The 72,089-nt window shown below is 44.9% G+C and overlaps 1 protein-coding gene across 6 annotated transcripts; it reads right to left on the bottom strand.

Annotated features, from left to right (window-relative positions):
* Window positions 1–38,995: 38,995 nt before the first annotated feature.
* KLF4 (KLF transcription factor 4) lies at window positions 38,996–48,603 on the bottom strand. 6 transcript variants are annotated; one of them, XM_063914134.1, is made up of 5 exons: window positions 47,694–48,154; window positions 46,882–47,008; window positions 44,710–45,607; window positions 44,455–44,619; window positions 38,996–40,121 (listed from the first exon to the last, which is right to left on the bottom strand). In XM_063914134.1, exons 1-5 carry the CDS (start codon window positions 47,696–47,698, stop codon window positions 39,946–39,948), a joined length of 1,371 nt encoding a protein of 456 aa, XP_063770204.1. In that variant the 5' UTR covers window positions 47,699–48,154; the 3' UTR covers window positions 38,996–39,945. The 6 variants fall into 6 exon arrangements, with proteins under 6 accessions (XP_063770204.1, XP_063770203.1, XP_063770201.1 ...); XM_063914133.1 differs by lacking the exon at window positions 47,694–48,154 and adding an exon at window positions 48,212–48,603 and having other exon boundaries at window positions 44,455–45,607; XM_063914131.1 differs by having other exon boundaries at window positions 44,455–45,604; window positions 47,694–48,155.
* Between the last annotated feature and the right edge of the window lie 23,486 nt (window positions 48,604–72,089).

Here is a 72,089-nt window from a genome sequence, read left to right as displayed (position 1 = left end):
TCTGATAACACAAATACTGTATGAAAGATCCCACGCATGCAGAGAAAGATAAATTGAGCAATGCCATTAAAGTTTATTGTAATCTGAACAATTTGCAGGTCATTATGCAATCATAACTAAAAGCTAATTTTACTTTTACATATACATACAGCCACCTCTAGAAATTCCAACCTCTGCACTGTTGGGAAAAAACTTGCTTGAAAGGCCAGACTGCAGTGTAGGTCACAGTAAAGCCTCTCTGACAATTCAGTCTCCTAGCAAGCCTTTCACCATTCACCCTCTAGTCGCCAATAGTCAAAACCCCATCACCAACAGCTATCTGATTGGGACTGCCTAAATTCCTTCAATAGCTTGGCAGACAGGGTGGTAGAGAGCCAGTTCAGACCGAGGTACTTTTCAGGAGGTGTGGCCTAATCACAGGAGGCGTGGCCCTGCACACTTAGAAGAAAATCATGAAAAGTGACCCGTTTGGGCACCCATTAGGGACTTTTCATGATCGCTCCCATTGGTTTAGTCGGGTTTAGTTGCTTTACGCAATAACGGACATCAATTGAATATCACCCCGCGATCTCCTATCACTTTAGATGGGAGATCGAACACAATATAACAATTATATATTGCCCCAAGGCTTAGTACATCTGCCCCACAGTAAAGCTTAGTTTGTTGCTAGAATAGATGGCTGGCCTTTCTGTTGTAATCCATCTCCATGACTGCAAAACAGGTTTGCTAATAAACAGCAATAGTCACCTGTATCGTTATGTACACATACCATCTCTAAAACATTCAAAAAGGAAAAATGCAGCATTATACAGTATAAGACATTTAGGGGGACGTTTACTAAGCAGTGATAAGAGCGGAGAAGTGAGCCAGTGGAGAAGTTGCCCATGGCAACAAATCAGCACTGAAGTAACATCTATGATTTGCATACTATAAAATGATACAGAGCTGCTGATTGGTTGATGGGGCAATTTCTCCACTACCTCACTTCTCCGCTCTTATCACTGCTTAGTAAAAGTCCCCCTTAGTGTATTGCACAACTGAATTGTTTAACAATGCATTCAATGTCAGAAGAGGTACTGTACACTGACTATACTGTATGTAACGATTTATGTAGCACATACATCACTCATAAAGGCATACATCATTAGAAGAAAATAATATATGATAAGGTGTGTTTATGGCTTACATACCGAGCCTTAACCAGCACCTACCATGAAATTGTGTTTCTCTACACTGTACCTACAGCTTATTCACAGCAAGACATTGTTGCATGAACAACTTGTTGAACATTTGCTCTGCAGGAATCCAACGACATACTTATCATAGCAAAAAATTTTTTGCAACATATAACAGTTAAAATATGTTATAGTCTTTCTCTTGCATAATTCCTGCACTATTTAGGTCACTGTGTAATATCTATGTACATGACCTAGCTATACAGTAGGTGGATCAGTCATCAAAATATAAAACTGCATTGTGATTTTTACAACATCAAATACAAATTGTCTTTGTGAGAGGAACTGTTGTAATTAACTCTTCTAAACCTGTTTAAACTAGTGGATATCTTTCATTTTATATTAAATCCTTTGTTGCTCTATTAAAGCATTTTAAAGCATTAACACTGTGTTAAATGTCACATCTGTTGGTGACATACTGTGTAAAAAGTAAAAACATAGGAGTTGACGTCTCAAACAGTGAAAAGAGTGGAGAAGTGGACAAGTAGAGAAGATGCCAATAGCAACCAATCCGCTGCTATCTATCATTTTATAGAAAGCACTTGATAAATGTTACCTCAAAGCCGACTGGTTGTTATGGCCACCTTCCCTGGTCCATATTGCCGCTCTTTTTTACTGCTTGATACATTAACCCAACTATCCTCAAGAAAGTGGGAAATCATACTCCTAACCAACTGCATCTCCCAATCATGGCTGGGGCTGGCAGTGTCTAGGGTGTTCTACCATCCAGTAATTAGTACAGCTAGTATTCAAATGTGACCCAGGGCTGGTGTTGCCACTAGACTAACCCAGGTGGTTACCTAGAGCAGTGGCGTAACTAGACATTTTAGCGCTGTGTGCAAGAAACCGCATCGGCACCCCCCCCCCTCCATATATAAATATGGGGGAGTGGCTTTATGGGAAGGGGCATGGCCACATAGCCCACTTTTACACTTTACGGCAGGCAGAGCTCCCTTTTACACATTATGGCAGTTAGAGTCCCTTTTTACACAGTGCTGCAGGCAGAGTCTCCTTTTACACATTAGGCAGGCAGAGTCCACCTTTTTACACATTACGGCAGGCAGAGTCCCCGTTTTACACATTACGGCAGGCAGAGTCCCCGTTTTACACATTACGGCAGGCAGAGTCCCCCTTTTTACACATTAGGCAGGCAGAGTCCGAGAGAGAGAGAGAGAGAGAGAGAAATAATTATACTTACCTGTGACTACCCCTGTCAGCACCCCAGGCATGTGAGAGGCACACAAAGTCAGTGGAGACAGTTACTGCCCAGCCAGCTACAATATCCCGACCACCCCTCCATGAACCTGCCACCACAAGTATCCCCTTCTCCCAGCTCTGGCTGCCCAATTTTAAACACCCCTCCACCCACCCAGCAACCGCCGCCGCTACAACGCCCTCCGCTCAGGACTTGCTGCAGAGCACTCACCCATCGAAGGTCTGAGCTGGTCGTCTTCGGAGTGCAGGTGGCCATGGCAGCGGCAGGGGATGTCTCCAAGCGGGAAATGCGGTATGGAGCTGCTGCGGAATTCTGGTTAAAGCTCTGCCATCCTCCGAATGGCTCCACGCCAGCAGGAGCCAGAGGCGTGTCCTGGCACTGTGTGTTTACTGCGCTGCTGGAGTAAAGGGAGGGAGGGGAGGTGCTGCTGCCGCCTGTAAGTATATCAGCAGCTGTGCGTCCAGCAGAGAAGGAGCTGGGCGCAACGCTGCTATATTAGGTAGTGCTCAGCGTTGCTGCTTACGGCCCTACCAAATACAGTAGCACCACCCTGCACATCACTCCCCACCTCCAAACAGACAAAGTGCAGCCCTAGAGACAAAATACTAATCTCCAGCATGCTCCTAGTGTGCTCTATATGAAAGCATGCTAGAGATTGCACCCACACACACAAACTAGGACAGCATATTACACACACATAGACTGCTGACTGTTCTCCCCATACACACACACACTGCCCCCCCCCATTCCACTCCCCCACACTTTGACTTCAGACTGTGTCTCCCTACACAAATCTAATTGGACTGCAGACTGCCCCCTCCTCTGCACAGACATAATAATTATAGCCCACACACACAATCTCCGTTAATTAAATTGCAGGGTTACCACTGGCACTGCCACTGAAAAATGAGAGGAGACTGGAGGCTCCGCAATGGCGTGTGGAAAGCTGCTACAACTGGACTGCACAACAGCTTCCCCTGCCTAGGCAATCTTCGTTTATCCAGCGCATTCTGAACACTGGCTGAGGATAAGAGCTCTCGGAGGACTGGTAGCTGGCGGGCAGTGTGTGCGCTGGCTGCGGCAGGTTGGGTGACTGATGGAAATCGAGTGGCAGCGGCAGTAGTCATTTTCACACAGGCGCAGCAGACCATGATGGCGCCGTACTGCGTAGTGGTCTTCCGGCCCTGGTCCCTCTTCACAGTAAGCAGGAGGGAGGGGGCGGAGCACGAGGGGGATAGACTGCCTGGTCCTCAGAAGCGCTGCTGCCTGCTGTTATGTACACAGCATCCAGCGCAGCGCAGCAGCTACAAAGGCAGCCGGTAATCAGGATGGCGGCAGATGGTGCGCCTACAGGGCAAGTGCACTGTGGGCAAAGCACCATATGCCCACACCTAGTTACGGCGCTGACCTAGAGTGTCAGAATGCCTAAAACACTGAGCGACATAAGTGGGAGATATATTAAGCAGTGGAAATAGTGGAGAAGTGAGCTAGTGGAAAATGTGCCCATAGAACTATCATTTTATAGAATGTACTTTATAAATGACTCCTTAAAGTTGATTTATTTATTGCTTGATTGATATAGGTAATGCATCCACTGCTTGAAACATCTCCCCTAAATTCACTTATTGAAGGGGCAATGTCTCAAGCCTTGGAGAAAGATAAAGTAGAGTAGTTGAACAATCGGCAGCCAATCTACTTCATGTAGTACAGTCTATAAAATGACAAGATAATTGGCTGCTTTGGTGTTTTGGGAGGTCATTCCAAGTTGATCGCTAGCTGCCGATGTTCGCTGCGTAGCGATAATTTAAGAAAATAGGATTTTGGTTACCTACCGGTAGATCCTTTTCTCGTAGTCCGTAGAGGATGCTGGGGTCCACATTAGTACCATGGGGTACAGAGGGGTCCACCAGGAGCCATTGGCACTTTAAGAGTTTGAGAGTGTGGGCTGGCTCCTCCCTCTATGCCCCTCCTACCAGACTCGGTCTAGAAACTGTGCCAGAGGAGACGGACATCTTTGAGAGAAGGATATAAAAGGTTAGTGGTGAGATTCCGTACCAGTACACACAATCTAGACGAAAGCCAAGCTAACCAAACTTTAAACCAGGAACAGCAACCGCTGAACCAACAATACTTAACCAAGTAACAGTGCAGGGAGAAACGAAGCACTGGGCAGGCACCCAGTATCCTCTACAGACTATGAGAAAAGGATTTACCGGTAGGTAATTAAAATCCTATTTTCTCTTACGTCCTAGAGGATACTTGGGTCCACATTAGTACCATAGGGATGTACCAAAGCTCCCAAACCGGGTGGGAGAGTGCTGAGGTTCCTGCAGAACTGATTGACCAAACTGAAGGTCCTCAGAGGCCAAAGTATTGAACTTGTAGAACTTAGCAAACGTGTTTGAACCTGACCAAGTAGCTGCTTGGCAGAGCTGTAAAGCCGAGACACCTCGGGCAGCCACCCAGGAAGAACCCACCGACCTAGTAGTGGGCCTGTACAGATTTTGGACACGGAAAACCTGCCGTGGAATAAGCATGCTGGACAGTAAGTTTGATCCAGCGTGCAATTGTCTGCTTTGAAGCAGGACACCCAATTTTATTGGGATCATAGAGAACAAACAGCGAGTCAGATTTTCTGTGACGAGCTGTCCGCTTCACATATATCTTCTAAGCCCTCACCACATCCAAGGACTTGAAGTAGCAGGGTGTTGGTAAACACCGGAACCACAATAGGTTGGTTGATATGAAACGCAGACACCACCTTTGGAAGAAATTGCTGACGAGTTCTGAGTTCAGCCCTATCTTCATGAAAAATCAAATAGGGGCTTTTGTGAGACAACGCCCCCAGCTCCGACACACGCCTTGCAGAAGCCAAGGCCAACAGCGTGACGGCCTTCCACGTAAGAAACTTGACGTCTACGTCCTGTAAAGGCTCAAACCATTCCGATTGCAGGAACTGCAACACCACGTTGAAATCCCAAGGTGCCATAGGAAACACAAAGGGCGGTTGGATGTGCAGAACCCCCCTCAAAAATGTCTGAACCTCAGGGAGAGAAGACAATTGTCTCTGGAAGAAGATGGATAAGGCCGAAATCTGGATTTTTATGGAGCCCAAACATAGGCCCACATCCACACCTGACTGGTAATGCCACGGCTGCAGGGACCAGTATAAAAGTGTCCCCCAGCTGTGGCATTATCTCTCTGGTTAGTAGAGCCCAGTGCTGGTTTTAAAGTTATGGGGGACCCCTACATCTTTTGTCCCCTGTATTTTTGGAACCAGGGCCGGCCCAAGAGCCCGGTGCTGGTTCTCTAAATACGGGGGGACCCCAGGCAATTTCACCCCTGGTATTTTAACAACCAGGACCGGCTCTAAGAGCCCGAGGCTGGTTATGCTTAGGAGGGGGGACCCCACACAATTTTTTTGGGGATATATTTAAGCCATTCAGACCCTTTCTCACAGATAAGCATGCACGGATCTCACTGATTTGTGCATGACATTCTGAACACGCCACCAAAAAGCAGGTCTTTTTTAAAACGGCTTTTTTTTTAACGAATTCTATGCTTTCCCGGCAGTGTTTGGCTATTGTCGGCAGTGATTGAGAATACAAATTCTTAGTAAATTACTGTTTTGTAACAAATAACAGCCACGTTTGACCGATGGTCTGTTGATTCGTATTTGTGACCTCTGCCGGGAAAAACAATACGAATAGCCCCAACACTGCCGAGATTTGTGTTTAGTAAATACCCGAGATGACACTTAGAAAAAAAAAGCAAACTCTGGAAAAATCGGGAGCTTAGTAAATATACCCCAGAGACTCCATCTTGAACATGAACACCTATAAGTACGGGATCAACAACTTGAGATTTAAAATGGGCCTTACCGAACCGTCTGGTTTCAGAACTACAAACAGGTTGGAATAATAACCCTGACCCTGTAGCTGAAGTGGAACTGGAACAATGACCTGAGTCTGTACCAGTTTCAGAAATGCTTCCTGTAAAGTCATACTTGCTTCTTGAGAAGCTGGTAAGCCTGATTTGAAGAATCTGTGAGGTGGGAGTTCCTGAAACTCCAGTTTGTAGCCTTTGGGTGATAAGATCTTTGACTGAGGGATCCTGGCATGACGTTGCCCATATGTGACTGAAGAGTCTCAAATGGGCTCCCACCTGCCTATCTTCCAGGCAGTACGGTCCACCATCATGCTGAAGGCTTAGAGGAAGCAGAACTGGGGTTCTGTTCCTGTGAACCTGCAGTTGCTGGTTTTCTGGGTTTACCTCTATTGCCTTTGAAGGCCATAGAAGAAACTTTGGTTTTGTTTTTAAACTTTGCTGTCCGAAAGGACTGCAGAGTTGGAGCAGTGCACGATTTTCTAGCTGGGGAGCTATGGAAGGAAGGTATGTAGACTTACCTGCCGTAGCCTTGGATATCCACGTATCCAGTTCATCTCCAAAAAGGGCTTCACCTGTGAAAGGTAGGCTTTCCACGCCTTTTCTGGAATCCGCGTCTGCAGTCCACTGGCGTAGCCAGTAGCCCCTGCGTGCTGACACTGCCATGGCAGTGGTGCGTGCATTGAGTAAACCAATTTCCTTTATGGCTTCCACCATAAAGTTAGCAGAATCCTGTAATTGTTGTAGAAGTAAAATTATTTCTCCCCTGGATAAGGAACCTAATCCGCCAATTAGATTACCTGACCACTCTGCAATGGCCCTAGAGATCCATGCACAAGCTATAGTGGGTCTCTGGGCCAACCCCCCCCCCCCCCCCCCCCCGCAGCTGTGTACAGAGATTTGAGAGTGGTCTCAATCTTGCGGTCTGCAGCATCCTTCAAGGAAGCTGCCCCGGAACAGGTAAAACTATCTTACGAGACAGCCTAGAAACCGATGCGTCAACTATCGGTGGGTTTTCACATTTTTTCCTATCATCCTGTGGAAACGGGAAGGATGGGAGTAACCGTTTTGGGACCTGAAACTTCTTGTCAGGATTTACCCAAGTTGCTTCAAATAGGGAACTTAATTACTTAAATGCAGGGAAAGTAGCTGATGATTTTTTTTTCACATTAAAAGAAGATTCCTCCTTGTCCTCTGATACCTTATCAGGGATGTGCAGGACGTCTCTAATAGCTTCTATAAGGGCCTGTATTCCCTGTGACAAAGCCGCATCCCCCCCCCCCCCCCCCCGCTCCCGAGTCCACCTCACCCTCCTCTGGGTCTGATACATCATCATCATCGGTATTAGCCTGCATGATTTGGCCAGGGTACGCTTCTGTGGACAAATGGCAGGGGTCTGAGACGCTAGAATGACCACTGAATCTCTATTCATCAGGTCATCAACAGATTGCCTTTAGAATTGCGTCTCTTTCTCATTTTGGGATAATTTATTTGAAATATTCGGAATCATCACTTTTACTGAATATAACCATACTGGTTCAGATCCACTAGCCAGAGAATGTGTACTATCCTGAGAACACGGCAGTGAGACCCCAGATTGAGAGAAACACTCTGCTGTGCATGAAACACACTCCTTTGACATAGTAAATGTAAAAGAACACACACACATACAGTGATTAAAATTAGGTTAAAAGCACAGTTAACCCACACAGAGCCCCCTAGGGAGACACAGAGTATGATGGAGCCAGCCACACAGCGCCCTTATAGCTAATTATATTGTAGCTGGGTCGCAAGCTAAGCTTTTGTAATAAAGGCTCAGTATTCTGATACTGCTCCCCCCCTTTGCTATGATCCCCTAGTATGGCTGAGGCAAGCTGGAGTCCTTGTGGAGGGGCTGCGCTTCCCTGCCAGTCTGTCTGTGTAGAGCTGCAGAGGGAAAATAGCGCTGGTGAGCTGCTGGATTCGCTCATAGTGAAGCCCCGCCCCCGTGATGGCGCACAGTCTTCCCGGTTTTTTATACTGGCTGAGGTATGCATGGTGCTTAACAGTGGGTTATAACCCCTGTAAACTAGTTTGCCAGTGTGGGTAGATCATTAGTGGCTCAGCGCGCCCCTCACAGCGGGACACACGCACCGCATGTCATCCTGAGCCCTGGAGTGTAGCCTGCATGTCAGCGCTGCGCTCCATACCCGTATGCCGCCATTGAAGCCGGTGACCCGCTAACCGGGACACCGGCCGTCTACTCACCACTCTTCTGTCTTCTGGCTCTGTTAGCGGTGGCGGCATGCTGTGGGTCCGTACGCTCACTGTGGTGGGGCTTGCGAATAGGACCCTCAGGAGCTCAGTGTCCTGTAAGTGGGGAATGGGACCATTAACCCTGGAGGAGATTGGGCCGTTCACCGCCTAAGTCCCACGAAGCAGACAGGCTGTTGCCAAACAGTGCTGTCTGAAAACAACAAACAGCAAAATAAATGTAGAAAACTCTTCAGAGCTTCCCTAAGTGTGACCGGCTCCTCTGGGCACATTTTCTAAACTGAGTCTGGTAGGAGGGGTAGAGAGGGAGGATCCAGCCCACACTATCAAGTTCTTAAAGTGCCCATGGCTCCTAGTGGACCCGTCTATACCCCATGGTACTAATGTGGACCCCAGTATCCTGTAGGACGTAAGAGAAATCATGTTAATTGTCAACTTTGGTTCCATATCAGTTTTATTGACGCAGGGAACTACATCGATGACAAATTCATATTATAGTAACATCAGACCAATTCCCTACTGTCACTTTATCTGAGGAAATTGTAAAATTGGGCATACACTATACAATTATCTGGCAGATCATCTGCCAGATCTAGGTGGTTAGAATGAAAATCTGGTAATGGATGTGAGCAAATGACAATAGACCATTTGCTCCCAAACACTGAAAAACAAACAAAAACTGTCGTTCATACAAATTGGTTAAATCATGGACAGGTTTTGTCCATTTTCAAGTATTTGGTAGCAAATGGTCGATTGTCATTTGCTCTCATCTATTACCAGATTTTCATTCCAACCATCCAGATCTGGCAGATTATCTGCCAGATAATTGTATAGTGTGAGCCCAGGTTAAGTAATGTCAGGTTCCACAGGAGTACATTTGTTCTACCATATTATATGATGTCTGAGACAAAGAAACACCATATATTTTTTATTATTTTTCTGGAAAAGGAATGCAACCATTGTCACCTAGAGAGATTTGCAGAAATAATGGACACAATAATATAAAGATCAACATAGATTGGAGAATGACAGCTACAATTTTATGGCAGATACATATATACCTATATCAGCTCTGTTTTCTTGAAACCTACCCCACACTCAAGACATTATATCTTGCTTAAATACATAATAAAGTATACTACATACTTGTATACGTATATAATATACTTTTTAAATCACATTTTCTCTTCAGTTTTTATTCTGTTTATGAATATTTTCTTGCCCCACTGCAAGCTACAGATAGGTTTTACAGCATATCAAAGATAAGAATATCATATGATATACTGAATCAGTCAGTGTACCATATATTGTACAAGCAACCACTTTTGTCTGTGTGATTTATTATAGACTAAGCTGGAGTACCCGGCGTTGCCCGGGATTTTAAGAATGTAAATATTAAAACACACAGTATAAATAACATTGTCGATAGCTGATGAGGATGGTAAATTAGAATGTTAGCTGTTCATTAATTTACGTTGGAGATCTAGTATATAGGCATATCTTACTTCCCTGGTGCACTTTGTGTAGTGGCCGGACCCCTTTTTGTTCCCCCAAGGGACCCTGCTCTTCCCACTATACAACTCTCAGTCTGTGGCTTCCTGCTGCCTTCATTCCCCTTCTCACCTCATGTCAGTGCCCCTGTGAAATGATTTATTTATTTACAGTTTCTTATATAGCGTAGCACATTATGTATCTCCTGATATACTCTGTGCTGCTGGGGGACTGTGCTACTTCCACTATATAACTGTCAATGTGTGGGTTCGTGCTACCTCCCTCCTCACATCATGTCACTGGCCCTGTCGCATGCAGCCCTGTCATCACTGACATATCATGCATGTCCTCATATAGTCAGTGCTGCCGGCCCACCCCTAGGGGTGCTAGTGGTGTATTACCCCCACAGTGTTTGTTCCCAGAATGTAAGTCATATGTGTAGCAACTTAGTTTTGTGTAAATTGCTCCAGGCATTCCGGAGTCATGCTGTCTGCTGACATACTCTGTGCTGCTGTCCCACCCCTAGGATTGCTAGGGGTGTCTGACCCCCACAGTGCTTGTTCCCAGCTTGTAAGTCATATGTGTAGTAAGTTTGTTTTAAATTGGTCCAGGCATGCGGGAGTTATGCTGTCTTCTGAAATACTCTGTGCTGCTGTCCCGCCCATAGGGGTGCTAGGGGTGTCTAACCCCCACAGAGTTTGTTCCCAGATTGTAAGTCAGATGTGTACCAAGTTTGGTGTAAATGGCTCCAGGCCTTTCACAGTTATGCTGTCTGCTGACATACTCTGTGCTGCTGTCCCACCCCTAGGGTTGCTAGGGGTGTCTGACCCCTACAGTGTTTGTTTACAGAGTGAAAGTCATATGTGTACTAAGTTTGTTGTAAATTGCTGCAGGCATTCCAGAGTTATGCTGTCTGCTGAAAATCTCAGTGCTGCTGCCTCACCCCTAGGGGTGCTAGGGGTGTCTTCCCCCCACAGTGTTTGTTCCCAGATTGTAAGGCATATGTGTACCAATTTTTGAGTACACTGCTCCAGCAATTCCTGAGTTATGTTGTCTGCTGATATACTCTGTGCTGCTGTCTCCCCCCCAGGGGTGCTAGGGATTTCTAATTGTTTTAGTTGCCTCGCCGTGTTTTAATAAGCTCGTATGTAAAATTTCACTATCATAGCTTTTAAACTGTGGATTTGTATAGTAAGACAGAAGGACAAATTTTTGCTTTTATGTAGTAGATTGGGTTCTGCTGGTGACACTAGTTCATAGTTGGAATTGCATAAAAATATGCTTCTGATCGGTAAATTTGGAAACCTTCTCTGTTACTGGTAGCATTAGTGTTAGCCTTTTTCATGGAGAATCTATGGAGGAAATGCATTATTTCCTCTTTACATCTTCCCACATACAGTTTATGACATGAACAAGTAAAAACATAAACAAGATCCAACCAATCACATATTTAAGCATTGTGTAATTTTGTATTTGGCTCCAGGATTTATCATGCATAAAATTATTTCACAGTAATAGGAAATGGAAATTAACACAGTACAGTAGGTGCACCATTAGACCCCAGGGTCCTATCATTAGCTAAGTTTTAGTATCCAAAGTAGGTATATCATTCCCAGCCAAGACCTTTTTAAATTAAAACCGCATCATAGCCAAAACAGTGGTGGTTCTACAGGAAGACTCATGAGAATGAATTCACAATAATATGTAAATATTTAAAAATAGATTCTGTGATAATCCTAGGGGCCATTAGAAAGTAAATTCTCGTCAAACAGGTACTCTGTTTTTGGAGTCTTCAATTGTCCTGATCTAAATTTGTTAAGAAATTTTGTAACCATTTCAGTCAAAGCATCAAATAATGTACTCCTTCTATCTGAAGAAATTCATACAAATCTTAAAAGCTGTGAAAGGGGAGACATTTTTTAGAAGCATATAGAATGAAAACTGTCAAAAACATGAAGTGGTTTTAAATATACAGTATATCCTTTAAATTACTGTAGAAAGCCCCACAAACTGTGTAAAAGCAATATACAGAAAATTAATATGTAAACAGTGTAAAACTTAGTGATATTCAATTGAGTCCCTCAACAAAAACAGTCACTTCTAAGCAACATACTATACAGAATAAAAATAAAGTGTGAAAACAAAGGGTCAGACAAAATATACAGTACTCATAAAAGAACAGTATATGATGGGGACATAAGTGCCCTTTAACTGGAATTAAAAATGGCTTTGTAACCTTAAGCATGGTTTTAATAATGCTGTCCAAAGGATCTTTAACCTTAATAATCATTGCTTCAAGAGATATGGCGATAAACCCAACTGAGCTAAATACTGAGGATGGAAGGTCTTTAGTTTAATAGAAAGACAACTTCTTGGCAAGCCTAGTGTTACCAGTCAGAAGAGTACCTTCTCTCTTTACCTTTTTCAGAACCCTGGGCTTTGTTATCAGAGGGAATAAGTTAAGCTAATAATTCCCTAGGTACTCATGGGTCAATGCAGTTGCCATTAAGTCAACATTTGGCTGATCCCATGTTTTTTCAAGATGTAAAAAGACTTCCAAATGAAGGGCTCAATCACCTGAGTGCAGGATATACCTCCTGAGAAAATTTGCTTCCCAGTTTTATATCCCATGAATAATACATTTGAAATTGCTGGAACATTTTGTTCCACTGAGCACTTTATCCTAGTAGTTTCCCATTGCTGCTGAGCACTTTGCAAATCACTGATAGTCTGATTTTTTTATGTTTTTACATTGTAGAAGATCTTGTCCTTTGACAAGATCTTTAACATGGTATGCAGCCATTATGTCAAGACCATAATATTGACTGTCTTTATGTAGACATAGTTAGAAAATCGACACATGAAATGTCAACAATAGAAATGTTATGGTTAGGCTGGGATGTTCACAAAACATACCAAACTTGTTTAATGCTGCTCTTTGCTCTGGAATGTTTATGGGTTGTTTTGACTTCTCATAAAGCCAAGGGCCCTGAAGATGACACTGTAGACCAGAGGTATTCAACATGCGGCTCTTCAGCAGTTGTGGTAAAACACATCCCAGCATGTTCTACCACAGTTTTGCTACAAGGGCATGCTGGGGTGTTTAGTGCAGGAGGGCAGCATATTGAATACCCCTGCTGTAGACAAACACCTATCAATGCCTGAAAGGCTGGGATCCATTTTAGTGATGTGACCCATTGCCACTAATATGCCCTTTGAGACAGCCTAATGAATTGACTGGCTACGTGATGATCTGACTTGTACCAATTAAAAATTAGCTCAATCTGGAGTACCTTGGAGTGTAACTGTGCAAACTACACCACCTCAAGGATTGAGACCATTTTATCCTAAACGTTCATACAAAATAAATGTAATGAAATGTATTAGTCGATGTAGTGGGAGATCTGGTCTTTTGACAAGAATAATGCCTGCTGTCTGGTTTCAAAAAGCAGTGAGAACTCCTATGACCTTTGTGACTATCATCAGAGCTGTTGCCAGGCTAAAAGCTAGAGATCCCAAGTGATAATGAAACTACAGTAGAATCTAGAAAGACATCGATGAACTTCAAGACTGAGACATGCAAGTATACACCTCTTAAGGTGTGTACACATGGTGAGATCCTTGCTATGCCCGATTTTGATTATGCGATTTCCCTTGAACTCCGCCAGAGCCAAGAAGCACTGATTTTGACTATGTACGATTTTGACTATACTTTGTATAAGATAGTACACTAGATAGTCAAGATTGACTTGCCTGCACAGTCTGTCTAGTCTTGCGATACCAACCTCGCGGGACTACGCATCGGGATGCCTAACACAGTGCGATTTGCACTAACTTTCCTTGCGATTTTGACTATATAGTCAAAATCAAAAGGATATATCTCTCCGTGTGCACACACCTTAAGAGTATGAAAATTACCAATTTAAGAGATTCCACCTCGAACCGATTATACCAAACGAGGGATTTTAGCAATTTCAGGTTCAAAATAGGTTGAAAAGTTTTGATTGTTTTTGGACCAAGAAATGAGAAAGGAATGGAACTGAACCACTGATACTGGAAGAGAAGGTAACAATCTGCCAACACAAGAGCTCCCGGGTTGGCATAGCAGGTACCACGTCTACTTCAATACCCATATCTATCGCTCCTATCCTTTTCTCTTCTATAGTATGACATCCACATGGATAAAACCAAAGTCTATCACTCCTCTCCTGACGTCTCCTATAGTATGGTATTCACATGGATATACCAATTGCTACATAAAACTAAAATTTTTATCATTTTACCTCTTCCCAGAGTCACCACTTCCCCATACAGTCAATAACACAACTTGCTAAGTGCCTCTGTGTCATATTTGACTCCACTCTCTGCTTTGATCCTCACTTCTAGTCCTCCATGATCCATCTTAGAAATACTTTAAAGACAGAGATGCGTTTTTTTACACTGTTGCTCAAGTGGCACCAAATAGCCTCTCTTGGTGTGACAGGCCCCATGTGACTCAGCCACACAGAGCATCGTATTCATAATTAACCACTGGGGATTCCATCATTTGTACATATGACTGAGTCTGCATCAGTGTCAAAAGGGATGCTATATGAACAGCCATGGCTCTTCCTTGTCCTCGTGCTGGGTCTTTGTACATAAGTAATACCAGTTCATGTGCAATTAAGGTCACAGATTACCATCATCTGTGAATGGCTTATCAATGCATCTGCAATGTGACAAGGATGCAACATTTTAAAAGAAACATGGGGGGTAATTCCAAGTTGATCGCAGCAGGATTTTTGTTAGCAATTGGGCAAAACCATGTGCAGATATAACATGTGCAGAGAGAGTTAGATTTGGGTGGGGTGTGTTCAATCTGCAATCTAATTTGCAGTGTAAAAATAAAGCAGCCAGTATTTACCCTGCACAGAAACAAAATAACTCACCCAAATCTAACTCTTTCTGCACATGTTATATCTGCCTCCCCTGCAGTGCACATGGTTTTGCCCAATTGCTAAAAAAAAACCCTGCTGCGATCAACTTGGAATTACCCCCATGGTACATTGCTCATCTCAGTGTCACTGAGGACACATCTGTATGCCCTTTTCTTAACCAAGATGTTAAGTTCTTATCCACTCGCATCTTTATTTATTTATTTATTAACAGTTCCTTATATAGCGCAGCATATTCCATTGCATCTTCCAGCTACACTACAGCAATTTATCTGGCAATGCCCTAATCCTTCTATCACTGCTTAAACCAATTTTAAATGCCACAAAACTATTTTTGTATCTCATAATCTCATGTGCTGCACCATTTTGCTAATTCCTACAATGGATTCCCAGTGTCATCTAGAATCTAATTAAATTACTCACATTTCCCTACAAAGCCCAAGCACACCTCTAATTTCCCCTTCCCATTAGTATGCATATTCTCATAGGCAGAGTATTACACTAATCATGTCCCTAGTGTTTAGCACCCTTATCTGCTATGCCCCCTTTAGGGTATGATACCATTTGCTTATCCTTACATTGGTGAACAGAGTCAAGTGCTGAAATTACACCCCCAAGTGCAGAGCCGGCCCTAGGTATAGGCAAACTAGGCAATTGCCTAGGGCATCGGATATGCCTAGGGGCACAAGCAGCTTCTGCTGATTAAAATGATATGCAGCATGCCTATATTCTGTGTGTAGCATTTCGTATGCAGATACAGCCACAGTCACACACAGTATATATGCATGCCGCACATAATTTTAATCAGGAGAAGCTGCTTGTGCATCCTAGCCACATAGCAATGCAAATGAGATGCATTTTCATCAAAAACAGGCACCCAACGTTATCAGAGCTACCAGTTGACTCGCGCCAGGCATCTCCTGCTGCATGGTGTAAGATTTTTGTATCCAAGCAGAGGCAGAGGTCACATTGTTAGCAGCCGTGTGAGTGCTGTGTGTGTGAATGTGTTGGTTGTACAATAGTGTTCAGCATATGTGTAACGGTCATTATGCATTTCATGTGTATAATGCATTAATAATGTGCAGCAAATGTGTATAGAAAGGGCACTACTGTGTAGTCTAATGTGAATAAAGAGCAATATGGTATGATGTAACATGAATAAGGAGCAATATGGTGTGGTGTAATGTGAATAAAGAGCAATATGGTGTGGTGTAATGTGAATAAGGAGCAATTCAGTGTGATGTTATGTGAAGGGCACTACTGTGAGGAGTAACGTATATAAGGTAAAGTGGTACTACGGTGTGATGTAATGTGAATAAGGGACACTATCGCATGATTAATTGTGAACAAAGTTGCAGTACTGTGTGGCATAATTTGAATTGGGGGTACTATTATGTGGCCATGCCCCTTCCCAGCAAGAACACATACCTTTTTGGGCTGTGCGCCTTATTTAAATTACCAGGGGTAGGAAAACCAAAATAAGGACTGGTATAGGTGAGGGGCGATGGTGCTAGGAAAGGGGTGCAGGGTCAGAGGGGGAACTAGCGTTGGTGCTAGGGGGCACCAGCCAAAATCTTGCCTAGGGCATCATATTGGGTAGGGCCGGCTCTGCCCAAGTGTTCACCACTGCACTTCAAGCAACAGCAAGATGCCCTATCCGTGCTCCTGTTACATGTCCTATCCAGAATGTGGTGTTGTAGCAGTGTTTGATGTATGCTTGTTGATATGTAGTTACAGTGTTAGAAGCCACAAGCTGTCTCTTAACTGAGTGTTATTCTGCATGACTCATCAACCACAATGACCCATATCTGTGTTATTGTGCATGACTAATCAGACACAATAAAATCACACGCCTGAGTTACCGTACTTAAAGGTCAGGCTGATTAGACTGCTGGTGCATTTTGTTTACTTGGCTCTATAAATGGGTCTGTATGTGCCCAAGCTTGTCACTGTGTTATTAGAGCACCACAGGAGAGATTAATACCTTATCATATTAACTGCTGGATAACTTAAAATAGGATTTTAATTACCTGTTGGTAAATCCTTTTCTCGTAGTCCGTAGAGGATGCTGGGGTCCATATTAGTACCATGGGGTATAGACGGGTCCACCAGGAGCCATTGGCACTTTAAGAGTTTAAGAGTGTGGGCTGGCTCCTCCCTCTATGCCCCTCCTACCAGACTCAGTCTAGAAACTGTGCCCGAGGAGACGACATACTTCGAGAGAAGGAATTACACAGATAGTGGCGAGATTCATACCAGCTCACACAAACATGCGAATCCGGCCAACATGCCGGAACGACTCAGCAACAGCTGAAACATAAATAAAGCAGTACTTACCTAGGAACCAGGTAACACTGAACCATAAAACCAATGCTGGAAAACGAAGCGCTGGGCGGGTGCCCAGCATCCTCTACGGACTACGAGAAAAGGATTTACCAGCAGGTAATTAAAATCCTATTTTCTCTTATGTCCTAGAGGATGCTGGGGTCCATATTAGTACCATGGGGATGTACCAAAGCTCCCAGTACGGGAGGGAGAGCACGGAGGCTCCTGCAATACTGCCTGACCAAACTTGAGGTCATCAGAGGCCAGAGTATCGAACTTGTAAAACTTGGCAAACGTGTTCGAACCAGACTAAGTAGCAGCTCGGCACAGCTGTAAGGCCGAGACACCCCGGGCAGCCACCCAGGAAGAACCCACTTTACGAGTAGAGTGGGCCTTAACCGATTTCGGACACAGCAGTCCTGCAGTAGAATACGCATGCTGGATAGTGAACCTGATCCATCGCGAAATCGACTGCTTAGAAGCAGGACACCCAATTTTCTTGGGATCGTAGAGGACAAATAAAGAGTCAGATTTCCTATGACAAGCTGTCCTCTTCACACAGATCTTCAAAGCCCGTACAACATCCAAGGCCTTTGAAGCAATTGAGGATTCAGTAGCCACTGGCACCACAATAGGTTGGTTGATATGGAAAGCCGATATAACCTTAGGCAGGAACAGTGGACGAGTCCTAAGTTCCGCCCTGTCTTCATGGAAGATCAGATAAGGACTTTTGCAAGATAAAGCCCCCAATTCCGACACCCGTCGGGCAGAAACCAAGGCCAACAGAGTGACCGCCTTCCACGTGAGAAACTTGATGTCAGCCTCCAGTAGAGGCTCAAACCATGCTGATTGTAGGAACTGCAACACCACATCTAGATCTCAGGGTGCCGTTGGCACCACAAAGAGAGGCTGGATGTGCAGAACCCCTTTCAAAAAGGTCTGAACCTCAGGGAGGACAGCCAATTGTTTTTGAAAAAAGATGGACAAAGCAGAGATTTGGACCTTGATGGATCCCAATCTCAGGCCCATATCCACTCCTGCTTGCAGGAAAAGGAGAAAACGTTCAAGTTGAAACTTCACTGCAGGAAACTTCCTGGCTGCACACCAAGAAACATATTTCTTCCAAATACGGTGGTAATGTTTAGACGTCACCCCCTTCCTATCCTGAATCAGGGTAGGAATTACCTCACTCGGAATACCTTTCCGAGCTAAGATCTGACGTTCAACCGCCAAGCCGTCAAATGTAGCCGTGGTAAGTCTTGATAAGCGAACGGCCCCTGCAGCAGCAGATCCTCCCGAAGAGGTAAGGGCCTTGAATCTTCCAGCAGAAGATCCAGTATACCAAGCTCTCCTTGGCCAGTCCGGAGCAATGAGGATTGCCAGAACCTATGTTCTTCTTACCAGCTGAAGGACCTTTGGAATCAGAGGAAGTGGAGGGAACACATACACTGACGTGAACACCCACGGTATTACCAGTGCGTCCACCGCCACTGCCTGCGGGTCCCTCGATCTGGAATAGTACCTCCCCAGCTACTTGTTGAGGCAGGAGGCTATCATGTCTATTTGAGGAACCCCCCCACCAACACCTCCGGATGGAGGCCCCACTCCCCTGGATGGAGATCGTGTGTGCTGAAGAAGTCTGCTTCCCAGTTGTCTACTCACAGAATGAAGATTGCCAACATCGCTACAGCGTGCCTTTCTGCCCAAAGGAGGATTCTTGACACCTCTGACATGGCAGCCCTGCTCTTCGTTCCGCCTTGTCGGTTTATGTAGGCCACTGTGGTCACGTTGTCCGACTGCACCTGAACAGCCCGATCCTGTAGAAGGTGTGCTGCTTGCAGAAGGGAGTTGTACACGGCCCTTAGCTCCAGGATGTTTATTGGGAGAAGAGTTTTTTGATTCGACCACCTTCCTTGGAAGGTTTCCCCTAGAGCGACTGCTCCCCAACCTCTTAGACTTACATCTGTGGTTAAAGGATCCAGTCCTGAATTCCGAACCTTCGGCCTTCCAGAAGGTGAGGAAGTTGTAGCCACCAGAGGAGTGAAATCCTGGCTTTCGGAGACAGGCGTATCCTCTTGTGCATTTGTAGGTGAGAGCCCGACCACTGGTCCAATAGGTCCAGCTGAAAAGGTTGAGCATGAAACCTCATAGGTGGCAACCATCTTCCCCAGAAGGCGTATGCATTGATGAACAGATACCCGGGTAGGCTTTAGGACATCCCGGACCATTGCTTGAATCACCAAAGCTTTCTCCACCAGGAGAAATACCCTCTGCACTTCCATGTCGAGGATCATTCCCAGGAATGATAGCCGCCTTGTCGGTTCCAGATGAGACTTTGGAAGGTTTAGGATCCAACCGTGCCACCTGAGCAATTGTGTCGTGAGCGTGATGGACCGCAACAACCTCTCCCTGGACGACGCCTTGATCAGGAGATCATCCAGATATGGAATTATGTTCACCCCCTGTTTGCGGAGGAGAACCATCATCCCCGCCATCACCTTGGTAAAGATCCTCGGTGCTGTGGAGAGGCCAAACGGCAGCGCCTGGAACTGATAGTGATCGTCCATCAGTGCAAACCTGAGATATGCTTGATGCGGTGCCCAAATGGGAATGTGGAGGTAAGCATCTTTGATGTCCAGAGACACCAGGAACTCCCCCTCCGTTAGTCCTGAGATGACAGCTCTCAGAGATTCCATCTTGAATTTGAACTCCCTGAGATAAGGGTTCAAAGACTTTAAGTTTAGAATAGGCCGTACCGAACCATCCGGTTTTGGTACCACAAAAAGGTTCAAATAATAACCCTTGCTCCACTGCTGAAGTGGAAAGGAAACAATGACCTCTGACACCACCAATTTTCTGGTGGCCTCCAGAAGAATTGTCCTGTCTGCAAGCAGGGCTGGCAAGCCTGACTTGAAGAAACGGTGAGGCGGGGGATCTTGAAACTCCAGTCTGTACCCCCTGGACACTATATCCAGTACCCAGGGGTCCAGACCCAACGACACCCAGACGTGGCTGAACTGCCGGAGTCTTGCCCCCACCTGACCCTCCTCCAGGCTTAGCTGTCCACCGTCATGCGGAGGACTTAGGGATATCAGAAGCAGGCTTCTGGGTCTGGGAACCTGCGGGAGCAGGCTTCTTTCCTTTGGCACGACCACCTCTGAAGAAGGTTCAAAAAATGGATTTGGAGAGATGACTAGCCAGGCGCAATGCAGCTAAGGTGTAAGAGGCCTAAGTAAATGTCACCACATTTAAAACAAAGAATACAATACAAGAATGCTAGGCCTCTCCCGCACACTCAGCGCAACAACCATATATATATATATATACACACGTCCCTTTGTTCTTTTTCTTAGACGTTGATGGATCCTTCTTTCAGATCTTCTAATGACTTGATCTCTATTCCGTGAACTCCAAAATGTGAAAACAAAAAATAAAAAATAACAACCACCAATGTGTAGTATTTTCTGAGAAAAGTCTCTATATCAATTGTCTTTATATTGTAGTCTTAACTCCAGCGTACCAAGACTCACACAGAATAAAGTTAGTACGTGCCCATAAAGGTATCTTTTATCCCTTTTTACTTTCAATCATCCAGTGTCCAATTCACCATAAAGTGTAACGATAATATGAAATACTGAAGTGAGGAATAGTCTGACTGGGAGCGTACCCTCAGACTCACATAAACAATGCAAATTGCACACACATCTAGGTTTCTTTGGGGTGTCGCACACTGCGTACCCGAACTCACACTGTACGAAGTAGGATGACTCTCATAAAGGTATCTTTTAGAAATTATGATCCGTCAGTCCTTTCTCCTCCCAGAAATCTTGTGTATTCAGTATTGCCGTGAAAAAAATAGAAATACAATAGTGTGTAGTACGTTCTTGTAGAGCAGTAAAATTCTACAAGAACAAGACAGGCCTACTCGTACCTAAACACTGAACATAACTTGTGCCAAAAAGAAGGTAATAGTTGTGTCCTTCCTCGTAACTCCTTTAAGTGTTAAAATTATATCACAACGTGTGAAAAAAAAAAACAGTGAAAGAGAGATTTGTAGAACAAAGGAGTCATATGGGATGCGTACCCCAAAACTCACAGAAAAAATTCAGATGGTAAGTACATCTAGGTATCTTTAAGATGATTTGTACAGCGTACCAGAACTCACACAATAGGGTGTAAAGTGACTCCTATAAAGGTTTCTTTCGTGTGCTGCTTTCCTCTTGTCCATACGTCTCCACCCCTTATGGTTTTATATGGGCTCAGAAGAACAAGGAGAAAGCGGAAAAAATACAAAACAAAAATGTGTAGTAGGTTCTGGAATGTGCTGATAATTTTACCAAAGATAATTCAATTGGAGCATACCCCCACTCACACAGATAGAGAAAGGTATGCGCATATCAAGGTATCTTTCATGTATTCTTAATCCCAGTCGGTCAGATTGTATATATATGGGAAACCCCCAAAAGAGGACTGGTCACTTAAAGGATGCGTACCACAACACTCACAGAGGCAAGGCAAGAATCAATCACATAATGGTATCTTTAGTGCATATAGTATCCCAAGAAGTTCCGTACCCAAACTCACACTCTGAGGTGGAATGCAGCTCCTATCAAGGTATCTTTTACTGTGTGTTCAGTGGAGTATACTTCTTTCCAGCTTATATCCACCCAAATGGCATATATCCACAGATTTTTTTTCCATAAAAACAAATTTATTGGTACAAATCAATAAAAGTCCATAGAATGGAAAACCATCCACATGAAAAAAATATAAAAATAAAAAAATAAAATGAAAATGTCCCAAGAAAAATATATACACGAATTAAAATTGAAGTTGGCTACTCACACTCCTGATGGCAATATCAACGCGTTTCGGTCATGTGACCTTTATCAAGATAGTGTGGAGTGTGCAGGAGCCCAATATTTAAAGGAAGAGCAGCCAATAGAATTCCAACAGGAAATGACATCAACCAATTAATATAAAACATATAAGTGTCTCCATTTGGAGGCATACACAAACTTATTTTAAAGTCCAATATGTTGGATTTAGGATGTAGAACGTTCTTATATAGATGATACTTCTTATTGCAGCTTACAATACTTAAACCACAGTTTGATTACAAACTCGCGCTGACCGGAAGTGCCCGACCGCCGGGACTGCTGGGAAATGTAGTTTTCTGTCCGTGACTTCAATGTAGTTTAACACATGCGATATCCGGAAGTGACATCATGTGGACAAATGATGATGTCCGGTTCCCGGGACTGCTGGGAAATGTAGTTTGTTTTCATTTCTCTTGTATGGCTCAACAGTGCCCGGAAGCTCAGCCGCGGATGTCAGCGGAAGTGATGCTCATCAGAATTTTGGGAAATGTAGTGCGGGCCATCCGAATATGTAGTTCAGATAGTCCGGATCAACACTGACCCCCTCCGATAACGTGGTGTCTCAATTAGCTTGAACGTACGGCCTCATGGGATATGTAGTTTTATCAAAATTTCTAGAATGAAATACATTGTCAGTGTCATATAAGACTTTTATAAAGTACCCCACTTCATATTAGTTACATACCCCTGATTATTACAAGGAAATTAATAAAGTACCACCTCTAACGGTATACAGTAAAAAAAGATAACCTGATGTCATTAGGGACAGATTCATATAAACTATACATATGGATACTCCTAAATTGGTCACATTTTATAGAGGATTATAAATACTAGATCCAAATTTATACAAGGGCGAATCAAAACAGGGTAGGTGCCCAGATATAGATGTTAATATAGATGTTTATATAAGATCCCCATCTAAACATACAAAACTGGATAAATCTTACAGGAACCATTTTAGTTCAAAGTCGCAGTTTAGTCCATTAGGACTTAAAGTATTATAATTATATATACAGTTCATTTCCATTTTTGCTAGACTGCTTACTGTGTCACTATTCCTCAAAGTACTTTGAACATGTCTTATGCCATAGAACCCAGTAATACCAGAAACTAAAGAATCATGCTTATTTTTACAGTGGAGAGACAGGGAGTGAGTCTCTAGCCCTTTCTTAATGTTTCGGATGTGTTCTCCCATCCGTACCTTGAGGGGACGAGACGTCCTCCCGATATAGAAAAGGTTACATTTACAACGAATGGCATATATGATATTTTTAGTATCACATGTGATGAAATTTTTAATATCTACATCTTTATTATTGATGGAAATTTTTCTGATATTACTAACTCCGTCCCCTTTCACATTCCTGCACCCGATACAACACCCACATCTAAAAAAACCTTGTGAGGTAATTCTTGTTAATGGAGGAGAGGGTTGAAAAGCACTGGATACTAACTTATTTTTTTAAATTCGGGGCTTTACGATAGATGTGAATTGGGCTATTGGGTATCAAAGTGCCAATCACAGGATCCTTTTTCAAGAGTTTCCAGTGTTTTCTTAGAACCTGTTCAATTGATTTATGTTGTACATTATATTCCGTAATAAAGGCCCATTCAAATTTTACATCTTTCTTTTTATGTTGTTTTGTTTTCGATAAAAGGTCTTTACGTTCTAATGTACTACTATTTTCCATAGCCTGATTCACTCTGTCTGTGTTGTAACCACATGTCTCAAATTTCTTAGACATATCTGCCGCCTGAGTGCGGAAGATGTCATCTTTACTGCAGTTCCTTTTAAGCCTGGTGAATTGGCTTACCGGAATTGAGTTTAACCAATTATCGTGGTGACAACTCGTGGCCATGATGTAAGTGCCACAATCTGTGGGTTTGGAAAAAATTTTGGTATTAATTTTCTGGTCCTCTATATATACTGTGATGTCCAGAAAATCAATAGTTTGTTTGTCCCGGACAAAGGTAAGTTTAATATTTCTATCGTTGGTATTTAAGAGTGTACAGAAACTATCCAATGAGTCAATATCACCTCTCCAAATAAAAAATATATCATCTATATAACGAGCATAAGACACCAGGCTCGCCCCGAGCCCATCATTGGACCAGATGGTTTCGGCCTCCCACAACCCCATAAAGAGATTTGCGTAGCTCGGGGCGAACCTGGTGCCCATCGCGGTGCCCGTTTTTTGTACAAAAAATTGTTCTTTTAACAGAAAAAAAATATTTTCAAGGATAAATTGAATCCCATCGATAACCAGATCTTTCATATCTCCCGTCATTCCTGATTGATTAAGAGAATGTCGGATGGCATCCAGCCCTTGTTTATGGTCAATTATTGTATACAGCGAGCTCACATCTGCAGTTACTAACCAGTCCCCCTCCTCCCATTTGACTGTCTCTAATATCTGGAGGAATTCTTTTGTATCCTTTAGATGTGATCTATTTGTTAATACCATGGGTTGTAAAATAAAATCTATGAACTGTGAAAGGTTGGCTGTAATGGAACCCACTCCAGATATTATTGGTCTCCCTGGAGGATCGATGAGACTCTTATGTACTTTGGGAAGCACATAAATAACCGGAACAGTCGGATTCTCAGAAATAATAAACTTGGCCTCCTTTTCACTGATTGTCCCCTTTTTCTCATATTTTTCTATCAAGCTTTTCAGTTTAGACAGAGTGGACTCTGTGGGGTTATTTCTTAACTTTCTATATGTTGTGGAATCATTTAATTGTCGCATTACTTCCCTTTCGTATTTATCCTGATCCATTACCACTACTCCACACCTTTGTCAGCTGGTTTAATTATAATGGTGTTATTTTTTTTCAATTCTCCCAAAGCCTTCCTTTCTTTCGATGTCATATTAAACTTCTTCCTAGTACTTGATTGTAATGATTTTAAATCATCAAGTACCAATGTAGAAAAAGATTCAATAAAGGGGCCTTGTATATGTTTAGGGAAAAAGATCGATTTAGGTTTGAATGGAGTTATAGACTCACATTCTGATTGTTTATACTCAGGTTGATTAGCAAAAAAAATTTTTATGGTCAATTTTCTTGTAAATCTTTGTACATCTAAATATAGCTGGAAGGGATTGATGTAATTCGTGGGCGCATATTTTAAGCCCTTTTGTAAAACCGAAATTTCACTTATGGACAGGTTATGAGAGCTTAAATTGAATATTTTTACTCCTCCCGACATATTTTTGTCTACCTCTTTTTGTGGATCTTGGGGTCTGATGTTCCCATCTTCCCCTCTGGCTATCTCAAGATTTCTCCTAAAAGCCTTTCTTGTTGATTTCTTTACAGGTCTTCTCCTAATTTTAGATCTGCCTCCCCTCTTCCCTCTTTTAGTCTTATATGCTTCTATCTGTAATTCGTCCGATGTGTGTGATCGTCCAAAAAACGTGGTGTTCTCTCTACATTCCTAAAAGGAGAGAATCGATTTGTGGTAATCAAGGGATCCCTCCTTGTTTGGTACCGTGATGATCTATACTGTCTCGGGGGGACTTCTCTCCATTCTGGGGTCCTATCCCTATAATTATCCTTTTCGACATACCTTCTACCTGGAGTTCTCTGGTTAAATCTTGGAGTAAAGGGTGTCACTGATCTTCTCGGGGGGCTATTTCTGCTGTACTTTCTACCGGTGTAACCCCAGTGACCCTGTGTTCTTGAGTTACCTGACTCCTGGGGCTTTCTTTTATAAATACGGGTTTTATTCTCATGTCTTCCCTTTATATTCTCATTACTTGCAACTTCTGGGGGACTCTCTGCGTCTACTTTGTCCCTATTAAACTTCTTTAGTTTCTTTTCCATTAGTTGTCTCTGTGTTCTTTTTAGTCTTACCTCAATATCCTTTTCTAAATCCTTGTATTCCTCCGAATTTGCGTATGGAGATACTAAGGATTTATATACTGCTATCTCCTCATCTAGTTTGGTCAATTCCCTTTTCCTTTCCTTAATGATCAAACGCATTAGGGAAAATGAACAGGCATCTATAATAGTCGCCCATTCTTTATTAAAGTCTTCCCTTGATGTTTCAAATGTAGAAGTCTTTACGATTTTTAGACCTCGTGGGATCATCTCATGTATAAGATACCGTTCTAATGTTGTAACCTCCCACCATAACTTGTTCTCTTTAGTGAGTGTGGTTTCTAGTTTATCCATCATCCCCTGCAGATCTCCATCTAATAATTCTATTTGGTCCGTATCCCCTTTAAAATGTTTTTCAAACATAGAGTGTCTCTGTTCCCGATAAGTGAACATTTTAGCACAAATTGCTGCCTTACAGGTCCTCTCTCCACTGGTGAAGAAATAGATAAAAGTTCAAAAATGGATTTGGAGAGATGACTAGCCAGGCGCAATGCAGCTAAGGTGTAAGAGGCCTAAGTAAATGTCACCACATTTAAAACAAAGAATACAATACAAGAATGCTAGGCCTCTCCCGCACACTCAGCGCAACAACCATATATATATATATATATATACACGTCCCTTTGTTCTTTTTCTTAGACGTTGATGGATCCTTCTTTCAGATCTTCTAATGACTTGATCTCTATTCCGTGAACTCCAAAATGTGAAAACAAAAAATAAAAAATAACAACCACCAATGTGTAGTATTTTCTGAGAAAAGTCTCTATATCAATTGTCTTTATATTGTAGTCTTAACTCCAGCGTACCAAGACTCACACAGAATAAAGTTAGTACGTGCCCATAAAGGTATCTTTTATCCCTTTTTACTTTCAATCATCCAGTGTCCAATTCACCATAAAGTGTAACGATAATATGAAATACTGAAGTGAGGAATAGTCTGACTGGGAGCGTACCCTCAGACTCACATAAACAATGCAAATTGCACACACATCTAGGTTTCTTTGGGGTGTCGCACACTGCGTACCCGAACTCACACTGTACGAAGTAGGATGACTCTCATAAAGGTATCTTTTAGAAATTATGATCCGTCAGTCCTTTCTCCTCCCAGAAATCTTGTGTATTCAGTATTGCCGTGAAAAAAATAGAAATACAATAGTGTGTAGTACGTTCTTGTAGAGCAGTAAAATTCTACAAGAACAAGACAGGCCTACTCGTACCTAAACACTGAACATAACTTGTGCCAAAAAGAAGGTAATAGTTGTGTCCTTCCTCGTAACTCCTTTAAGTGTTAAAATTATATCACAACGTGTGAAAAAAAAAAACAGTGAAAGAGAGATTTGTAGAACAAAGGAGTCATATGGGATGCGTACCCCAAAACTCACAGAAAAAATTCAGATGGTAAGTACATCTAGGTATCTTTAAGATGATTTGTACAGCGTACCAGAACTCACACAATAGGGTGTAAAGTGACTCCTATAAAGGTTTCTTTCGTGTGCTGCTTTCCTCTTGTCCATACGTCTCCACCCCTTATGGTTTTATATGGGCTCAGAAGAACAAGGAGAAAGCGGAAAAAATACAAAACAAAAATGTGTAGTAGGTTCTGGAATGTGCTGATAATTTTACCAAAGATAATTCAATTGGAGCATACCCCCACTCACACAGATAGAGAAAGGTATGCGCATATCAAGGTATCTTTCATGTATTCTTAATCCCAGTCGGTCAGATTGTATATATATGGGAAACCCCCAAAAGAGGACTGGTCACTTAAAGGATGCGTACCACAACACTCACAGAGGCAAGGCAGGAATCAAACACATAATGGTATCTTTAGTGCATATAGTATCCCAAGAAGTTCCGTACCCAAACTCACACTCTGAGGTGGAATGCAGCTCCTATCAAGGTATCTTTTACTGTGTGTTCAGTGGAGTATACTTCTTTCCAGCTTATATCCACCCAAATGGCATATATCCACAGATTTTTTTCCATAAAAACAAATTTATTGGTACAAAGCAATAAAAGTCCATAGAATGGAAAACCATCCACATGAAAAAAAATAAAAAATAATAAAATAAAATGAAAATGTCCCAAGAAAAATATATACACGAATTAAAATTGAAGTTGGCTACTCACACTCCTGATGGCAATATCAACGCGTTTCGGTCATGTGACCTTTATCAAGATAGTGTGGAGTGTGCAGGAGCCCAATATTTAAAGGAAGAGCAGCCAATAGAATTCCAACAGGAAATGACATCAACCAATTAATATAAAACATATAAGTGTCTCCATTTGGAGGCATACACAAACTTATTGTATGTTTAGATGGGGATCTTATATTAACATCTATATTAACATCTATATCTGGGCACCTACCCTGTTTTGATTCGCCCTTGTATAAATTTGGATCTAGTATTTATAATCCTCTATAAAATGTGACCAATTTAGGAGTATCCATATGTATAGTTTATATGAATCTGTCCCTAATGACATCAGGTTATCTTTTTTTACTGTATACCGTTAGAGGTGGTACTTTATTAATTTCCTTGTAATAATCAGGGGTATGTAACTAATATGAAGTGGGGTACTTTATAAAAGTCTTATATGACACTGACAATGTATTTCATTCTAGAAATTTTGATAAAACTACATATCCCATGAGGCCGTACGTTCAAGCTAATTGAGACACCACGTTATCGGAGGGGGTCAGTGTTGATCCGGACTATCTGAACTACATATTCGGATGGCCCGCACTACATTTCCCAAAATTCCGATGAGCATCACTTCTGCTGACATCCGCGGCTGAGCTTCCGGGCACTGTTGAGCCATACAAGAGAAATGAAAACAAACTACATTTCCCAGCAGTCCCGGGAACCGGACATCATCATTCGTCCACATGATGTCACTTCCGGATACCGCATGTGTTAAACTACATTGAAGTCACGGACAGAAAACTACATTTCCCAGCAGTCCCGGCGGTCGGGCACTTCCGGTCAGCGCGAGTTTGTAATCAAACTGTGGTTTAAGTATTGTAAGCTGCAATAAGAAGTATCATCTATATAAGAACGTTCTACATCCTAAATCCAACATATTGGACTTTAAAATAAGTTTGTGTATGCCTCCAAATAGAAACACTTATATGTTTTATATTAATTGGTTGATGTCATTTCCTGTTGGAATTCTATTGGCTGCTCTTCCTTTAAATATTGGGCTCCTGCACACTCCACACTATCTTGATAAAGGTCACATGACCGAAACGCGTTGATATTGCCATCAGGAGTGTGAGTAGCCAACTTCAATTTTAATTCGTGTATATATTTTTCTTGGGACATTTTCATTTTATTTATTTTTTATTTATTTTTTTTCATGTGGATGGTTTTCCATTCTATGGACTTTTATTGCTTTGTACCAATAAATTTGTTTTTATGGAAAAAAATCTGTGGATATATGCCATTTGGGTGGATATAAGCTGGAAAGAAGTATACTCCACTGAACACACAGTAAAAGATACCTTGATAGGAGCTGCATTCCACCTCAGAGTGTGAGTTTGGGTACGGAACTTCTTGGGATACTATATGCACTAAAGATACCATTATGTGTTTGATTCCTGCCTTGCTTCTGTGAGTGTTGTGGTACGCATCCTTTAAGTGACCAGTCCTCTTTTGGGGGGTTTTCCCATATATATATATATATATATATATACAATCTGACCGACTGGGATTAAGAATACATGAAAGATACCTTGATATGCGCATACCTTTCTCTATCTGTGTGAGTGGGGGTATGCTCCAATTGAATTATCTTTGGTAAAATTATCAGCACATTCCAGAACCTACTACACATTTTTGTTTTGTATTTTTTCCGCTTTCTCCTTGTTCTTCTGAGCCCATATAAAACCAAAAGGGGTGGAGACGTATGGACAAGAGGAAAGCAGCACACGAAAGAAACCTTTATAGGAGTCACTTTACACCCTATTGTGTGAGTTCTGGTACGCTGTACAAATCATCTTAAAGATACCTAGATGTACTTACCATCTGAATTTTTTCTGTGAGTTTTGGGGTACGCATCCCATATGACTCCTTTGTTCTACAAATCTCTCTTTCACTGTTTTTTTTCACACGTTGTGATATAATTTTAACACTTAAAGGAGTTACGAGGAAGGACACAACTATTACCTTCTTTTTGGCACAAGTTATGTTCAGTGTTTAGGTACGAGTAGGCCTGTCTTGTTCTTGTAGAATTTTACTGCTCTACAAGAACGTACTACACACTATTGTATTTCTATTTTTTTCACGGCAATACTGAATACACAAGATTTCTGGGAGGAGAAAGGACTGACGGATCATAATTTCTAAAAGATACCTTTATGAGAGTCATCCTACTTCGTACAGTGTGAGTTCGGGTACGCAGTGTGCGACACCCCAAAGAAACCTAGATGTGTGTGCAATTTGCATTGTTTATGTGAGTCTGAGGGTACGCTCCCAGTCAGACTATTCCTCACTTCAGTATTTCATATTATCGTTACACTTTATGGTGAATTGGACACTGGATGATTGAAAGTAAAAAGGGATAAAATATACCTTTATGGGCACGTACTAACTTTATTCTGTGTGAGTCTTGGTACGCTGGAGTTAAGACTACAATATAAAGACAATTGATATAGAGACTTTTCTCAGAAAATACTACACATTGGTGGTTGTTATTTTTTATTTTCACATTTTGGAGTTCACGGAATAGAGATCAAGTCATTAGAAGATCTGAAAGAAGGATCCATCAACGTCTAAGAAAAAGAACAAAGGGACCTCTGAAGAAGGTGTTCGAAGGCTTATTCTTTCTAGGACTCGCGGGCCGAAAGGACTGTGACGTGGTAGATGAAAAAGGCTTCTTTGTAGCCAGTGCACCTGAGGGGAGAAAAGGAGACTTACCCGCGGTAGCCGTGGCAATCCACGCATCCAGCGCCTCCCCAAAAAGAGCCTGACCTTTGTATGGTAGGCCCTCCACACACTTCCTGGATTCCGCGTCCGCAGACCAGTGCGCAGCCAGAGACCCCTGCAAGCCGAGACGGAAATGGAGGAGATCCCCGCAGCCATGGAACCCAGGTCTTTCATGGAATCCACCAGGAACCCTGCAGAATCCTGAATATTACGTAAAAATAAATCAACGTCACCTTTGTCCAGCGTAGTCGATTCCTCCTGCAGAGTGATTGACCACCTGGCAATAGCTTTAGCAACCCAAGCACAGGCTTTAGTAGGCCGCAATATAGCCCCTAAAGCCGTGTAAATGGATTTCAGCGTAGCATCCACCTTGCGATCTGCCGGGTCCTTTAACGCGGTAGATCCCGGGACCAGTAATACCACCTGTTTGGACAGCCTGGAGACAGAGGCGTCAACTATCGGCGGGGACTCCCATCTCTTCCTATCTTCCTCTGGGAAGGAAAAAGCCACCAAGACTCTCTTGGGAATCTGGAATTTATTTTCCAGAGTTTCCCATGCCTTTTCAAAGACAGCATTTAATTCTTTGGATGCCGGGAAGGCCTCCACCACCTGTTCCGGAGCTGTGTCCGAAATGTGTAAAACATCCCTAACAGCCTCAGTCATCAACTGCACCCCCTTGGCAAGGGATGCTGTCCCCTGCAACACATCCCCGTCACTGACTGCAGCATCAGAGTCGGTGTCTGTGTCATCCTGCATAATTGCAAGTGCACGTTTGTGAGAATGCACCGCAGGGGACCCCGAGGAGGCAGTATCAGACCATACAACCATAGAGGACTAGAGGACCTGAGTGGCATGCTCAGTCCTAGCAACCCTATCGGAAATCTGAGAAATAGTCCCCCTCAGAGAGACTAACCATTCTGGCTCCCTAGCTGGGATCTGTGTTAAAACAGTGCAATCCTGATTACATGGAATGGAGTCTTCCTGGGAAGACAAATCCTCTGCAGCATATGAAACAGTGTCCCTAGACATGTTGTCACACACCCTTAAACACACAGGGTACTGGGCAGACAGAGTTTCCCCCCAAGAATGGCAGAGAGACACAGAGATTGGAGCCAACCCACACACACCGCTGCTAGAGTATAGGGAAACCCTAAACCCGCGCTGACTGTGTCCCTTAATAGGCGACACAGCCTTAACACAGTCTCCCCCCCTTCTACAACCCCCTGGTACCGTACAGATGGCTGGAGTCGTTCAGGAGGGACCTGGCATCCATTGGCAGTGAGCTGCAGGCTGGAAAATGGCGCTGAACGCTGCTGGGTCCGCTCTGAGAAGCTCCACCCCCTCAATGATGCTGTCTTCCCGCTCTTGTAGATTATACTGGCCCAAGTAATTGAGTGCTGGCTGAGATCCGCGGACCCCGACATGCTTAATGTGGACAGTGTAGGGCCCCGTGCTAGCTCAGGGCGCTCCCCGCAGCGCTGCACCTTAGTACCGCTGAGCCTTCCCAGAGCGCGTTTAATACCACGCTCCCACCCTTAGCCGCCTTCTTCACACTGTCCCCCCACTTGCAAGGGGGGATTGTGACTCACTCGCCACACTTCAGCTCCCTGAGGGGGTGGCGGCTGGCTGCCGGGGCGAGCGTTCCCCTGCGGCGGGGTGCGATCAGACCCCTCTGGAGCTCAACGTCCAGTCAGCGGGAGCAGTGGCTCAAGACCCCGCAGGGTGGACACTGCTCCCCCTCCCTCAGTCCCACGCTGCAGGGAGGCTGTCGCCAGCAGCCTCCCTGTGAGAAAAAACTCTGAAATAAAGAAAATAAACTTTTCCTAAGAGAACTCTGTAGAGCTCCCCTAGCTGTGACTGGCTCCTCCAGGCACATTTTCTAAACTGAGTCTGGTAGGAGGGGCATAGAGGGAGGAGCCAGCCCACGCTCTTAAACTCTTAAAGTGCCAATGGCTCCTGGTGGACCAGTCTATACCCCATGGTACTAATATGGACCTCAGCATCCTCTAGGACGTAAGAGAAATAGCCTATATGCCATAGTTCTCTTTAATAAAACCTACTCTGGTTTGGAGTCCATGTGGACTAAACTCTTTGCTCACATCGGCTGCGCATCTAACAACCTGTATGCATCTGACAAGGTTAGTTATTGAGTTTAGGTTTATTCCTTGTACGGTACTGCAGACAATTTGCAGCACCAGATAAATAAAAGCTAATAAACATCCAAAGAGAAGCTACAAATCATAGTGCTTTGAGAGCTTGGCTTAATAAATATCCTTAAAATTAAATTGCATGAAGTATTTACAAAATAGGTAGCTGAACTAACAAAATCAAAGGGATGTGTATATATATATATTTATTAGAGAGAGTTACAAAATTAACAATCTGGATCAACCCTCATCAGTCATATAGCCTATCAGATTCTGAAGTAATGCCTTCAAACAAATAGATGGGCAGAGAAGGCTTGTGCTCCAACCTGTACCTTAGACAATTCAGCTTATAAAATATAAAAGCTAAAATAGCCCGTAACTGTATATACTACAGTATCAATACGGCGTCGTTTGACCAAATACCGAAATTTGTTCAGGACAGCTATCCATAAGGTCGCCATAAGTCGGCATTGACTTGACAGCACATAACATAATACATATTGTATAGCTACTTATATAGTGATCTTGGTTTGCTAGAGGTGTTTGTAATACATACATCACATATACTGTGTGTTCAAATGAACCATGAAGTGAAATGATGATATAGACTCTGTAGGATACCAACTTAAAACTTGTACATTAATCCAGGGTTACTATTTGCTGAAGTTGATAGACAATATGTGTATTGTGCAAATATTTGGGCATCCTTCCAGATGATTAATGAATACATTGAAACTTGATAAACTCATTAAGCCTTAAAATAAGCTAGGTGAAGACAATACCAGAGCTGAAGAAATATTCTGACCTATTTAACCACTCAATAGACTCCTCTACGCAGCTGACTGAATATTTGAAAATAAAAGACAATTCACTGTTACAAAGCAAGGGAAGGTGCAAAAGCTTTCAGCTTGGACATCCACTGTCAGAAATATCATTCAGAGATGGAAGTTAGTAGGAAACTTGACTAACACAAGGCAAGACCAACAAGACTCTGAAAAATTACAAACTTAAGGGCCCTACATACTTACCAATCTGCCGCCGAGCTGCCCGACGGCGGATACGGCCGACCCATCGATTAACGATGAAGTTTCTTCACTCCCCCCATCACCCGGCTCTATAGCAGTGCATGCTAATATGGACAATCTCGTCCATATTTGCCTGCATGCATAAGTGACGGGACACCAACGATTAACGAGCGCGGGGCCGCGCATTGTTAATCGTTGGTGCCTACACACTGAACGATATGAACGAGAACGTTCATATCGTGCATTTTATCTGCCAGTGTGTAGGGCCCTTTAATTGGTCCATCAAAACTTACATATTACTGCTGAGAACCTGCAGAATGTTTTAGCAGACAGGGTAGTAGCCCACAAAAACAATCCACATGGCAAAGTTAAAAATACCAAAAGAATATAAAAAAAAGTTTGTATAACCTCATTACAAAAATTAACATTTGATGCATGTATAATAACTCTTTGATAAGAAACATTTTTACTTTTTGGTCCCAACAACAGATATGTTTTAGAGAAAAAAAAAAGGTGAAGCTTGAAGGAAATACCACCTTGAAAACCATTATGCAAAGTAATGCTCTATTATACTTTGGTTAGTGTGTCATCTAGAGAGGCAGGAGAAATACTGTCCATGTAGATGGAGGAATGGAATCCACAAAAATTTGGACACATTTTAAAAAGCCAATGTCGCAGAATCAGCGAAGAAATGGAAGAGAAGCACCTCCAACTGTAACGTACATACATGAATGATTAAAGTGTTTCAATGGTCTCAAACATACAGTGCATGGAAAATGACCTAGCTCCCTTGATAAAGGACATGGAATTAATCCATTGCATCCATCTAATGTAACATACATAGAAACATAGAATTTGACGGCAGATAAGAACCACTTGGCCCATCTAGTCTGCCCTTTTTTTTTTATCCTTTAGGTAATCTCAACTGTACTGCAGACATCTTAGTTAATAGATATAAGGGGGAAAGGGCTCACACTGGCACCACTTTACATCAGAGACTCTAATGACCATGTTATTGTTCTGTAGTTATATACCACACTTCTAGTCGAAAGAGGTGTGGGCACACCATTCATTGTTATTTTAAGGGCCAAATTCAATTAGCCACAAAGTAAATTTGAGAAAGTTTTTAGATATTTTTAATAGGTCAATAATGACATGTGAAATTAGGGTAAAAGGTATGGGACAGGTATATTGAGGTGGTTTATGAGTGGGACAAGTGTTTTCAGACTTGCAGGTGGGGGTAATCAGTCTGTTTCCACTCTTCTTTTTAAGTCCCCTAAAATTACCCAAGTATATACTTATACCCAATTTTATGTACCCTGAATTTAATTTTAGTACTTATTTTGCTGGGGGGGGGGGAGAAAAAAAAAGCTTTTTATATATTTTTTACATTAAAAATAAAAATGCATATAACAGCCATTTGACCCAATTTAAGTACCAGAAATATGTTTATTATGATTATTATGACCAATAATAAACTTTTATAATGTTATCCAATGATAGTTTCGCTTTTTTGGGGGGTACAGGTTAATTTACCTATTTTTCACTTTTCTCTTTCTGCAACAATTTTTGCGGTAATCCCGTTTACGAAAATTTGCATAGGATGAATCATGGGAGCAGGTATACTGCGAAAAGTCCACTTTCGCAGCAAAAAAGGTGCAAAAACAGCAATCTCTGTAAATTATTGTGGTTTCGCCACGAAATGAATTCGGCCCTAAGTTTTTGCTTGTAAATATTAAAAGCATCATAAAACAGAAAAGCTTTTACATCGCAGTCTTGGTCTAACAAAGTGAAAGCAATAATAAATTTAACAAAATGTTTTACATGTTCTTAATAAAACTGCTGACAAGCAGCACTGTTGACTTTCGTTGAAAATGAAACACCAACTACAAGAGATTGTGTGTTAATTAGGTTTTCTTGACTAGTACAAAAGTTTGCTGGCACCTGCAAACTGTACATCTAGCATAAAAACAAAGGAAAAAAAAACATCAACCTTTTTCTGTGGTTGTCAGTAATATGCCAATTAAAAAGCGCCATCCTGGACCACAATAAAGCAGAGGTAGGAGATGCCCACAGTCCGAAACGCGCAATATTTAGGAAAAAACAAAACTACGAGGAAAAAAAAAACCCAGAATGGGGTTCCCATTTAAGCATGTCTGGTTCAACACAAACATTAGTATGTTTGCGCAAATCCTCAAAAAAACAATTCAAATACAAATAAAATAAATACATACCATGTTAGTTCGGTTTGTTTAGGCAGCTTGCTTACTGTATACCAGAAGGTATACATGTTGGTGCATTTAAAATAAACTCTAAACAGCTGGGTCACATTTTAAAACAAAAACAAACATAAAAAGTGCTGCGGCTGCGCCAAAATAAAAGAGCTCAATTTATAACCATTCTAACGCACTAAACTGCGAAAATGATCACAGTTCTACATTATACTAGTTCAGATGGCAAAATGCAAATAAACTCATCTATGATTTGTGGAGTTACTTGTAACATTCACAAATATATACAAACATTTCAGAAATTTCTTGGAACACATAGGAAAGGTGTGTTATGTGAGTAGGATAGAGGGTACATGAATACACTCAGCTATGCATATAGCAAAGGACTCATAGGGATGTTCACATGAATATTTGATTGATGCAAGAGGTCTTCACATTGACAAAATGTTCAATAGATTGAAGCAACAGGGGCCAAATACTGTTAACCACAGTAATCAGAGGCCAATGGCTCAAGGTAAAAAAAACAAACAAAAAAAACGACATTTAGTTGGAATGCTGCTATAATGCAAAAACAAGAGTAATGGGCAGCTAGACCAACATTATAGGTCTTTAACATATGAGTGTTCATGTATTATAATGCAGTAACGTCTGTCGCTGTATATAACCTGCTAAGCAAACTAATGAGCCGACATTAGCCATTTGAGGCTACAAAAGGTGCCAACCTCAAAATGTTTTTACTTAATTGAATTTGGGCCAGGGTATTTAATTGAATTTGGTACAGGGTATCTGGGTATCAGATGTTTGCCTGCTATTTGTCCATTGCTAGTCTAGTCACAACCCCAAATTTACGCCAAACCAGCTACCTGCTACTGGGTGAAGCCCACAAGTTACTAATGTAAAGACAGTCAAGAAAGGCTTTGCAAGGAGATAACGGACAGACAGAAACATGACAGTTCAATGTACAGCAGCTCAGCCAGTTTAGTAATGTCTTCACATAAGCACAAGTTATGCAAGTGTTATATACACTAATCTTAGACCTGCCTGTCCACACACATAACAGGAGGTTTAAAGATACTGGGAGTTTTTTCCCCATATGTACATAAACATCTTTACTTCACACAGTGGGGGTGATGTATGAAAAAACGTCCTAACAGACGTTATGTGTCCAGGGGCGTATCACCACATTATCGTGGTGATACGCCAGCAGCCGCCGCCACAATGTATTATTGATGCCCCCGCCGATGTGGGAGGGCGTTATCCTACCTGTCCCGCGATAGCGCACCTTCCACATCGGCTGGGCTGCGCATGCGCCCTTTTGCCCTTCGCCCGGCTGGCGCCGCTAGTGGCCGGAGGCGCATGCGCGATTAGGCTGGGCGCTCGCCGGCGCCGGATGTGTTAGGAAGGTCATAGAGGAGGAGGCGCTGGCGGGACTATTGTCCACGATCAATAAAGTTTTAGTTTCAAACTTTCAATAATAATTAAAAAAAAAAAACATCCCTGAATGCTGCTGCCACACATCGCCTGGTCGGAGGAGGCGAACCGGACCGGCGGCTTCAGGAGACGATAAGGGACAGCAGAGGCAATCATACATTGCCTCTGCTCTTCGTCTCCCGTCCAGTACTGCGGGGAAGCGGTAAGTGGCGCGGGTGCGCGGTGGCCAGGGCATACGGCGCTAACACGCCGGTCATACATATGGATGCAGCGCTAAATGCTGCCTTAAGGTGCGCTGTGGTCAGCGGGAACCACAGCGCACTTTCACACATCTCCCTCAGTGTTCTGAAACTATTCCATCCATACTCCAGTACTAGCATTTTATATGCATCTTGGAACATGCACCAGGTAACAATATAAAAGATAAAGGGCTGGATTCAAATGTTATCCCCCCTCCCAGCAGCGATCACGCCAGCCAGCAGTATTCTAATGTTACTGCCGACGGGTGCAACAAGTTCATTTCAGCTCGCTACTCCCAGAGATAGCCAGCTGAAATGTGCGTAAAGAGACCCGTTTCAGCGCCCAAGCAGATCTTTTCATGATCGCGCCCATGAGTTTAGTCGGGTTTAGGTGCATTGCGCGCCTAAACCCGACTGCACTGGGCTCAATAGGGGCGATAACGGGAGCCATTTGAATATCACCCCTCTATCTCCCGTCACTTTAGACGGGAGATAGGGGGGGAGCGTTAATATTTGAATTCCACCCCACCCCATAGGGGTATATTCAATTAGTGTCGGCTCCTCTCCGACGGAGATGATCCGACACATCACTATTCAATTTGTGGGCATTTCCGACAGGTTTGTGCTCGTTTCGGACAATGCTGATCCAATTTTAAGTCAAATCGGCATTGTCGAAACGGGCCAAAAACCTGTCGGAAACGCCTGCAAATTCGACAAAAAACGTGGTTCCACGGCTAATCCGCCGATCCACGTGTTTTCCGACAAGTAAGAAAAACGGCACTAGAAATGAATAGGTCGAATCCAGATTCAACCTCAAAAAGACGAAATGTACAGTTTTTCCAACTTGTTGAATAGACCCCATAGTATACAAATAGAAATAGAGAGTAATCCACCAAATAAAATATAGGTTTATTTAAAATTATTGAATAAGCAAAATACAAATTCCAAAAATGTTTCATTTACTTCAATATTACAAATATACAAAATAGAAGTTGTCATAGGTTTATATTACATATTTTACTATGTAAAGTCCTATATAGAAAAAACATTTGTTCTGGGTAAGGCATATGTGGTAAGAGACCATTGTACAACTTATTGCACACAGAAACCACAGCGCATCACACACTGTCTGCATATACAAATATATTAAAATAAGTCAGGTTTACACACCTGACTTTGGTCAATTCTAAAAATCGGAAGACAAAATAGATTTCCTTGTCAAATATGCAGCAGTTTGAGAACTTTGGCTTCAAATTTTGGTACCATTAGACGTATCAGCCAGTAAGCACCATTAGCTAAAATGACTTTATTCCTTCAACCAGCATTTAATTAGCTTTTTCACTGTGTGGGAAAAGGCACACTTTAGAGTTTTACGTCAAATTAAGATAATACATCCTTCCCTCAAATGTTACACAAGTCCCAATGAGTAACAAGAGGAGTTTACTCAGTGGACTATGGCTGAAGCCCATCCATCACCTGGCTGGTGGAATATGATTAAATAGGACAGCAGCAGGTGGTCCTAAACTGAACACCTCTGAATAGTGCAATCACCATTTCCAGTCACTGAGCCTTAAGACCTAGTCCAAAAATGTAAGTCCAGTTTTATCCAAAAATGGAATGTTCGAAGATCCAGTCAAAACCCAGTTTTCTTCTAGACTGTGTTAAATTAGTATATTCTCCATAATGTAGTGAAGAATTGTTATTCAGTTGTTTCAGGTTTCAAAGTCTTACTTCTCAAACATTGCAAGTTGTAGTGCTTGTGTTCTTTTCTCTCCCATTCCCATGTTATGGGTGATATAAATACTGAAACTCTTGTGGCAGTATTTAGGCCTTCATGCACTCAGAAGTGCCTTTTCATGTGCAAAGCGAGATGGTCAGATCTAGAAAAGGCTCGGTCGCACCTTTGGCACTGGAAAGGTCGATGACCTGTATGTTTCCGGTAGTGACGTGTCAGTTCATCAGATCTAGCAAATTTCCAGCCGCAGCCTTCCCAGTCACAGTGGTATGGCTTTTCTCCTATGGAAAAGTACAACAAAAAGACTTAATTACAACAGCATACCAATCCAAATTCACAACACCCTTCTCAACTTATATAGTAAAAAAAATAAAAAGAGTAAAAAACATGTACTGTAGCGTAGACTGGTATGGCTCAGCTGTCATGAAATAGACATATGTCAAACCAGTTTGTCTGCACTAACATTTAGAACACAAACTAGCAGGCTCTGTACGTTCACATGTTTAAAGGGACAAATACCAATGTATATGTATTTTTTTATCATGGTTACCATAATATTAATATTATATTAAGATTACACTAGATCAATAAGAAAAAGACTGTCCAATGTGCCATTTGAACATCATATACTACCTGTACTAAACATATTGGCGTCAACTCAATTAACAATGAGTGGTGCAATATGCCCTTGCAAAGTTGTGGAAACACCACCAATTGCATATCAACTCACCCCCATCTTGCAGATTTCTGTATGCCACCCTTATGTGTGGCCTTTACTCAGGTCAAGAAAAAAATAAATAAAATGTATACAGGTTGAGTATCCCATATTCAAATTTTCCGAAATACGGAATATTCCGAAATACGGACTTTTTTTGAGTGAGAGTGAGATAGTGAAACCTTTGTTCTTTGATGGCTTAATGTACACAAACTTTGTTTAATACACAAAGTTATTAAAAATATTGTATTAAATGACCTTCAGGCTGTGTGTATAAGGTGTATATGAAACAAATGAATTGTGTGAATGTAGACACACTTTGTTTAATGCACAAAGTTATAAAAAATATTGGCTAAAATTACCTTCGGGCTGTGTGTATAAGGTGTATATGTAACATAAATGCATTCTGTGCTTAGATTTAGGTCCCATCACCATGATATCTCATTATGGTATGCAATTATTCCAAAATATGGAAAAATCCCATATCCAAAATACCTCTGGTCCCAAGCATTTTGGATAAGGGAGACTCAACCTGTATGTGCACACATTTTCTACACCTACTGTATAAAAAGCAGGACAAGGAGCCAACAATTTGGAGTTATTTAATTGTCTGCACAATTTGTATGCTAATAAACCATAATTAGTGAAATATACAGGGACATATTTTCAAGCTTATTAGCATGTGCATACTTTGCATCAAGTTGTTTACAGTTACTCAAGATTTGGGGGGATATTCAATTATCCCCGGTAAAACATCTGGTTTTTTGACTTTTTTTTTTACTTTTTTCCAATGTTTCAGGCGAAACAAAATCCCAGATAAATTGCGGCACGCGACGGTTTATCGGGGCTAATTAGATAGCCCCCGGCGGGACAATTAGCTCCACTAAATTACTGGGGCTAATTGGATATCCCCCTTTGTGCTAAAAACAAAATAAAGTAAAAAAGAAAAAAAAAACCCCCACAAAAAAAACCTTCTGTACATTATAGAAAAACTAGTGACACAACTAGATCAGCACAAAAGACATGCTCTGATGTCATTATTTTCTATGGCATTGATGGGGGTGCACTCCACAAAATGGCTTCCTCCACAGTAGGGGTGACAAAACCTTGCAACTAAAGAGGGTTCTGTCTGTACAATGTCAATTTTAATGTACTATAGGAAACACCTCCACCCCCCCAAAAAAAAACAAAAAAAACAAGATATATTAACCTCTCAGCAAAATTGGTTTCCACAGCAAGTAAAATAGGCCAACTTGAAAGAACAAGAAAAGTAGTAGCAAGACCGATATGTGGCTAGACAGTGGGGGAATCGTGACTACATCCCGACAGTGGATATAAAAAATGTCAGCAGCACGTATTCCACCAAAGTATGTTCTAAACATCCAAGTGTCCACTGCTGCTGTGTGGGGATTTCCGGAATCATCATGCATTTGGCCCTCAGGGCTTCTGTCATGGCGTCTCAAAAGATCAAAGTAATTTTACCTTCATTGTTTGCTCCAAATATTTTCTACTATTCTAAAAATGAATATAATCTGTGGTGTACTTGGCCAGAGTCCATAGACATTAACCACACCTCAGAATCTTGTGAAATACATTTTTTCCACTTTAAAGTTAGTGACAAATCTTCAACTGCCCTTACTGACAACTCTTGGCACAAGGCAACAAAAATAAACACAACAAGCAAAGCTTTTGGGTGAAAAACAACCATGGATTTACAAACTTGTTTCATTCTCTCTGACGTTTATCAGACTTTGAAAACAGCTGTTAATTTCATAAATCAATTTACGGTTTACCGTATGTGCTTTTTTATTTAGCTATTTATATAATAAAAACTATTTGTTATGCTCTCATCTGGTTAGCCTATTGCTGTGGGATCATTGCTAAATGTCAATTGAGCCTTTTGGTTGCCAACTTACTCATGAAGTGTCCATTTTCCATAAGTAAGATTTATGGTTTAAAGAGAACACTGTACTTAGAAGAAATCCATACAAACCCAAAAACAGGTACCCTCTAAAGCAGGCATGTCCAAACTGTGGCCCTCCAGCTGTTGTGAAACTACATATCCCAGCATGCCCTGACACAGTTTTGCTGTCAGAGAATGCTAAAGCTGTGTCAGGGCATGCTGGGATGTGTAGTTTCTCAACAGCTGGAGGGCCGCAGTTTGGACATGCCTGCTCTAAAGGAAGCCTTTTCACGTGGGCTAACCTTATATATTGTTTCCCAATTGCCCAGCACAAATCTGGAGTCAGTGACAATCAACTTAAAATAAGGTGTCACAAGGGAACACCTCAGCAAACCTAAAACACCAGCATTAAGTCTGCTCCCAGGAGTAAACAGTTTGCTAAAGTTCCAAACAAAATTAGTGAAGGTCTTCACTGAGCAACTGTTTTGTCAAAATGATGTACTGTATAAAGATAAATAATTATAGGTCAGATAAGGCTTTTTTCTCTACATATACAAGGTTTTGTTTTTTTCGTTCTTTTAAAAAGGAATGGTATCGGCGCTTGAGATGCTGGCGGTCAGAATACCAACAGTGGCATCAAGACGCGCAGGATCCCAACACCTAGAAGGTAAGTATGCTAAACCTTCTCCTCTACCCCCACCACAACCTTCCCTTCCCACACCCTGACCCTAACCACCAACCCCCTCCCCCTGCAGCATATCCCTAACTCTCCCACCCCACAGCCTAATTATAATTCTACCCGGTGGTGCCAAACCCTCGTCCCCGCAGCCTAAACCTAACCTTTGACCCCCAGCCACCTAAACCTAACCCTATGGAGCACACTTATGTAGAGGATGCTGGCAGTTGGGATTCCGGCGCCGGCATTTTAATCCATGTCAGAATTCAAACATCGGCATTCCGGTTTTGGTATCTCGACTGCCAGCGTCCCAATTATTCATAAAAGCTCAGAAAAAAAATTGTGAGAGATAAAGTACCAGCCAATCCACTTTTGCCTTACATTTTACAGGCTGTGTTTAAAAAAGGACAGTTAGGTGCTCACTGGTTGGTACTTGAGCTCTTAACAATTTTAACTCTGTCCAAGCTTTGATAAATACCTCCCCTTAATGACTTGCATATTTCAGTATGTAATAGTTATAAGCCTGAAAGTTTGCATGGCAACTCTGTTATACGTAAAAAGCACAAGTTATATAACTAGTGGTAAAATAAATAAAAACATGAAATATTTATAGTTTTATTTTAATCAAAACTATATACACTTTCACAAAACAGTCTTGTTTATATGAACAAGGAACACCCTAGCGCAGGGAATCCTGGCACAACACCTTAGAGAATGAAACTTCAAAGAAAGATGTGGAATGTTTAAACAATGGGGTAAGAAGCAATTTCTAAGGAGTTTAAAAATGTTCCACAAAGCCAGCTAAAGGAAATCTACACAACACATCCACCAAAAAATCAGTTACAGTACAATGACAGGCTAACCATCCCAAAGCACATGACAAGTAACCAGACATCTTTATAGGAAAAACAACTCGCAGTCTCATCTATTTCATGTTCATCATATTATATTACATATAAATTCTTGAAATTCACATGTACACTTTTCCAAGTTCAAGTAAATTCTAGACACAGATGAGAGAGATTATGTATTATATATGACCACCTAGAATTTTTGTTTAAGTTATTTGTAGAGAATCTATTTTATTTCATGGACTCATTTTGTGCTTCCCTCTGTAATATACCTAAAGCTTTGCCAAGAGTAAACCACAAAGCTGACATTATAAATAGTCTTCAGAAGGAAACAGAGCTGTGTGGGCACAGATGTTTATGCAAAGTACACTCATGTTTTGTAACATCAGGTCTACATCCAGCAAATTATCAATGCTAAATTATACCCCAAGCTAGCAAATCGAGTCACTGAAGAGAACATGTGTCATACCTGTGTGCGTGCGCAGGTGGGCTTTTAAATGTGAACTCTTGGTATAGGTCTTTCCGCAGCCGGCGTACTCACATGTGTGAGTAGCTGTCCTTTTCCTGGGCCACGATTTGCGACCCCTCTTGGGCTTAGCTTCTTCTGACAAGCAGCTGCCCGGGGTTAAGAGCTCTAGAGGTGAAGAGGGTGGAGTCAGCATAACTTCTTGTTTCAAGAGTTGAAAGTTTAAAGGTTCTTCAAAAATATTTAGATAAGACTGACCTTGATACTGAAGTGGAGTTGGAGGCAGTTGTGGCTGGTCTGGTGAGAAGTGAGGGAAACTTGCAGAAGTGTGGTAGCCGGGAGGTATTGGCAGAGATGGGTGGCTTAATGTCTGAGGGGGGGCATGGCAATCCCTGACCATTAGCTCATCTGGCGTTAAAGGCTGGTTAGTCCTGCTTGGCAGCACCCTTCCTACTTGGAAGTCATGCTGCCCTTGTGACTGTTGCCCTTGTCCATCCATTTGGCATGAGACAGAGCAAGATGCAGATGGTTCCTGTTTGATCTTCTGACACATTCTGGGCAGTGGGTGGCTAGTATATACCACCATAGGAGTGTCCATGGCAGAACCACTCTTTCTAACACTGATGGACTGGCCATAATCACCCATTTCCACAGCAGTCTTCAATACAAATTTTCCTTGTAGACTAGTTTGCGGTTGCTGCATATAAACTGGGTCCAAGTCTGGTCTCATAAGCTCAGCCACAAACCCACCAGAAGGAGACACGTCATTTATATCCGCCAGGTTAAAAGTGGGGGTTGTTATGGTGGAGTCTCTAGGAGTGTACATGAGAGTGGTGCCACCAGATGCTTCCTGGGGGCAGCGTATCTGATATATAAAATTACAGTTGGCAGAGGATGACAGTGCAGACATGCTGTCTGGAAGAGGAGCCGCTGGTGGAGGAGAAGAAGCAGTGGCCGAGGAGGAGGAAGAAGCAACCATAGACTCCTGATGAATAAGAGAATTGGATAGTATAAAATCAAAGTCGAGAAGTTCATTAAATTCTTCCGGCTCCCTGCGAGACCCCAAAGCTGTCGAGTCTCCCTCTAAACCATCATAGGGGCGAGATTGGTTAAGTGCAGGATGCCTTTTCATGTGGGACAGCTCTTCTCTCCACTTCTATGGATAAAGAAAGAAGTATAAATATGCGGATACAAATAAACAATCACACAGCAAAAAATTGTTCAAATACACTAAAGTGGCAAGTTTATTATACAGAGAACCTATATCATGGGTCAGTAACATGCACTATACACACATATGTATTAATGCACATATATAGCTCTCACACAGACTGACAGATAAGACAACCAACTGTGCTATAAGGACAGGCACTGGTTTGCTCCTGAAATTCTTAACATAGCAATAGGCCTAGATAGATAATGCAAAGGTTAAAAACTAGATAGAAAGATGGCTTTATGTATGGCTATTTGCAGATACCATACATAAACTGAAAAACAATTTGATATACAGCTGTTTGCAACATACAGTATGTTGCGAACAGCAGTTCTGTAACCAAGCAACAGGGTAACATCACATTAGCTCCATGCAAATCTACCAAAACAACAACTTTTTAACCTTTAACAATTCTTCCCCCCACAATTCCCCTTTAGGAATATATGTGTAAACTGGTTTCTAAGATAACACAAGAGAGACCCTTACATTTCCTATCTAAAAACCTTCACAATAAGATGAGCAGTCCCCTAAAAATGGAAATGTTTTCTTAGAAAAATAAATAAATGATAGAGGATAAACAAAACAGCTTACTACTGTATATCAATAGAACATGAATCTGCATTTCTAAGGAGACTTTCTGGGAATACCCATGTGGAATGGAAAGAAGTCCTAATTCCACTGAAGCATGTGAGAGTAATGGAAATACTACAAAGCTGCTGAGCACACGTCTTTTAAAAAATTACTGTAAATCAGTGTCCATTATAGCATTATACCAGATTACTCTACCGCAAAAGGTCTTAAGAGTTCTCAAATTAATGTTAAAGAGGAAAGAAGAAAAAAGACACAACAGCCAGTCATTAACATGTTACTCATGGCTGCGTAGATTAGTATAAAAGACATCCTCTACCACTGGGGATCGGAATATTCTTTATCAGAGAAAACTTCAGCCCAGCTGCACAATGCAGTCTCATTACTACTTGTAGCTGTAAAACGGACCATACAAGTGTAGCAGTAATAGGCTGGGAAACCCTGCCCCAGTCACTGAGTGATCCTGCACAGAGCTGCAGCATGCTAGCAGAGGCACCAGGGGAGCATGCACTCACAGTAGTGACACCGTGTGTAAGCATGCAGGTACACACTCGCTGTCTGAGGGCACACACAGTAGTGACACCGTGTGTAAGCATGCAGGTACACACTCGCTGTCTGAAGATACTCACGTTGCCAGCACTTGCCTGTCTCAGCATTTTCTCCTTGCCCGGGGTTCCCGCAGTAAAGGTGGAGATGGAAGGCAGTAGGGTCCCGCTGAGAGCCATGTCACACTCACTGGGCGGCGGCTGCTGCTGCCTGGGCACAGACACACAGGGGTCACATCACATGTACTGCTGCTGCACACACATCTAGGTTATATACTGCTGCACACACATCTATCTAGGTGTATATATACAGTATACTGCTGCACAAAGATCTATATCAGAGGTTCTCAAACTCGGTCCTCGGGGGCCCACACAGTGCATGTTTTGCAGGTCTCCTCACAGAATCGCAAGTGAAATAATTTGCTCCACCTGTGGACCTTTTAAAATGTGTCAGTGAGTAATTAATACACCTGTGCACCTGCTGGGTTACCTGCAAAACATGCACTGTGTGGGGTCCTGAGGACCGAGTTTGAGAACCTCTGATCTATATAGTGCAACTGTGCAAGGTGTAGTGCTAGGGGAGCAGCAGCTGCGCTGACTGGGCAATGTATTCCCCAGAGAGAGAACGTGTATACACCATTTGGATTGGGTACATGTGCAGTAGAGTTAGGAATCGCACACTTCCATTACAATGCAGGTAACTTGGGCACTCCAGCTGCGATGGAACTACAAATACCAGTGTGCCCACCCAGATACCAGAAGAGAGCTGCAGCCATGCACAGTAGCACACTCATATACACCAACACACCTCGCATATACTGTATATATACAGCTGCACATAGAGGGCTCAGGGGCAGATGATGAGCGGGAGATGCAGAAGCGCCAGCCACACATACCTCATTAACTTAGCAGCGCCAGCTGTGCGTCCACCGTCAGTGCAATGAGGTGACTGCAGGTAAATCCACACAGGACACGGGGAAAGTTTACACAGAACAAATCCACACTGGGCTGCAGTCTGTAATGAGAGCAGCGTCCACAAGAGCGCACGTTGCACGGGAGTGTATGAGACACTGCGGGGAGTAGGTGATGCCGGCGGTCACGGCGTTGCACGCGGGATTCCCTGCACGGAGGAGAACGCTCCGGCCCCGGCTGTCACACACAGGAGCGGCGCACGGGGATCCCCAGTAACTGCTGCTGCCATGAGCTCCGCCTCCAACTCGCAGCTCCGCATCCAGCCCCAACCTCGTGCTATATCTGACTGCGGGCGGCGAACACGACTGACAAGGCTTAAATATAGGGGGCGGGGACTCGCCTCTCGTGGACCCGCCCCAACCCATCCCACCAGCGCTTCACAACAATCCCAGCGCCCCGCCCCCTTTTCTCAACTGTCATCGCTGCTGCTGCTGCTATGCACCTCTGTCCCCAGCGTAGGCGCTCGTTACCGCCACAGTGTTGATGCTTCGGGAGACGGAAATCCCCACACTTAATACATGCTGTAGGACACAAGCGCGATTATGTCTCAGTGAGGAATGTAGCTCATGCACATCTGTGTGATATCTGTGCGCACACGGCGCGGAAGGATTTGTTATGCGTGTCCTGGCTGTCACTCCTGTGTGATGTCCGGCAGTGAAACGGTGCTGCCGCACGTGGGTGGATCCTCAGAGAGCGAGAGGGGGGCGCGGCCTGGGGCGTGACGTCAGAGCAGCAGCTGGCTGGCAAACGCTCCACGGGCTGTGACGCTAGTGGCAGCCTGGCGTCAGCCAGAGAGGCGTGAAGAGGGTGGGCGCGGCTGTTAGGCTTCGTGACGTCGCTGGATGTTTAGGGAGCTAAACAGTGGCGGTTGCTAGGCGACGACGCGCGCTACCGGACATATGTCCCGACACAGTGGAGCGCGCCTGGAGAGCTGCTGGAAAGTGGAGACGTTCCTCCGCAGCCGCAGCGCTCCCCGCCCGCACACCTTCATGTACAGCTGTGCCTGGCTGCTGTAACACACACACACACACACACACACACTACTCTATACCATAAAAATACACAATACTCTACCACACAAACACACACAGTGTTGCGATTCATATTTCAGACACGCACACGGAGCATATACTGTACCACAAACACACAGTACTCTATACCGCACACATACCTCCCAGCATGACCCTCTCCAGGAGGGCCAAACTGCTCTGTTTCTGGACTTTTCTCTTAATGTATGATTGTCTGCACCTATGTTGAACAGGTTAATGCATAAGAAAGGTGTTTCACCACATGTGACGGCAATCATAAATTAAGAGGGAAGTCCAGGAGCAGAGTATTCTGTCACTCCTGGAGAGGGTCATGTTGGGAGGGGTGTAGTACGGGTGACCGGCGGTCTCCTGACCGCCGGTCACCTTACCGACGCCTGGATCCCGGCAGCATACCGACGCCGGGATCCCGGCGGGGAGGGGCGAGTGCAGCAAGCCCCTTGCGGGCTCGGTGCGCTCGCCACGCTGCGGGCTCGGTGGCGACCTGCGGTCGCCACGGGTTCTATTCCCACGCTATGGGTGTCGTGGACACCCACGAGTGGAAATAGTCACAGTTGGCCGGCATGCCGACCATCGGGATAGTGAGCCGTCGGCAGGGCCGTTTCTAGACAATTTGGCTCCCAGTGCGAGATTTAAAAATGCGCCCCCCCCCCCCCCCATTGCTATAAAAAAAATTGCGTCCCCCCAAATAGCTATAAAAAGAAAAAGTATGCGCGCGCTCCCGACAAGGCGTGGCCTCATCTGATATCATCACGCCCACCACAGGGGGGGGGAAATAAAAAAAGTCCCCATTTTACACATTACAGCAGCTAAGTGTCCCCGTTTTACACAGTGCGGCAGGCAGGTGTCCCCATTTTACAGAGCGCAGCAGGCAGATGCAGGCAGGTATCCCCATTTTACACAGTACGCAGGCAGGTATCCCCATTTTACACAGTACGCAGGCAGGTATCCCCATTTTACACAGTGCGGAAGACAGATATCCCCATTTTACACAGCGCGGCAGGCAGGTATCCCCATTTTACAAAGTGTGGCAGGCAGATATCCCCATTTTACACAGTACGCAGGCAGGTATCCCCATTTTACACAGTGCGGCAGGCAGATATCCCCATTTTACACAGCGCGGCAGGCAGGTATCCCCATTTTACAAAGTGTGGCAGGCAGATATCCCCATTTTACACAGTGCGGCAGGCAGATATCCCCATTTTACACAGTGCGGCAGGCAGATATCCCCATATTACACAGTGCGGCAGGCAGGTGTCCCCATTTTACACAGTACGCAGGCAGGTATCCCCATTTTACACAGTACGCAGGCAGGTATCCCCATTTTACACAGTGCGGCAGACAGATATCCCCATTTTACACAGCGCGGCAGGCAGGTATCCCCATTTTACAAAGTGTGGCAGGCAGATATCCCCATTTTACACAGTACGCAGGCAGGTATCCCCATTTTACACAGTGCGGCAGGCAGATATCCCCATTTTACACAGCGCGGCAGGCAGGTTTCCCTATTTTACAAAGTGTGGCAGGCAGATATCCCCATTTTACACAGTGCGGCAGGCAGATATCCCCATATTACACAGTGCGGAAGGCAGGTATCCCCATATTACACAGCGCGGCAGGCAGGTATCCCCATTTTACAAAGTGTGGCAGGCAGATATCCCCATTTTACACAGTGCGGCAGGCAGGTGTCCCCATATTACACAGTGCGGCAGGCAGGTGTCCCCATTTTACACAGTGCGGCAGGCAGGTGTCCCCATTTTACACAGTGCGGCAGGCAGGTGTCCCCATTTTACACAGTGCGGCAGGCAGGTGTCCCCATTTTACACAGTGCGGCAGGCAGGTGTCCCCATTTTACACAGTGCGGCAGGCAGGTGTCCCCATTTTACACAGTGAGGCAGGTGTCCCCATTTTACACAGTGAGGCAGGTGTCCCCATTTTACACAGTGCAGCAGGCAGGTATCCCAGTGTGGCAGGCAGGTATCCCCAGTGTGGCAGGCAGGTGTCAAGTGGTGGGGGGGGAAGGAAGGGGGAGAGAGAGAGATATACTTACATGTTCCGCTCTTCGGATCCCGCCGCCGGACGTCCCTCGCGCCGGCCGCCGCCTCCTTCCAGGCTTCTCTCCTCCCTCTCCCCGAGCGCTCCTGCTCGAGGGGGCGGAGTTTCGTGGAATGACGCGTTTGCGTCATGACGCAAACGCGTCATTTCGCGAAACTCCGCCCCCTCGAGCAGGAGCGCTCGGGGAGAGGGAGGAGAGGGGAAATAACACTGAAAGTGCCGCGGCGGGCGCCCCGTGCGGTTGCACGGCTCGCCCGCCGCTAGAAACGGCACTGGCCGTCGGGCTCACGGAGGAGGTCATGTGACTGTCGGTCAGCCGACCGGCGGTCACATGACTACCACCCGTTGGGAGGTATGCACACAAACACACACAGTGCTACGATTCCCCTTTCAGACACGCACACGGTGCGTATACTGTATCACACACACGTCAGTTCAGTTAGGCGCAAAATGGGTCCTGCAAGCTGTTCTTATGGCGAACTAGCACTGCGAATGTCATTTGCAATTCTATTCCAAACTCCTATACCATTTTATTGGTGAGCAGGTGAATAGGTAGGGAAAATACTTTTGTGGTTGATTCCAGTTAGTACGACTAACCAGATGGTGGAGGAACTGCGTGCGTGCACAACGAGTCCTGTGTGATGATTTGCATTCCACCATTTGGAGGTGGCGAAGGAAACAGTTCTACAAAAAGGGGACATGTCGCTCTCGTATTGTAGACATGCTGAGCCCAGGGTCTACTTCATGGCCTCGGCATAGTGGTTCCAACAGCACACTTAGGGGGTTATTCAGTAAGGATCGCAGATTCTGCTTTTTAGCAAAATCTGCAATCCTTTATATTTCATGCTGGGCGGGCACCCATCACAGGACAAGGCCACCCAGCATGCTAAATGACCTGCCCAGTGGCTGCAGCAGCAATTAAATTGCATATGTATGCGTATGCAGGCAGTCCACCACCATTTTGTTTATCGGAGCGCAGCTGCCATAAAAACATGCCAACCTACCTCCGTTTTTCCTGTGCTGCCCTCGCAATGCTCCGTCGCTGTCCGCCCTGGGAACACCTCTGCCTGTCAATCAGATCGCAATGGCTGCAAGCGCACGCGCAGGATGGGACCTGTGCATGCGCACTAGCGCTGCCAACTGAGTTTTTGTGGTCACATCGATTAGTGATGCAACCTGACTAGATCTGCGATACATGCAGGAGGCGTCTTTTTTTTCTACAGACTCCTGCTGCATTTCCATATTAGTTGCTGCTGTGTAGTACCGTACATTTCTCTTACGTCCTAGAGAAGGGGTGTCTAAACTTATTGCAAAGAGGGCCAGATTTGGTGAGGTGAAAATGTGTGGGGGCCGACCAGATACACAAATATCCCAGCAGTACTGCCAGATACACAAATGCCCCCAGTGCCAGATACACATTATATGCCCCCAGCAGTGCAGCCAGATACACATTGGAGAACTACTTACAAGTGAAAATGCTTTAGCCCAGAACACTTATGAGGGGGTGAAGAACTGAACTTATTGAGACCGCTGATCACCACACACTGCTGCAGAGCTGCAGTAAAGATGGCCACTGTGATGATCCTCCCTGGTGTCTCCTTTTATAGATTCATGCACACTGGAAGGCTGGGTTTGTCTTGGCGGGAGAGGCAACACCAGCCCTCCTGTCTCACAAGGTCATCAGCAGACCAGCCTATAGTCTGCACGCAGAGGAGGGGAAGATAGCTGTCAGTCACCGTGTTGCGAGACTGACAGAAACGGGCGAGGAGTGTCAGTGCGGAGGGGTGCAGAGGTTTGCAAAGGCAGTGTGCCTGAGAGCTGAGGGCTGCACAGAGGCTGCAGGCCTATGAAAATGTGAGCATGGGCCGCAATTGGCCCCCGGGCCGGAGATTGGACATGCCTGTCCTAGATCCTAGAGGATACTGGGATCCATTTAGTACCATGGGGTGTACACGGGTCCACTAGGAGCCATGGGTACTTTAAGAATTTGATAAGTGGGCTGGCTCCTCCCTCTATGCCCCTCCTACCAGACTCAGTTTAGAAAATGTGCCCGGAGAAGCTGGTCATGCTGAACGAAGCCCCAGAAGGGTTTTCTACATTTATTTTCTCTTACGTCCTAGAGGATGCTGGGGACTCCAAAAGGACCATGGGGTATAGACGTGATCCGCAGGAGACATGAGCACTTTAAGACTTTAAATGGGTGTGAACTGGCTCCTCCCTCTATGCCCCTCCTCCAGACCTCAGTTAGATTCTGTGCCCAGAGAGACTGGACACTCACAGGGGAGCTCTCCTGAGTTTCTCTGTAAAAAAGACTTTTGTTAGGTTTTTTGTGTTCAGGGAGCACTGCTGGCTACAGGCTCCCTGCATCGTGGGACTGAGGGGAGAGAAGCAGACCTACTTCTGTGAGTTCAATGGCTCTGCTTCTTAGGTTACTGGACACCATTAGCTCCAGAGGGTCCGATCACTTGGTGCGCCTAGCCGCTCGTTCCTGGAGCCGCGCCGTCACTCCCCTCACAGAGCCAGAAGATAGAAGCCGGGTGAGTATTACGAAGAAAAGAAGACTTCAGTGATGGCAGAAGACTTCAGTACTGAGGTACCGCGCAGCGGTCGCGCAGCGCGCCACGCTCCCACACACATATACGGCGGCACTTGCAGGGTGCAGGGCGGGCACCCTGGGCAGCATGTTACTGAAGTAGAATACTGGCTAAAAATGTATATTAGAAGTGCCTAGGCACTAAATATAGCCCCTGCCAGTATACATTTTTTTGAATTTGAGTGGGACTACAGCGCGATGGTGGGGGGGCGTGGCTTAGCCCTCACAGCTTACCAGCGCCATTTTCTCTTCACATGGAGCTGCAGAGACGCTGGCCCGGACCTCCGCACGTCTGCACAAGTAACAGGGTGCAAAACGGGGGGGGGGGGGGCACAGTAAATTGGTGCTACTATCATTTGTTATAAGAGCGCAAACAGGTCGGAGGCAGTGTGTAAAAAGTCTCAGTACCGGAATAGGTGCTGGGGTGTGAGCTGGTAAACTCCCTCTGTGTCTCTCTAACAGGCTTTCCGTGGGTCTGTCCCCTATGGCCAGTGTGTTGGTGCGTGTCAGTACATGTGTGTCGACATGTCTGAGGCTGAGTGCTCCTCCCCGGAGGAAGTTGCAGTGGGGGCGGATAAGGCGCTGGGAGTGACTCTGTCGGCACCGCCGACTGCTGATTGGGTCGATATGTTGAGTACGTTGAATGCAAATGTGGCGTTATTGACTAAAAGGTTGGATAAATCTGATTCTCAGACCCAAACATGGAGGAAATCCATGGAGGATGCCTTGTCTCAGGTCCAGACCCCCTCAGGGTCACAAAAGCGTTAATTTACCCAGATGGCTGATACTGATTCCGACACGGACTCTGACTCCAGTGTCGACTATAGTGAAGCCAGTTTAAATCCGAAACTGGTTAAGAGTATTCAGTACATGATTGTGGCAATTAAAGACGTTTTACATATTACAGAAGTCCCTACTATTCCTGATACCAAGGTTTGTTTGTATAAGGGTAAAAAACCTGAGGTGACGTTTCCCCCCTCTCATGAGCTGAACACTCTTTGTGAAAAAGCTTGGGAATCTCCTGACAAAAGGTGGCAGATTCCCAAAAGAATTCTAATGGCATATCCATTCCCCTCTGAGGACAGGGAAAAGTGGGAGTCATCCCCCAATGTGGACAAGGCTCTGTCGCTGCTGTCCAAAAAGGTGACGCTTCCGTCTCCTGATACGGCAGCCCTAAAGGACCCTGCGGATCGTAAGCAGGAAACTACCTTAAAATCCATTTATGTCACTACGGATGCGCTGCTGAGACCTGCCGTGGCGTCGGCAAGGGTGAGTAGCGCTATTGGTAAGTGGGCAGATAACTTGGCATCTGACATGGATACCCTGGATAGGGAAAGCATTCTTTTGACTCTCGGTTATATCATGGAAGCTGCAGCTTACCTACAGGATGCGGCGAGGGATATTGGCCTCTTGGGATCAAGGGCCAATGCCATGGCAGTCTTGGCCAGGAGAGCACTGTGGATTCATCAAAGGAAAGCTGATGCCGACTCTAAGAAAGCTATGGAGGCTCTCCCGTATAAAGGTGGTGTCTTGTTTGGTGACGGCCTCGCTGATCTGGTGTCTACAGCTACCGCGGGTAAGTCATCATTTCTTCCTTATGTTCCTGCACAACAGAAAAAGACGCCTCACTATCAGATGCAGTCCTTTCGGCCCAATAAATACAAAAAAGGAAGAGGGTAGTCCTTCCTTGCCTCTAAAGGTGGAGAAAGGGGAAAAAGGTCACCTGCTGTGGCAGGTTCCCAGGAACACAAGTCCTCCCTGGCATCTGCCAAGTCCACCGCATGACGCTGGGGCTCCTCTACGGGAGTCCGTGCCGGTGGGGGCATATCTCCGACTCTTCAGTCAGGTCTGGTTTCACTCGGGCCTGGATCCTTGGGTGTTAGAAATAGTGTCCCAAGGGTACAAACTGGAGTTTCAAGACGTGCCCCCCCACCGATTTTTCAAATCAGCCTTGCCAGTTTCTCTGCCAGAAATGGAAGTAGTGTGCGCTGCAATACAAAAGCTGTGTCAACAGCGTGTCATTGTCACGGTGCCCCTGTCACAACGGGGAGAAGGGTTTTATTCGAGCCTGTTTGTCGTCCCAAAGCCGGATGGCTCGGTCAGACCGATCCTGAACCTAAAATCCCTCATTCTATATTTGAAAAGTTTCAAGTTCAAGATGGAATCTCTTCGAGCAGTGATCGTCAGTCTGGAAGGGGGGGATTTTATGGCGTCAGTCGACATCAAGGATGCCTACTTACATGTCCCAATATATCCTCCACATCAAGCTTTCCTGAGGTTTGCTGTTCAGGATTGTCATTACCAATTTCAGACGTTGCCATTTGGTCTTTCCACGACTCCGAGGGTTTTCACCAAAGTAATGGCGGAAATGATGGTGCTCCTACACAAGCAGGGTGTCACAATTATCCCGTACTTGGACGATCTCCTGATAAAGGCGAGATCAAGGGAGCAGTTGCTAAGAAACGTTGCGCTCTCCCTGACATTTCTGCAACAACATGGTTGGATCCTAAATTTGCCAAAGTCACAGTTGATTCCGACAACAAGGCTGTCTTTCTTGGGCATGATCCTGGACACGGAAGTGCAGAGAGTGTTTCTCCCAGCGGAAAAAGCTCTGAAAATCCAGGCCATGGTCAAGGAGATTCTGAAACCGGCAAGAGTGTTGATTCATCAATGCACTCGGGTGCTGGGGAAGATGGTTGCAGCTTACAAAGCCATTCCGTTTGGCAGGTTTCATGCCCGGGTATTTCAGTGGGACCTGTTGGACAAGTGGTCCCGGTCTCACCTGCACATGCACCGGAAAATAAGCCTATCTTCCAGGACCAGAATATCTCTCCTGTGGTGGCTTCACAGGTCTCACCTCCAGGAGGGACGCAGGTTCGGGGTCCAGGATTGGGTCCTGGTGACCACGGATGCAAGCCTCCGGGGCTGGGGAGCAGTCACACAGGGAAAAAAATTCCAGGGAAAAGGGTCAAGCCAGGAAACTTGTCTGCACATACACATTCTGGAATTAAGAGCCATCTACAATGGCCTTATACAAGCGCAACACCATCTTCACGGACTGCCTGTTCTGATTCAGTCGGACAACGTAACAGCAGTGGCGTACATAAACCGCCAGGGTGGAACAAAGAGCAGAGTGGCGATGGCGGAGGCCACAAAAGTTCTCCGCTGGGCAGAAAAACATGTAAGCGCTCTGTCAGCGGTCTTCCTTCCGGGCGTGGACAACTGGGAAGCAGATTTCCTCAGCAGACACGATCTCCATCCAGGAGAGTGGGGTCTTCATCAAGAGGTCTTTGCAGAAGTGACAAGTCATTGGGGAATTACTCAAATAGACATGATGGTGTCTCGCCTCAACAAGAAGCTTCAGAGATATTGTTCCAGGACGAGGGATCCTCAAGCCAGTGCAGTGGATGCCCTGGTAACTCCGTGGGTGTTTCAGTCGGTATATCTGTTCCCTCCACTTCCACTTATTCCAAAAGTGATAAGGATCATAAGAAGAACAAGGGTTCAGGCGATACTCGTTGTTCCAGATTGGCCACGGAGGGCCTGGTATCCGGATCTTCAGGAATTACTCATAGGAGATCCCTGGCCTCTTCCGCTGAGAGAGGATCTGTTACTGCATGGGCCGTGCGTGCTCCAGGACTTGCCGCGGTTGCGTTTGATGGCGTGGAGGTTGAACGCCAAATCCTAGCTCGCAAGGGTACTCCCGGGGAAGTCATCCCCACTCTGCTTAAGGCTAGAAAGGAGGTTACGGCGAAGCATTATCACCATGGCCCTCATTCCGAGTTGATCGGTCGCAAGCCGAAATTAGCAGAGTTACACACGCTAAGCCGCCGCCTACTGGGAGTGTATCTTAGCATCTTAAAATTGCGACCGATGTATTCGCAATATTGCGAGCACAAACTACTTAGCAGTTTTAGAGTAGCTCCAGACTTACTCTGCCTGTGCGATCAGTTCAGTGCTTGTCGTTCCTGGTTTGACGTCACAAACACACCCAGCGTTCGCCCAACCACTCCCCCGTTTCTCCGGCCACTCCTGCGTTTTTTCCGGAAACGGTAGCGTTTTCAGCCACACGCCCATAAAACGCCGTGTTTCCGCCCAGTAACACCCATTTCCTGTCAATCACATTACGTTCGCCGGAGCGATGAGAAAGTCGTGAGTAAAAATACTTTCTTCATAGCAAAGATACTTGGCGCAGTCGCAGTGCGAATATTGCGCATGCGCACTAAGCGGAATTTCACTGCGATGCGATGAAAAATACCGAGCGAACGACTCGGAATGAGGGCCCATATTTGGAGAAAGTATGTGTCTTGGTGTGAATCCAAGAAGGCTCCTATGGAAGAATTTCAGCTGGGTCGTTTCCTCCATTTTTTGCAGGCAGGTGTAGATGCGGGCCTAAAATTAGGCTCCATTAAAGTGCAGATTTCGGCTTTATCTATTTTCTTTCAAAAAGAATTGGCCGCCCTTCCAGAGGTTCAGACTTTCGTGAAAGGAGTGCTGCGCATCCAACCAGCGTTTGCGCCACCTGTGGCACCATGGGACCTTGACGTGGTGTTGCAATTTCTTATGTCACACTGGTTTGAACCTTTGCGAAAGGTTGAGTTGAAATTTCTCACTTGGAAAGTGGTCATGCTTTTGGCCTTGGCGTCCGCAAGGCGGGTGTCGGAATTAGCGGCTTTGTCTCACAAGAGCCCCTATTTGATATTCCATGTGGATAGAGCGGAATTGAGAACTCGTCAACAATTTCTGCCAAAGGTGGTTTCTTCGTTTCACATAAACCAACCTATTGTGGTGCCTGTGGCTACGGAAGTCTTGGCTGATTCAAAGTCTCTCGATGTAGTTAGAGCTTTGAAAATTTATGTTGCCAGAACAGCTCAGATTAGGACATCAGAGGCTCTGTTTGTCCTATATGCTCCCAACAAAATTGGGGCTCCTGCTTCCAAGCAGACTATTGCACGCTGGATCTGTAATACGATTCGGCATGCTCATTCTATGACTGGATTGCCGTTACCGAAGTCGGTGAAGGCCCATTCTACCGGGAAGGTGGGCTCATCTTGGGCGGCTGCCTGAGGAGTCTCGGCGCTTCAACTTTGCCGAGCAGCTACTTGGTCGGGTTCAAACACTTTGCTTAGTTCTACAAGTTTGATACCCTGGCTGATGAGGACCTCATGTTTGCTCAATCGGTGCTGTAGAGTCGTCCGCACTCTCCCGCCCGGTCTGGAGCTTTGGTATAAACCCTATGGTCATTTTGGAGTCCCCAGCATCCTCTAGGACGTAAGAGAAAATAAGATTTTAATACCTATCGGTAAATCCTTTTCTCCTAGTCCGTAGAGGATGCTGGATGCCCGTCCCTGTGCGGACTGTATTTGCAGTAGTGTTGATTGTTATTGCGTCTGTTACACAGAGGTTGTGTATTGGTTATGTTCAGCCTGTTGCTGTTTTTGGTTCATGCTGTTAACTGGTATTTCTTAAAAGCCATGTTGTACGGTGTGTTGTGGTGTGAGCTGGTATGTATGTCACCTTTAGTTAACAAAAATCCTTTTCCTCGAAATGTCCATCTCCCTGGGCACAGTTCCTATAACTGAGGTCTGGAGGAGGGGCATAGAGGGAGGAGCCAGTTCACACCCATTTAAAGTTTTAAAGTGCCCATGTCTCCTGCGGATCCCGTCTATACCCCATGGTCCTTTTGGAGTCCCCAGCATCCTCTACGGACTAGGAGAAAAGGATTTACCGGTAGATATTAAAATCCTATTTTCTACGTTTGTTATTTTCAGGCAGGGCTGGTTGGCATCAGCCTGCCTGCTTCGTGGGTCTTAGGGGGGGGAACGGCCCAACCTCTTGAAGGGTTAATGGTCCCGTTCCCCGCTGACAGGACACTGAGCTCCTGAGGGACCTATTCACAAGCCCATCATGGCGAGTGTACAGTCCCGCAGCACGCCGCCACCCCTAACAGTGCCAGAAGAATGAAGAGTGGTGAGTACTGAGCTGGCGTCCCGGCTAGTGGTGCGCCGGCCATTATGGCGTCATGAGGGTACGGAGACGCACGGCTTCTACACGGGGCGGAATGCGTCTCCGGACAAAGTACATTACTGCTTCCCCGTACACTGTACACAGTACCCATACTGGCACAACAGTCTTAAAACGGTTTTCTCCATTTTATGCACCAGAGCCCTCAGCCAGTATAAAAAAAGCAGGAAGACCGCAAGCCTTTGAAGGGGCGGGGCTTCACTATGAGAGGATCCAGCAGCTCACCAGCGCCATTTTCCCTCTGCAGTGGACACAGATGCTGACAGGACAGGGACACGCAGCTCCTCCAGTGTGACTCCAGATTATCTCAGCGGTACCAGGGGGTCATAGCAGGGGGGAAGCGACTATTAGTGTACGAAGTCCCCTATCAGGGTACTTAGTCTGCGACCCAGCTAAGTTTGGCATTAGCGATAAGGGCGCGTTGGGGGCTGGCTTCAAACAACTCTGTGTCTCCCTGAAGGGCTCTTTGTGGGTTAATTGTGCTTAACCTTTCCTGTGTGTGGTGTGTGTGTGTGTGCTGTTACATTTACATGTCAGGCAAAGAGTGTGTCTCTTGTACCGCAGAGTGTTCCTCTTCACCTGGGGGCTCACTACTGGGTACCCAGGGTTCACAGACTAGCGGGGCTGAACCAGAATGGGTTAACTCTCTTACCGGAATGATCTCAACTCTTTCTACAAAATTGTCCCGCAATGAGAAAGAGACACAATACTTAAAACAGACTATGGATGAGTTTATGAACAGAGACTCAATCCCCAAAACAGCGTCTCAATCCCCTCCCATTTGTCCGCAAAAGCGATCTCTGGACCATATCCTGCAGTCTGACTCTGACAGGTCAGACATGGAGGAAGGGGAGGTGGACTCAGAGGGGTGGGGGGGGGGGGGGGGATGCAGCTGTCACAGGGAATAGAGGCTCTTATCAAAGATGTTCTGCATATTCCTGATAAGGTGTCAGAGGAGTGTGAGGAATCTTATTTTAAATGTAAAAAAGAAGTCCTCAGTCACTTTTCCTGCGTCAAAGGAATTGAATACCCTGTTTGAAGAACCATGGGTTAATCCTGATAAGAAGTTTCAGATCCCTAAAAGGTTGCTCTCATCTTTTCCTTTTCCTCTGGAGTATTGGGAAAAATAGGAAAATCCACCGATAGTGGACGCATCAGTCTCTAGGCTGTCACGTAAAATTGTATTGCCTGTTCCTGGTGCAGCCTCCCTGAAAGACACGGCTGATCGTAAAATTGAGACTACACTCAAATCATTGTACGCAGCTGCTGGGGTGGCCCAAAGACCCACTATTGCATGTGCGTGGATCACTAAAGCCATTGCTAAATGGTCAGGTAACCTAATTGAGGGGTTAGATTCCTTATCTAGGGGGGATGTTGTCTTACTCCTGCAGCATATACAGGACTCTGCAAACTTTATGGTGGAAGCCATAAAGTAAATAGGCGCGCTTAACGCACACAGCACTGCTATGGCAGTGTCGGCACGCAGGGGCTTGTGGCTACACCAGTGGACTGCTGACGCAGATTCCAGGAAAGGCGTGGAAGGCCTACCATTCACAGGAGAGGCCTTGTTTGGAGATGAATTAGACAAATGGATCTCCATAGCTACTGCGGGTAAGTCTACGTATCTTCCTTCCGCAGCCCCCACAACCAAGAGGACTTATTCAACTTCTAAGTTACAGTCCTTTCAGATGGCCAAGTTCAAGTGCAAATTCAGAGGTGCTTCTACGTCCTCCAGTGGCGCAAGAGGTAAACCACGTAAACCAGCAACAGCAGGTGCTCAGGAATAGAGCTCAGGCTCTGCTTCCTCAAAGACTTCAGCATGACGGTGGACCGCAATGCCTGGAAGGCTGTCAGGTGGGAGCACGCCTACAATTCTGCAGTCAAATCTGGTCAAATTCGTGCCAGGATCCCTGGGTCATAAATCTTGTTTCCCAGGGCTACAGACTGGAGTTTCAAGAGCTTCCACCTCACAGATTCTTCAAATCAGGCTTGCCAATTTGACAAAAGGCAAGTATAACTTTACAACATGCCATCCAAAATCTGGTGCAGACTCATGTCATTGTTCCAGTTACACCGCATCAGCTAAACAAGGGGTACTATTTCAACTTGTTAGTAGTACCGAAACCGGATGGTTCGGTAAGACCAAATTTGAACCTCAAGTCGCTGAACCCATACTTACGAGTGTTCAAATTCAAGATGGAGTCTCTGAGAGTGGTGATCTCAGGTCTGGAGGAGGGGGAATTCCTAGTGTCTCTGGATATCAAGGATGCGTACCTTCACATTCCTCTCCTCTGCACTGAGGGTGTTCACCAAGATGATGGCAGAGATGATGTTTCTACTCCGCAGACAGGGAGTGAACATAATTCCGTACCTGGACAATCTCCTGATAAAAGCACCGTCCAGGGAGACGTTGCTGGACAGCATTGCTCTCTCAACCAAACTTCTCCAGGATCATGGCTGGATTCTGAACCTACCGAAATCTGACCTAGAGTCAACACAGAGGCTCCCATTCCTGGGAATGATACTGGATACGGAGTCGCAGAAGGTGTTCCTTCCGTTGGAAAAGGCATTAGTAATCTAGTCGATGGTTTGGGATGTCCTGAAGCCAACCCGGACATTGGTGCATCTATGCATTCGCCTTCTGGGGAAAATGGTGGCCTCTTACTAGGCTCTTCAATATGGAAGGTTTCACGCAGTACCCTTCCAGCTTGATCTGTTGGACAAATGGTCCGGACCGCATCTTCACATGCACCAGAGGACCCGACTGTCGCCAAAAGCCAGGCTCTCCCTTCTATGGTGGCTACAGACTTCTCACCTCGTCGAGGGGCGGAGGTTCGGAATTCAGAACTGGATTCTGCTAACCACAAACACAAGCCTCAAAGGTTGGGGAGCAGTCACTCAGGGGGTGCAGTTTCAAGGAAGATGGTCCAATCAAGAAGTCGTCCTTCCAATCAACATTCTGGAACTCAGGGCCATATACAACGCCCTTCTGCAGGCCTCACATCTTCTTCAAGATCGGGCCATTCAGGTTCAGTCGGACAATGAGACAGCAGTAACGTACATAAACCGACAGGGCGGAACGAAAAGTGGAGCAGCAATGTCAGAGGTGTCAAGAATTCTCCTCTGGGCAGAGAAAAACACTGTGGCATTGTCAGCGGTCTTCATTCCGGGAGTAGACAACTGGGAAGTAGACTTCCTCAGCAGACACGACCTGCACCTGGGGGAGTGGGGCCTTCACCCAGAAGTGTTCAGGTGCTTGACAAGTCTATGGGGTTATCCACAGATCAACATGATGGCCTCTCGTCTCAACAAGAAGCTCAGGCGGTATTGTTCCAGGTCAAGAGACCCAAAGGCGGTGGCGGTAGACGCCCTGACGACTCCATGGGTCTATCAGATGGTGTACGTGTTTCCTCCACTCCCTCTGATCCCAAGAATTCTAAAGAGAATACAAAGGGAAAAGGTTCAAGCAATTCTAATTGCTCCGGACTGGCCAAGAAGGGCGCGGACCTTCTGGAGATGCTCCTCAAAGATCCGTGGCCTCTACCTCTTCGCGAGGATCTTCTGCAACAGGGCCCGTTCGTCTATCAGGACTTACCGCGGCTACGTTTGATGGCATGAAAGTTGAACGGCTGATTCTAGCCAGGAGAGGGATCCCTAACAAGGTTATCCCGATTATGATCCAAGCCAGGAAGGCGGTAACGTCTAAGCATTACCATCATATTTGGGAGAAATACGTCTCTTATTGTGAGAGCAGAACATTTTCTGTGGTGGAATTCCATCTAGGACGGTTCATGTTTTTTTTCTACAAGCAGGAGTGGATGTGGGCCTACGTCTGGGCTCCATTAAAGTCCAGATTTCAGCATGGTCTATTTTCTTTCAGAAACAACTGGCTTCTCTTCCTGAGGTCCAAACGTTCTTGAAAGGTGTTCTACACATCCAACCTCCCTTTGTGCTTCCCACGGCACCTTGGGACCTCAATTTGGTGTTGCAGTTCCTCCAATCAGACTGGTTTGAACCGTTACAGGAGGTAGACGTAAAGTATCTTACGTGGAAGACCGTCACACTGTTAGCCTCGGCTTCAGCATGACGTGTGTCGGAGCTGGGGGCGTTGTATTACAACAGCCCCTGCTTAATTTTCCATGAGGACAGAGCTGAACACAGGACTCGTCAGCAATTTCATCCTAAAGTGGTGTCTGCGTTTCATATCAACTAACCTATTGTGGTCTCGGTTGTTGCTGACACCTCTGCTACTTCAAAGTCTTTGGATGTCATGAGGGCTTTGAAGGTGTATGTAAAATTAACAGCTCGTCACTGAAAATCGGACTCGCTGTTTGTTCTTTATGATCCCAATAAGATTGGGTGTCCAGCTTCGAAGCAGTCAATTGCATGGTGGATCAGGCTCACTATCCAGCCTGCTTATTCCATGGCAGGTTTGCCGATTCCAAAATCTGTATAGGCCCACTCTACTCGGTCAGTGGGTTCTTCTTGGGCGGCTGCCGGGGCATCTTGGCTTTACAGCTCTGCGGAACTGGTACTTGTTCAGTTTGAACTCATTTGCAAAGTTATACAAGTTCGATACTTTGGCCTCTGAGGACCTTCAGTTTGTTCAGCAGGATCCTCAGCACTCTCCCACCTGGTTTGGGAGCTTTGGTACTTCCCCATTGTACTATATGGATTCCCAGTATCCCCAAAGACGTAAGAGAAAATAGGATTTTAATTACCTACCGGTAAATCCTTTTTTCATAGTCCATAGGGGATACTGGGCTCCCGCCCAGTGCTTCGTTCTTCCTGCATTGTTACTTGGTTAAGTAATGTTGTTTGGTTCAGCTGTTGCTGTTCCTGCTTTCAAGTTTGGTTAGCTTGGCTTTCCCGTAGTTGGTGTGTGCTGGTTCGGAATCTCACCACTAACCTTTTATATCCTTCTCTCAAAGTATGTCTGTCTCCTCGGGCACAGTTTCCTAGACTGAGTCTGGTAGGAGGGGCACAGAGGGAGAAGCCAGCGCACACTATCAATTTCTTAAAGTGCCCATGGCTCCTATTGGACCCGTCTATACCCTGTATCCCCTATGGACTACGAGAAAAGGATTTACTGGTAGGTAATTAAAATCCTATTTTCTGAATCAAGCCCAATGACGAGAAACAGCACAACCTCTGGTACACCCCTCGTGAATAATCATGACTGGAGGGATTTAAATAGTGTAATTTGGCTACTAGAGTATGATGTGTCAGTTTTCAGGTTAAATGATATGGGACAGGTACAGTATGGAGCTAAAAGAGTTCTTTTATTACAGACTTGTATAAAACACTGGAAACTCACTTTAAACACATTTTTTCTGTTTCCCAAACTGCTAGAAAGACTTTAATGAAAAACACTTGTTTGCTATAATTTTTTTCGCCATTAATAACAAGTGCAAAAATCAGACGTTTGACATCTTTTAAGAACATCCAGGACTTGCATAGTGGGCACTAACACAGCCTTCTATATGGGCCTAATATCTTACTTTCACCTATTTTTGTGGTACAGGATGATTTTCCCACTTTTTCATGCACTTTTCTTTTCTTTTCGTAGAAAAGTCACACAAACTCGCCGCAAATACAGCGAATTGGCAATTCTAATTTAATTTCTTGTGTGCATTCATGCGATGTATGTGAGTTTCATGAAACAAGCTCTCTTCCCACTCCCTAGATGCCTGTTTGGAATTATTAGACTATCTTTTGGCCAAAGAAAAGAATCACATGATTTCTTATGGTCACAGACATAAGCTTTTATAGTATTTGTTTTATGTGAGGGAAACCTATTTCTTTTCTTATGTAATAAAATAGTTGATACTATTGTGAATTTCTACTTATATAGTTGAGGTACATGGAATTGGTATATTTATCAGGAGTTTCTTGCTGCGGAATTTGTGTGGATCACAGACAAGAGAGACCCCCAGATAAGCATATATAGTATAAAGACTTTACTCCATATGCATATTTATAACCTTCAAATTGAGCTTAAAGCCAATACATTATCGGTGCTTTCCTGGTCTATGTTTTTTGAGAGATTATAGAGATGTGCACTGGACATTTTTCGGGTTTTGTGTTTTGGTTTTGGATTCGGTTCCGCGGCCGTGTTTTGGATTCGGATGCGTTTTGGCAAAACCTCCCTGAAAATTTTCTCTATCGTCCTAGTGGATGCTGGGGTTCCTGAAAGGACCACGGGAATAGCGGCTCCGCAGGAGACAGGGCACAAAAAGTAAAGCTTTTCCAGATCAGGTGGTGTGCACTGGCTCCTCCCCCTATGACCCTCCTCCAGACTCCAGTTAGATTTTTGTGCCCGGCCGAGAAGGGTGCAATTCTAGGTGGCTCTCATAAAGAGCTGCTTAGAGAAAGTTTAGCTTAGGTTTTTTATTTTACAGTGATTCCTGCTGGCAACAGGATCACTGCAACGAGGGACAGAGGGGAGAAGAAGTGAACTCACCTGCGTGCAGGATGGATTGGCTTCTTGGCTACTGGACATCAGCTCCAGAGGGACGATCACAGGTACAGCCTGGATGGTCACCGGAGCCGCGCCGCCGGCCCCCTTGCAGATGCTGAAGTAAGAAGAGGTCCAGAATCGGCGGCTGAAGACTCCTGCAGTCTTCTAAAGGTAGCGCACAGCACTGCAGCTGTGCGCCATTTTCCTCTCAGCACACTTCACACGCAGTCACTGAGGGTGCAGGGCGCTGGGGGGGGGCGCCCTGGGAGGCAAATGAAAACCTATTAAAAGGCTAAAAATACCTCACATATAGCCCCCAGAGGCTATATGGAGATATTTAACCCCTGCCTGTATTCACAAAATAGCGGGAGACGAGCCCGCCGAAAAAGGGGCGGGGCCTATCTCCTCAGCACACGGCGCCATTTCCTCTCACAGCTCCGCTGGTCAGGACGGCTCCCAGGTCTCTCCCCTGCACTGCACTACAGAAACAGGGTAAAACAGAGAGGGGGGGCAAATTTAATGGCAATATCTTGATATATATAAAGCAGCTATAAGGGAGCACTTATTATAAGGCTATCCCTGTCATATATAGCGCTTTTTGGTGTGTGCTGGCAGACTCTCCCTCTGTCTCCCCAAAGGGCTAGTGGGTCCTGTCTTCGTTTAGAGCATTCCCTGTGTGTCTGCTGTGTGTCGGTACGTGTGTGTCGACATGTATGAGGACGATATTGGTGTGGAGGCGGAGCAATTGCCAAATATGGGGATGTCACCTCCTAGGGGGTCGACACCAGAATGGATGCCTTTATTTGTGGAATTACGGGATAGCGTCAACTCGCTTAAGCAGTCGTTTGACGACATGAGGCGGCCGGACAATCAATTAGTGCCTGTCCAGGTGCCTCAAACACCGTCAGGGGCTGTAAAACGCACTTTGCCTCAGTCGGTCGACACAGACCCAGACACAGGCACTGATTCCAGTGGTGACGGTGACCAATCAACCGTATTTTCCAGTAGGGCCACACGTTATATGATTTTGGCAATGAAGGAGGCGTTACATTTAGCTGATACTACAGGTACCACTAAACAGGGTATTATGTGGGGTGTGAAAAAACTACCTATAGTTTTTCCTGAATCAGAAGAATTAAATGACGTGTGTGATGAAGCGTGGGTTGCCCCTGATAAAAAGCTGATAATTTCAAAGAAATTATTGGCATTATACCCTTTCCCGCCAGAGGTTAGGGAGCGCTGGGAAACACCTCCTAGGGTGGACAAGGCGCTAACACGCTTATCAAAACAAGTGGCGTTACCTTCTCCTGAGACGGCCGCACTTAAAGATCCATCAGATAGGAGGATGGAAAATATCCAAAAAAGTATATACACACATGCAGGTGTTATACTACGACCAGCTATAGCGTCTGCCTGGATGTGCAGTGCTGGGGTAGTTTGGTCAGAGTCCCTGATTGAAAATATTGATACCCTGGACAGGGACAATATTTTACTGTCGTTAGAACAAATAAAGGATGCATTTCTTTATATGCGTGATGCACAGAGGGATATCTGCACACTGGCATCACGGGTAAGTGCTATGTCCATTTCGGCCAGAAGAGCTTTATGGACGCGACAGTGGACAGGCGATGCGGATTCAAAACGGCATATGGAAGTTTTGCCGTATAAAGGGGAGGAGTTATTTGGAGTCGGTCTATCAGATTTGGTGGCCACGGCTACAGCCGGGAAATCCACCTTTCTACCTCAAGTCACTCCCCAACAGAAAAAGGCACCGACTTTTCAACCGCAGCCCTTTCGTTCCTTTAAAAATAAGAGAGCAAAGGGCTATTCATATCTGCCACGAGGCAGAGGTCGAGGGAAGAAACAGCAACAGGCAGCTCCTTCCCAGGAACAGAAGCCCTCCCCGGCTTCTACAAAAGCCTCAGCATGACGCTGGGGCTTCTCAAGCGGACTCGGGGACGGTAGGAAGGTCGTCTCAAAAATTACAGCGCGCAGTGGGCTCACTCGCAGGTAGATCCCTGGATCCTGCAGATAATATCTCAGGGGTACAGGTTGGAATTAGAGACAGATCCACCTCGCCGTTTCCTGAAGTCTGCTTTACCAACGTCCCCTTCCGAAAGGGAGACGGTTTTGGAAGCCATTCACAAGCTGTACGCTCAGCAGGTGATAGTCAAGGTACCTCTTCTACAACAAGGGAAGGGGTATTATTCCACTCTATTTGTGGTACCGAAGCCGGATGGCTCGGTAAGGCCTATTCTAAATCTGAAGTCCTTGAACCTGTACATAAAGAAGTTCAAGTTCAAGATGGAGTCACTCAGAGCAGTGATAGCGAACCTGGAAGAAGGGGACTTTATGGTATCCTTGGACATCAAGGATGCGTATCTCCACGTTCCAATTTAACCCTCACACCAGGGGTACCTCAGGTTCGTTGTACAAAACTGTCACTATCAGTTTCAGACGCTGCCGTTTGGTTTGTCCACGGCACCTCGGGTCTTTACAAAGGTAATGGCCGAGATGATGATTCTTCTTCGAAGAAAAGGCGTATTAATTATCCCATACTTGGACGATCTCCTAATAAGGGCAAGGTCCAGAGAACAGCTAGAGATGGGATTAGCAATATCTCAAGAGGTGCTAAAGCAGCACGGATGGATTCTGAATATTCCAAAATCCCAATTAATGCCGACAACTCGTCTGCTGTTCCTAGGGATGATTCTGGACACGGTTCAGAAAAAGGTTTTTCTTCCCGACAAATGGTCAGGGTCGCATCTTCAGATGCACCTGCGGATAACCCTGTCTCCAAGGACAAGGGTATCTCTTCTGTGGTGGTTGCAGAGGGCTCATCTATTGGAGGGCCGCAGATTCGGCATACAGGATTGGATCCTGGTGACCACGGACGCCAGCCTGAGAGGCTGGGGAGCAGTCACACAAGGAAGAAACTTCCAGGGAGTGTGGTCGAGCCTGGAAAAGTCTCTTCACATAAACATTCTGGAACTAAGAGCAATCTACAATGCTCTAAGCCAGGCGGAACCTCTGCTTCAAGGAAGACCGGTGTTGATCCAGTCGGACAACATCACGGCAGTCGCCCATGTAAACAGACAGGGCGGCACAAGAAGCAGGAGTGCAATGGCAGAAGCTGCCAGGATCCTTCGCTGGGCGGAGAATCACGTGATAGCACTGTCAGCAGTGTTCATCCCGGGAGTGGACAACTGGGAAGCAGACTTCCTCAGCAGACACGATCTTCACCCGGGAGAGTGGGGACTTCATCCAGAAGTTTTCCACATGCTAATAAACCGTTGGGAAAGACCAATGGTGGACATGATGGCGTCTCGCCTCAACAAAAAACTGGACAGGTATTGCGCCAGGTCAAGAGATCCGCAGGCAATAGCTGTGGATGCGCTAGTAACACCTTGGGTGTACCAGTCGGTGTATGTGTTTCCTCCTCTGCCTCTCATACCAAAGGTATTGAGAATCATAAGGCAAAGCGGAGTAAGAACGATACTAGTGGCTCCGGATTGGCCAAGAAGGTCTTGGTACCCGGAACTTCAAGAGATGGTCACGGACGATCCGTGGCCTCTACCTCTAAGACAGGACCTGCTTCAGCAGGGACCGTGTCTATTCCAAGACTTACCGCGGCTGCGTTTGACGGCATGGCGGTTGAACGCCAGATCCTAAAAGGAAAAGGCATTCCAGAAGAAGTCATTCCTACCTTGATTAAGGCAAGAAAGGAAGTCACCGCGAAGCATTATCACCGCATTTGGCGGAAATATGTTGCGTGGTGCGAGGATCGGAGTGCTCCGACGGAGGAATTTCAACTGGGTCGTTTCCTACATTTCCTGCAATCAGGATTGTCTATGGGTCTCAAATTGGGATCTATTAAGGTTCAAATTTCGGCCCTGTCAATATTCTTCCAAAAAGAATTGGCCTCAGTTCCTGAGGTCCAGACTTTTGTCAAAGGAGTACTGCATATACAGCCTCCTGTGGTGCCTCCGGTGGCACCGTGGGATCTAAATGTAGTTTTAGATTTCCTCAAATCCCATTGGTTTGAACCACTAAAAGATGTGGATTTGAAATATCTCACATGGAAAGTGACTATGTTACTGGCCCTGGCGTCCGCCAGGAGAGTATCTGAACTGGCGGCTTTATCTTATAAAAGCCCTTATTTAATTTTCCATTCGGATAGGGCAGAGCTGCGGACGCGTCCGCATTTTCTCCCTAAGGTGGTATCAGCGTTTCACCTGAACCAGCCTATTGTAGTGCCTGCGGCTACAAGCGACTTGGAGGACTCCAAGTTGTTGGACGTTGTCAGAGCTTTAAAAATATACATTTCAAGGACGGCTGGAGTCAGAAAATCTGACTCGCTGTTTATACTGTATGCACCCAACAAGTTGGGTGCGCCTGCTTCTAAGCAGTCGATTGCTCGTTGGATTTGTAACACAATTCAACTTGCACATTCTGTGGCAGGCCTGCCACAGCCTAAATCTGTTAAGGCCCATTCCACAAGGAAGGTGGGCTCATCTTGGGCGGCTGCCCGAGGGGTCTCGGCATTACAACTCTGCCGAGCAGCTACGTGGTCAGGGGAGAACACGTTTGTAAAATTCTACAAATTTGATACCCTGGCAAAGGAGGACCTGGAGTTCTCTCATTCGGTGCTGCAGAGTCATCCGCACTCTCCCGCCCGTTTGGGAGCTTTGGTATAATCCCCATGGTCCTTTCAGGAACCCCAGCATCCACTAGGACGATAGAGAAAATAAGAATTTACTTACCGATAATTCTATTTCTCGGAGTCCGTAGTGGATGCTGGGCGCCCATCCCAAGTGCGGATTATCTGCAATACTTGTACATAGTTATTGTTAACTAATTCGGGTTATTGTTTAGGGAGCCATCTTTCAGAGGCTCCTCTGTTATCATACTGTTAACTGGGTTTAGATCACAAGTTGTACGGTGTGATTGGTGTGGCTGGTATGAGTCTTACCCGGGATTCAAAATCCTCCCTTATTGTGTACGCTCGTCCGGGCACAGTACCTAACTGGAGTCTGGAGGAGGGTCATAGGGGGAGGAGCCAGTGCACACCACCTGATCTGGAAAAGCTTTACTTTTTGTGCCCTGTCTCCTGCGGAGCCGCTATTCCCGTGGTCCTTTCAGGAACCCCAGCATCCACTACGGACTCCGAGAAATAGAATTATCGGTAAGTAAATTCTTATTTTTTGTCGGATTCGGGTGTGTTATGGATTCGGGTGTTTTTTTTCAAAAACAGCTTAAATCATAGAATTTGGGGGTCATTTTGATCCCATAGTATTATTAACCTCAATAACCATAATTTCCACTCATTTCCAGTCTATTCTGAACACCTCACACCTCACAATATTATTTTTAGTCCTAAAATTTGCACCGAGGTCGCTGGATGACTAAGCTAAGCGACCCAAGTGGCCGGCACAAACACCTTGCCCATCTAGGAGTGGCACTGCAGTGTCAGACAGGATGGCACTTCAAAAAAATTAGCCCCAAACATCACATGATGCAGAGATAAATAAAAAAAAAAAAGAGGTGCAAGATGGAATTGTCCTTGGGCCCTCCCACCCACCCTTATGTTATATAAACAGGACATGCACACTTTAACAAACCCATCATTTCAGCCACAGGGTCTGCCACACGACTGTGGCTGAAATGACTGGTTGGTTTGGGCCCCCACCAAAAAAGAAGCAATCAATTTCTCCTTGCACGAACTGGCTCTACAGAGGCAAGAGGTCCACCTCATCATCATCGTCCGATTCCTCACCCCTTTCACTGTGTACATCCACCTACTCACAGATTATTAATTCATCCCCACTAGAATCCACCATCTCAGGTCCCTGTGTACTTTCTGGGGGCAATTGCTGGTGAATGTCTCCATGGAGGAATTGATTATAATTCATTTTGATGAACATCATCTTCTCCACATTTTCTGGAAGTAACCTCGTACGCCGATTGCTGACAAGGTGAGCGGCTGCACTAAACACTTTCGGAGTACACACTGGAGGGGGGGCATCTTAGGTAAAATAAAGCCAGTTTGTGCAAGGGCCTCCAAATTGCCTCTTTTTCCTGCCAGTATACGTACGGACTGTCTGACGTGCCTACTTGGATGCGGTCACTCATATAATCCTCC

This window comes from Pseudophryne corroboree, chromosome 1 (genome assembly GCF_028390025.1).
Source record: "Pseudophryne corroboree isolate aPseCor3 chromosome 1, aPseCor3.hap2, whole genome shotgun sequence".
NCBI lineage: Eukaryota > Metazoa > Chordata > Amphibia > Anura > Myobatrachidae > Pseudophryne > Pseudophryne corroboree.
Note: the sequence above shows the minus strand (reverse complement) of the source record. Positions and strands in the feature narration are given on the sequence as shown.

Coding starts and splice junctions, on each gene's coding strand:
- KLF4 (XM_063914130.1), bottom strand. Junction 45,608..46,881: donor GACAGGCAAGTGCTGGCAAC/GTGAGTATCTTC, acceptor CTTTATCCATAG/AAGTGGAGAGAAGAGCTGTC. Junction 40,122..44,454: donor CCACCTGCGCACGCACACAG/GTATGACACATG, acceptor ACTTTTCCATAG/GAGAAAAGCCATACCACTGT.